Source organism: Triticum aestivum, chromosome 6A (genome assembly GCF_018294505.1).
Source record: "Triticum aestivum cultivar Chinese Spring chromosome 6A, IWGSC CS RefSeq v2.1, whole genome shotgun sequence".
Taxonomy (NCBI): Eukaryota; Viridiplantae; Streptophyta; class Magnoliopsida; order Poales; family Poaceae; genus Triticum; species Triticum aestivum.
The window spans coordinates 397,922,848-397,994,936 of record NC_057809.1 but is presented as its reverse complement, the minus strand read 5'-3'; positions in this window follow the sequence as shown (position 1 = coordinate 397,994,936).

Sequence of the window (72,089 nt, the reverse complement as noted above, 5' to 3'; positions counted from 1 at the left end):
CGGCCTGGTCGTTCCACTCGAAGTGAGTGCTCTTCTTCATGAGGCGGTAGAGGGGGAGAGCTTTCTCTCCGAGCCGGCTGATGAAGCGGTTCAAGGAAGCCAAGCACCCGGTGAACTTCTGAATGTCTCGAAGCTTGGTGGGGATCGCCATTCTCTCGATGGCCTTGATCTTCACTGGGTTGCATTCGATGCCGCGTTCGGAGACCAGGAAGCCTAGGAGCTGGCTGGCTGGCACTCCGAACACGCATTTCTCGGGGTTGAGCTTGATTTGAAATCGGCGCAAGTTCTCACACATTTCCTTGAGGTCTCCCAACAAGGTGCCGCGCTTCTCCGTCTTCACCATGATGTCGTCCACATAAACGTGAGCGTTTCTGCCGAGTTGCTTGAGGAGGCACTTCTGCATGCAACGCTGAAAAGTAGCACCGGCATTTCTCAAGCCGAATGTCATAGTCAGGTAGCAGAAGGCTCCAAATGGCATGATGAAGGCGGTCTTCAGGCGGTCGTCCGGATCCAGCTTTATCTGGTGATATCCGGAGTAAGCATCCAAGAAACTCAACAGCTCGCATCCGGCTGTGGAGTCTATCACTTGGTCAATCCTTGGCAGGGCAAAGGGATCTTTGGGGCAGGCCTTGTTGAGACTTGTGTAGTCTATGCACATGCGCCACTTGTTGTTCTTCTTCAGCACGAGGACCGGGTTGGCGAGCCACTCTGGAAAGAAAACTTCCATAATGAAGCCGGCTGCCAAAAGCCGGGCTATCTCCTCCCCTACAATCCTGCGTTTCTCCTCCGACAGTCGGCGAAGGGGTTGTCTGACTGGCTTTGCATCTTCTCGAACGTGTAGTTTGTGCTCGGCGAATTTCCTCGGAACACCCGGCATGTCCTTAGGGGACCATGCGAAGATGTCCCGATTCTCACGGAGGAAATCGGCGAGCTCGCCTTCGTATTTGCTGTTCAGGTTTGCCCCGATGACGGCAATCCTCTCTGGGTGCTCGGGGTCAAGGGGTATCTTCTTCGTCTCCTTGGCCGGCTGGAAGGATCCTTGAGCATCGTGCTCCTTGGGGTCGGGGGACACGGCCGACTGCTTGCCGGCTATGGCCACGACTCGGTCCAACATCTTCTTTTCCTCGGCAATCACAAGGGACTCGGCCAGCCTGCTGCCAGCTGCCGCGCACTTAGAGGACTTCTTGTAATCGCCGGCTACGGTGATGACGCCTTTGGTGCTTGGTATCTTCATCTTGAGGTATGCATAGTGGGGAACTGCCACGAATTTGGCCAAGGCAGGTCGGCCAAGCAATGCATGGTAAGGGCTCTCCAGGTCCACCACTTCAAACCAGATCGCTTCCCGGCGGAAATGCTCCTTGTCCCCAAAAAGTACATCGATCTTGATCTTGCCAATGGGGGCGCAGGATAAGCCGGGTACGATGCCATGAAACACTGTCCGAGTAGGCACGAGCTGCTTCGTCTTGTCGTTTAGCTTCTCCAGGCTATCACGGTACAGGATGTTGATGCTGCTCCCGCCGTCTATCAACACACGGGAGAAGCGGGCGGCGTGTCTATCCGTTGCAAGGGTGGCTTCCAGGACCAAAGCATAAGAGCCGGGAGACGGCATCACCTCTGGATGGTCGGCCCGGCTCCAGCTGATGGGCTTTTCTGACCAATGCATGTGTCCGGCGGGGTTGGCAGCGACCATGCTGACTTCCTGGTGCTCTCGGCGCCTACGGTGCCGGTCTTCGTGCTGGCTGGTGAAGACGATGTAGGTTGCTTGCTCGTCGGGGAACTCGTCGTGCACGGCTCCGACTGCGGGCCGAGCGGCCGGAGGCGGCGGGCCGGCAGGCGGAGGTGGCATGAGCCCCTCGCCCTTAGAGATTCGGGTGAGCCAATGGCACTTCCGGGTTGTGTGGTTGGACGGCTTCGCGCCGCTGTGGAATTTGCACGGGGCGTCGAGAGTTTGTTCGTAGGAGAAAGCCGGCTGCCAAGCCGGCCTGCCGCCCTTGGGTTTCTTGGGCGCCGGACGCTCTTCAGGCGGCGCGTCTTCAACTGTGGCCACCTGCCGACTGGCGGGAGTCGGCGCGGGGCCCTTGCGCTTGTGGTCGTTCGAGTGGGGGTGTCGGCCGGAATCCCCAGCCGGCGTCTTGGGCGTCGGGTTAAGTACTTTCCCGGACGCGTCTACCCGAAGCTCGGTCTTCATCGAGGAGTCGGCGGTGGCGTACTTGTCCGCTATGTCCAGAAGCTCGTCGAGGGTAGACGGCTCGTCGCAGAGGAGCTTGTGCTTGAGGAGGGTGCCCTCTCGGCATCCGGCTGTGAAGTACTCGATGGCTTGCACCTCGTGCACCCTCTTGCAAGAATTGCGGGGCTCGGCCCAACGCATGAGGTAATCGCGAGTGGACTCGGCGGGGCCTTGTATGCACAAGGAGAGCTGTCTGGGCTTGGGAGCCCGCTTGTAGGTGCTGGTGAAGTTGCGGATGAAAGCTTCGGTGAAATCTAGCCAGCTGGTGATGCTGAGAGGCTTGAGGCTGTTGAGCCAGGTTCGCGATGTGCCTTGCAGCATGAGGGGCACGTACTTCACGGCAACGCGCCGGTTGCCGTTGGCTATGCTGACCGCCATGGAGTAGTCGATCAGTAAATCTTCCGGCTTCACGGAGCCATTGTACTTGGGCGTGTCTCTTGGGAGCGAGAACCCTTTGGGGAAGGGCTCGTCGCGGATGCGGGGGCCGAAACAAGGCGGGCCGACATCGTCTTCTTCTTCCAACACCAGGGATCGCGCCAGGCAGACGATCCGATGGCGGGCGTCGTTCTCGCCGACTCCTTCGCGGCGACCTAGCCGGCCGCTGAGAGTCGGGTGCGCCACTGGCGGCGGGGCGGGATATCTCTCTCCACGGGGTCGAGGCGGCGGCGGGTTGCCCCGCCATTCCATGGCTCGGGGATGGCCGTCCGCATCTCGCTCGATGGAGATTCAGGTCCGGCAACGGCTGGCAGCCGGCTCTTTCTCGCGCCGCGCGCGGGTGTCGCTCGTAGCCGGCGTCTGGGACGTCGCGCCGTGATCTCGGCGCGGGGGAGGGCTTCCTGCGCGGGCGTCTGCTTCGCGCCGCTGCGCGGCTGCGTCGATCAGCTGCTGGATGCGCCGGGTCATGTGGGGGAGGTCTTCGGCCTCCAAGCCGTCCAACTCGTCTACGGCCGCCTGGGCGGCACGCAAGTTCTCGAGCGGAGTGGCATAGACCGGGCGGTCAACTCCCAGCGTGTCGGCGATGACGGTGCCGCGTTGCTTGACAAGGCCGGCCCGGCTTGGCCCGCCTGGGGCCGGCATGCCGAAGGCGGCGCGGTCAGCTTCGCGCTGGTAGGCCTCAGTGAGGCGTCTTACGGAAGCCAGGCTCTGGCCCTCTGCGAGGAGGGCGAGGCGGCATGCCTCCAGTGCTTCGTCGTCGGCATCAGCCGGGAGGGGGGGTGGACAAGTCATGGGCCGCCGCATGCGGGGCGTCGTGGGCGCTCTCGCCGGTCGGGCCTCCGTGGCCAACAACCATCACTTCGGTGGTGACAACGTCACAGCCACCGGCTCGGGGAAGCGGGTCATCGTAGATCGCGACATTGATGGGGAAGGCGTCGAACGAGGCCGTGTCGGAGTCGACATGCATCGGGTCGGTGGAGCCAACCGACTCCAGGTCCACAGCGGGCTCGCTGGAGACATGGAACTGGCCGAGAAGGTTGGCGAGGTGGTCGGTGCCCGCATCGGAGGCGAGCTCGTCGGAAATGAGGGTTTCGTTGAGGAGATCGGCGAGGCTGCTCGCCGCGCAGATGCTGGTGACGCCTTGCAGCGCGTCGTGGCAAGCGCCATCGGGCGTGCCGGGCTGGCTACGCTCGCTGAGGAGGAAGAGGGTTCCCGTCCAGAACAGGTCTCCGGACGACGGTGCACCTGGCCCCATGGTGGGCGCCAAATGTCGGGTGGTAGGTGCGACATATGCCAACGGGTGGCTTATCATTGTGGGAGCCAGTAAGACATCGCCGGTGCCTGGAAACGAGATAAGGCGAAGACATGCACGCCGGTGGATCTTACCCAGCTTCGGGGCTCTCCGTGGAGATAACGTCCCTACTGCTGCTCTGCGGGGTCTCCGCATGATCACTAGATGAACAAGTGCTACACAATGCTCCTTGAGCTGTTTGGTGGGAGGAGGAAGAAGGGCACGGCTAGCCTGTTTCCTCTCCTCGTGTGGTGTCTAAGACTAGCAGGGGGTCGAACCCTTTGCATGGGTGCCTCGGGGGGTTTATATAGGCCTACCCCCCGGGGGTACAATGGTAATCCGACTGGGCGCGGGGCCTAGCCATCTGTGACTGCGCTCGCCGGCTTCTGCGCCGGCTGCTGGGGCCCGCCGACTGGTGGGTCCCGCTGGCTGCCGGCCCCTTGGTCGACAGGCAGGCCCCACTGTCCAGGGCCTTGTCGGCAGTTGGTTACTGTGGCTCCATCTTGTTGACGTGGGCTTCGTCGTGGTAAGCGCGGCTACAGTACCGCCGCCTGTCAGGCGATCGCTGTAGCCTCACCGCGTCTTGTCTCCTTAATGGGGCGTCTTCTTCGAGGGAGGCGGCAAGCCGGCTGCGGGGATCCGGCTCTGTCTTGGGCCGACTGATTGGAGGCATGGCCGCCTTCGGGCATCTCTCTGCTCAAAGGGGCCCACCATCTGTGGGCCACGTTGGCGGCCCATCATGGGTGACACCAAAGTCATCGTGGCAACAGTGCTGTGCCGGACGGGTCATGCCTACTCCGTACAGCGCACTGTGCCAGGCGTGCTCCGGGATTCGGGGGTGGCAGGCTTCACTGTAGCCACGCCCCATCGCACCGCCGTTAGGTGGGTGCAAACTTTGAGGGTACGATCTCGACCGCTTTATGGGAGTCGGCCTTCTCATGGCCGGCTTCTTGGAGTCGGCCTTCTCATGGTCGGCTTCTTGGAGTCGGCCTTCTCATGAGGGCTAAAGTCGGACTGCCTTCCGAAAGCCGGCCTGGGTGGCAGCCAGCAAGGGGAAGGCGGCCCCATGTCTTGGATTCTTGAGAGCCGGGCGGGCTCGTAATTTTTTCAGAAGGGCCAGGGGAAGCCGGCTAGGCTACCCATGGCTATTTACTCCGACACCTGGTCAGCCGCCTTTGACTTCCTGACGCAATGATGCAGTCATGCTGACGCAGTAATGGTTTTCTGGATTTAAAACAAATCAGGAAAATCCAGAAAATGTTATAAACTTCGAAAATTCATAGAAATTCAAACGTAGCTCAGATTGAAATAATTTATATATGAAAAATGATCAGAAGAATTCAATCTATCCATCTGTAACATTTTCATGCATGACAGACAAACCTGTACATGCTGTATATATGAAAACATATAAATGGCATATTTAAGAGCTTAATTTGGAGTTGCATTTGAACCCTTGGTTCAAATCGACTTCAACCAAATAAATGCTAGATGCATTAACTCAAACAACATCACATACTCATGCCATGTTCATGCATCATATTGTTGCATATGCTTGTGTTTCACTTTCGACACCGTTCCTTCTCGATAGGTCCTGCTCCGGAGACCGATCCAGAGTACCTGTCAGTGGAGCAGTGCCCCCCTATTGATCTACCAGGCAAGCAAACCCCCTTGTTCATTCCGATACAATCCTACTCTCTCGCTCCTGCTCTCATTTATACGATTCAACTGCTACTTTATGCTGCGGTAGTTGAACCCATTCCTCTGCATGACCTGTCATTGCCACAGTAAATAGTTAAAACCCACTAGCATGTGTAGGAGTTGATTGAGCCATGTTGTGCTCCTACCATGCATTGCCTGCTATTGCTTAGAGTATGTCAGGTCTGATTCATTGGGAATGAATTAGAGTGTTACGATATGTTCTGGTACTGAGAGTTAAGCGAGTGGACATGATTTCGTAAAAGTAGCGGTGAGAGGCCATGTAGGAGTACATGGTGGGTTGTCTCATTGGGACCATCCTTAAGAACTGAGTTCTATGTAAGTTGTCAATGACTAGCTACTACCACACATTGGGCTCCGGGCGCTCCAAGCTCTCTCGACTTATTAACCGCCTTGATCTCTGTCCAGGAGTTGCAAATAGTTTCTGGTGTTTGTAGGTAGTGCTATTTTTCTACCGAGTGGCACCCGGCAGGGTGGACTCTGGACAGACTAGGCACACGTGGCCCGGTGTACCGAGTGGCACCCGGATGGTGTGCTCGGGAACCCTGTACACGTCGTTTGGGGCCGTGAGCGAAACCCCGGCCGGATCTCCTTGCGGATGGAACCCAAATTGGCGATAAACCTGGACTAGAGTCTTGTGTCGTTAGTCAGGTCGTGGCCGACACCCTCGCCAGGATTTCGCTTGAAGGTTGCCGAGATACATGACGTGTATATGGTGATAAGTGGTGAGAGCGTGTGTGAAGAAGTACACCCCTGCAGGGTTATCATGATCTATTCGAATAGCCATGTCCTTGGTTATGGACTTCTTGGATGCTTACGTGGTACATAGACAACTTAAAGTGGATACTCTAAAATGCTCAAGACAAGTGTGAGTGCTATGGATGGCCTTCGCGTAGAGAGACGGGGATGAATCCATAGTAGTGTATTGATGTGGTGATTAGTGGACTCGTGTGCGCTGCCTCACCTCAAAGAAGTTTCTCGTTGTCGTAGAATAGGATAGCCACTGAGTCAAAGCTGGCTTGCTGCAACTAAACCCCACATTACCTTCTTGATACAAATGCAGGTATGATAGGATCTGATGTAAGTCTTGCTGAGTACCTTGTACTCACGTTTGCTTTATTTATGCTTTGCAGGTGAGACATCTGTCTCACTAGTAGTACCACTTGTACTTTGACGAGTATCTTGTTACCTCAGCTACAATCTTGTACCCTTGGGAGGGACTTGTAGATAGTCAGGCTTCTCAGCCTTTTTCTTTTGTAGTTGTCTATACATAGACATGTAATGCTTCCGTTGCTTGTATGCTCTGAATGATGGGTCATGAGACCTCTGCTTGTATTAATTCTATGTGGCTCTTCTGGGCCTTTATCTATATGAGTTTCCGTTATGTTGTGATGCCATGTTGTACAACACATACTTGCATGTTATGCGTACGTGTGACATGTATTGCTATGTATGGGTTCCGAGAATCTAGCTGTTTATCCTTGGCAGCCTCTCTTATGGGGAAATGTAGTCTAGTGCTTCCTTGAGCCATAGTAGTCCGCTACAGCTCGGTTCACCGGAGTCCTGATAGCCCAGCACTACTGCTTAGGACACTTGACTGGCTGGCATGTGTTTCGCTTCGTTCCTGTGTCTGTCCCCTCGGGGAAATGTCATGCGGTGACATCCGGAGTCCTGCCTAGCCTGCTACAGCCCGGGTTCCGCGGAGTCCTGTTAGCCCAGTGCTACAGCCCGGATTCACACGCTGCTGACCGACATGCTCGATGTGAATCATGTATGCCTGTCCCCATAGGTTAGTGCCTCTTTGGGTTCACGACTAGCCATGTCGGCCCGGGTTCTCTGTCATATGGATGCGAGCGACACAATCATATATGTGAGCCAAAAGGCACAAACGGTCCCCGGCCAGGGTAAGGCGTCACCCGTGGGAATACCGTGCGTGAGGCCGCAAAGTGATATGAGGTGTTACCGGCTAGATCGATGTGACTTGGAACCGGGGTCCCGACAACTTTGGTATCAGAGCCTGACTGCCTGTAGGATTACCAAGCCAACCTGGTCGAAGTTGGGTCTAGAAATTCTTTAGCTGTATACGGGAATTGATTGTGGAAGGGAACGTAAGGCTCTTTTTACTCCTTATACCTCATGTTTTCTGATCTGAGTCATCCTATCTTTCCTACGGGGTTAAGGAACTAGGCTTTCTCTTCCGTCTATCAGGATCACGTGTTACTACTCCGTAGTCTCTTAGGATTGGTTGATTAGAGTCATATTCTAGTTTTCAAGTACTTCCGGTGTAGTCTGTTTAGTAATATCTCAAAACCTTGAGTGATGATGTTAAGTATGGTACTACCCCATCGTTTGCAAGATGTCTCATTTTGAGCATTTTACTGCCGTTATGCTGCCGGAATTGTCCTAGGAGTTCAAGAGATAGTATTTTCCCTGTACTATATTCTACATCCTTCTGATGATGCTGAATCCATCCTTGTTTCCTTGGTTGGTTCTTCAGGATGTCATCAGTTAACCGAAGTTCTATTGCTCGTAGTCGGAACCACGGAGATGGTAGGGATGAGGATCCTCCCAACCAGCCTTTGTTGGCAAAGTTCATGTTAGAGATGGAGAAGAACAAGCGAGAGTCTAACCGCTTGTTAGCACGTATTGAGGAGAACACCTCCCATCAGCACAAAGAGTCAGCGACCATCTATGATTTCATTGGCCTGAAATCACCTACCTTCCATCATTCCATTGAACCACTCGATGCAGATGACTAGCTTCGTAGTATCACTCACAAGCTGCATTCTGCGAACGTAGCTGAAAGTGACAAGGTCACCTATGCTGCTTATCACCTGGAAGGTCCTGCTAGTATTTGGTGGCAGAACTATGAGGCTATGCTTCCAGCTAGCCAGATAATCACCTGGAGAGATTTCACTGAGGCTTTTCGCGAGCATCACATTCCTCAGGCTCTCATTGACCGCAAGAGAGAAGAGTTCTGTAGTTTCACCCAAGATAAGATGGATGTTGATGCTTACAGTAGAGAGTTTGAGAACCTTGCCCGCTATGCTACAGAAGAGGTGTCCACGGACGCCAATTGCAGGCTAGGTTCCGGAAGGGTCTCAACCCCAAGTTGCGTCGTGATCTCCACTTGCATCATTGCAATACATTCCAGGCTCTTGTGAACAAGGCCATTCATGCAGAGACAACTCAACTCACTTACGAGCAGTCTCGTAAGCACACCCGTGGTTTGGGTTCTTCCTCCGGTTCTACTTCACAGAAGCGCCGGATTTGGATTCCGAACTCCTCTCTTCCACCCGGTTATTCACCGAGGCCCTCTTATGTGGCGCCTCACCCAGTTCAGTTACATGCTCCACCCAGGCCTACTGGTAGACCGCTTGTCAAAGCGGGTCCACGTCCTACTTTAGGGACTTGTTTCGCATGCGGAGAGCCAGGACACTATGCACGTGACTGCTCTCAAACCAACTATGCTCCACCCCCGTCTGAGAAGTCTGTTGGCCGTGGAAAGCCATCACGCAAGATGATTAGTGTCGAGTCAGCTCCCGCTGAACGTGGATGTGTGCATCACGTCTCAGCTAAAGACGCTCATGATCATTCGGATGTCGTTCTTGGTACACTCCTTGTCAACTGTCATCCAGCTTCGGTTCTGTTCGATACCGGAGCATCTCACACCTTCATCTCTGAAGGCTATGCTCGTTTGCACGACATGTCATTTTGTGATATGCCAAATCCACTTGAAATCCAAACTCCAGGGTCTAGATGGCAAACTACCATAATAAGCCATGGTAATGAAATCCTTGTTGACAGACTTGTATTCCTTGCATCACTTGTAGCTCTCAAGTCTTCAGATATTAACATCATCTTGGGTATGGATTGGATGATAGCTCATCATGCCAAGATTGATTGTTTCACCAGGTCTGTTCAGCTTACACACCCATATGGCAAGATAGTCACTGTCTCCACTAGAGTTGCAAAGCGTCAGCTCTATTCTCTTAATGCCAACCCTCTTCCGGACCTTGAAGATATCCCGGTAGTCCGTGACTTTTCGGATGTCTTTCCAGAGGAACTGCCAGGTATTCCACCTGATAGAGATGTAGAGTTTGTCATAGATCTTATCCCAGGAACCGCTCCAATCTCTAGGAGACCGTACAAGATGGCACCCTTACAACTAGCTGAGCTTAAGAAATAACTCGATGAATCCTTGCAAAAGGGTTTCATCCGTCCTAGTTCTTCTCCCTGGGCTTGCCCCGTCCTCTTCGTCAAGAAGAAGGATGGTACGGACCGAATGGTTGTAGATTATCATCCCGTTAATTTGGTCACGATAAAGAACAAGTATCCGCTCCCCAGGATCAACGACCTGTATGATCAGCTCACTGGATCCTCAGTCTTTTCAAAGATGCATTTGAGGTTAGGCTACCATCAAATCAAGATCAGAAATGGGGACATTCCTAAGACGGCTTTTGTCACTAGTTATGGCTAGTACGAGTACACTGTCATGTCCTTTGGTCTAACCAATGCTCCAGCTACATTCTCTCGCTTGATGAACTCGATTTTCATGGAGTACTTAGATAAGTTCGTTGTGGTTTACCTTGATGATATTCTTATTTACTCGAAGAACAAGGAAGAGCATGCCAAACATCTTAGACTTGTGTTAGAGAAACTCAAAGAGCACCGCCTTTATGCCAAGTTCTCGAAGTGCAAATTTTGGTTGCCAGAAGTGACCTATCTCGGCCACGTGATCTCTGGTAAGGGCATTGCTGTCAATCCCAAGAGAGTTCAGTCTATTCTTGATTGGACTCCACCTGAAACGGTTAAGCAAGTTAGGAGTTTCCTTGGCCTAGGCAGTTATTGTCGCCGCTTCGTTGAGAACTTCTCCAAAGTGGCCAAACCTCTCACGGAACTTCTCAAGAAAGATAAAAAGTTTGAGTGGTCCCCATAGTGCGAGTATAGTTTTCAGGAACTGAAAAGACGCCTGACTTCTGCTCCCATACTTGTGCCACCCGATTTCACTAAAGACTTTGTTATCTACTGCGACGCCTCACGACAGGGACTAGGTTGCATTCTTATGCAAGATCGCCATGTGATTGCCTATGCATCTCGACAGTTGCATCCACATGAGGAGAATTATCCTATACATGATCTAGAGCTTGCAGCTGTAGTCTATGCACTTAAGACCTGGCGACATTACCTTCTTGGTAAGCGTTGCGAGATTTACATCGATCACCAGAGTCTCAAGTATATCTTCACCCAACCAGATTTGAACCTTAGGCAAAGGCGTTGGTTGGAGTTGATCTCAGATTATGACTTAGGGATTACCTACACCCCGGGCAAGGGGAATGTCATGGCTGATGCGCTAAGTCGTAAGTCCTATTGCAACAATCTTATGTTGCAATAGGGCCAACCACTTCTCCATGAGGAGTTATGTAAGCTCAACCTTCACCTTGCTCCTCACGGATTCCTTTCTACCTTGGTGGCGAAACCTACTCTTGTGGATCAGATCATCTCTGCTTAGAAGCAGGATACGGGAATTTCCCGGATCAAGAGAAACATTAGCAAGGGAGTTGGTGGTAGTTTCTCTATAGATGATCGTGGTGTTCTTTTCTTTGAGAGTCGCTTGGTGGTTCCCAAGAATTAACATCTTCGATAATTAATCCTTAAGGAGGCGCATGAATCTCCTCTCACGATTCATCCCAGTAGTACTAAAATGTATCAGGACCTACGCCAGAGGTTCTGTTGGACTAGGATGACAAGAGAAATTGCTCAGTTCATTGCTAACTGCGATGTTTGTCGTCGCGTTAAGGCAGAGCATCAAAGGCCAGCTGGCACTCTTTAGCCTTTAGCTATTCCTGAGTGGAAATGGGATAAAGTTGGTATGAACTTCATCACCGGCTTTCCCAGGACCAAGAAAGGGAATAATGCTATCTTCATAGTCATTGATCGTCTTTCCGAAGTGGATCACTTCCTACCTGTTCGAGAGACTATCACTGCTAGTCAGCTCGCTGACTTATATATTTCTCGAATAGTGTCACTTCATGGTGTTCCACTAGAGATCAATTCAGACCGTGGTAGTCCTTTCACTTCTCATTTCTGGGAGAGTTTCCAAACTGCCATGGGAACCCATCTTTCCTTCAGTACCGCTTTCCACCCTCAATCAAGTGGTCAGGTGGAAAGGGTCAACCAAGTTATCAAAGACATGCTCAGAGCTTGCATTATCTCATTCGGTATGGATTGGGAGAAGTGTCTTCCTTACGCCGAGTTTGCTTATAACAATAGCTACCAATCCAGCCTCAAGAAAGCTCCTTTTGAGGTTCTGTATGGACGAAGATGTCGAACACCTTTGAACTGGTCAGAAACCGGTGAAAGACAATTCTTTGGACCGGATATGATCCAGGAGGAAGAAGAGCAAGTTCGCATCATTCGTGAGAATTTGAAAACAGCCCAATCTCGTCAAAAGAGCCAGTATGACCGTCGTCATAAGGAAGTGGCTTATGAAGTTGGCGACAAGGCTTATCTTCAAGTTACTCCCTTGAAGGGTACCCATCATTTCGGTATCAAGGGCAAGTTGGCTCCTCGTTACATTGGTCCTTTTCGCATTCTCGCTAAATGAGGAGAGGTTTCCTACCAGTTGGAACTACCCCCACATCTTTCTCGAGTTCATGATGTCTTCCACGTCTCTCAACTCAGGCGTTGCTTCGTGGATCCTATCCGCGGAGTGGACCATGAAACGCTTGATCTCCAAGATAACCTCACATATCGAGAGTACCCTGTTCGCATTCTTGATCAAGCAGAGCGTGTCACTCGACGTCATAACATCAAGTTTCTCAAGGTTCAGTGGTCTCATCATTCCGAGAGAGAAGCTACTTGGGAGCGTGAAGATCGTCTTCGACTTGAGTACCCCTCTTTCTTTCCGCCAACTCCTGAATCTTGGGACGAGATTCTTTTGAGTGGGGGCGAGTTGTCAGATCCCTAGTTCTGGTATGACCTAGGCTAGCCTTCATGTTTGCATCATGTTTAAATTTCATTGAAATTTGAAACGGGGATTTGTGAAACCCTCAGAATCATTCTGGAAATGACCCAAATAAAAAAATTGCTCCAAAAAGGTCCAAGAAAATGCTCATGTTGCTCTCTTAAAATATTGGACAGAGATAAAAATCAAACCAACATTTTTAGGAGCTCATAAGTATTTATCTTGGGCATTTGGAATTAATGCAGTAATTATTTGCTTTGGATATATATTGTTATATATATATAATATTGTCCAAAAATTATGCCAGTACTTGAGGAGCTCAGGAATAATACCACTAGCCCCTGCAAAATTGGCATAAGAAAATAAAATGGTTTGCTATTTTTATTAAACCAAACAAATGCTAGAAAAATAGAAAATAGAAACAAAATAGAATGAAGGGAGAAACTTACCTGGCGCCTCTGGCCGGCCCGTTTCTGTTCTGGCCCAGCCCACCAGCAGAGCCGTCTTCCTCCTCTTGCCAGTAGGCAGAGGGGAAGCGGTGCCCGACGCCGTGCACGCCGGCACGCAGCTGCCTGCCTGGCTCCTCCTCGTCGCGCTCAGACGTCGCCATGCACCCCCTGGATCTTTTCCCCTCTCTCTCGCTCACTCTCCTCCTCCCCAGCTCTCACCCACGCGACCACCGCACGCAACTGGAGCCGCCGCTCGCCGTAGCCATGGCCACCGGCCACTCCACTCCCTGTCGATGAGTCCCCGAGCTCCGCATCGTCATCCTCTTCATCCATGTCGAGCCAAGCAACCAGAGATGAACCACAACACCGTCCCCAACGTTTTCTTCGACCTCGGTACCCGGAGGTCCTTGCCGTCGATTCACCTCGTCCAGGCCTCCCCCGAGCTCGCGCTTGACGCCATCGAGACCGCTGTGAGATGTCCTCCGTCTTCCCTCCTTCCTCGTGCTTGATTCCGTGACGTAGCCCTGCTACCCGTCGCAACCGCGAGCGCCTCGCCGCCGGCCATGTCGCCGTCGTGTCCAGGGCCGCCGTAGCTAACGCCCGAGCACACCACCATGCTCAATGCAACGCCGGGAGGCCGTAGAGGCCCTCCGCAGCCCCTGCCGTGCCCTGCAGCCACATCCCTCCCGGAGCCATGCTCCGGCCGCCGCTACGAGCTCCGCTCCGGCGAGCTCCGGCCACCCCGCGTCCTCCCGTTGCCTCCCCTAGATGCCCGAGAGCCCGGGCTATGCCCCGGTGCCCTTAGCCGCCGCCCCCGTGGCCTGAATCATGGACACCGCCGCGTCCAGAGGTCGCCGGCGACGACCTCGCCTGCCTGACGTGAGGGCCTGACCTGCTAGGTGATTAGCTTAAGGCTAATCACCATTTTGCTAACCCCTTGACACTGACAGTGGGCCCTGGCGCCCTAATCTTTTAGTTAAATTAGAAATAATCCCCCCTATTTAACCTGTGACACTGACATGTGGACCCCACACGTCAGGTTTGACCTGGTCAGCCGCCTTTGACTTGCTGACGCAATGTTGCTGTCATGCTGACGCAGTAATGATTTTCTGGATTTAAAATAAATCAGGAAAATCCAGAAAATGTTATAAACTTCAAAAATTCATAGAAATTCAACCGTAGCTCAGATTGAAATAATTTATATATGAAAAATGATTAGAAAAATTCAATCTATCCATCTGTACCATTTTCATGCATGACAAACCAACCTATACATGTTGTATATATGAAAACATATAAATGGCATATTTAAGAGCTTAATTTGGAGTTGCATTTGAACCCTTGGTTCAAATGGACTTCAACCAAATAAATGCTAGATGCATTAACTCAAACAACATCACATACTCATGCCATGTCCATGCATCATGTTGTTGCGTATGCTTGTGTTTGACTTTCGACACCGTTCCTTCTCGATAGGTCCTGCTCCGGAGACCGATCCAGAGTACCTGTCAGTGGAACAGTGCCCCCACTGTTGATCTACTAGGCAAGCAAACCCCCTTGTTCATTCCGATACAATCCTACTCTCTCGCTCCCGCTCTCATTTATGGCATTAGGACAACAACAATTCAACTGCTACTTTATGTTGCGGTAGTTGAACCCATTCCTCTGTATGACCTGTCATTGCCATAGTAAATAGTTAGAACCCACTAGCATGTGTAGGAGTTGATTGAGACATGTTGTGTTCCTACCATGCATTGCCTGCTATTGCTTAGAGTATGTCAGGTCTGATTCATCGGGAATGAATTGGAGTGTTACGATATGTTCTGGTGCTGAGAGTTAAGCGTGTGAACACGATTTGCTAAAGGTAGCGGTGTTAGGCCATGTAGGAGTACATGGTGAGTTGTCTTATTGGCACCGTCCTTAAGAACTAAGTTCTGTGTAAGTTGTCCAATTACTAGCTACTACCACTCATTGGGCTCCGGGCTCTCCAAGCTCTCTCGACTTATTAACCGCCTTGATCTCTGTCCAAGAGTTGCAAATAGTTTCTGGTGTTCGTAGGTAGTGCTATTTTTCTATAGAGTGGCACCCGGCAGGGTGGACTTGGGACAGATTAGGCACACGTGGCCCAGTGTACCGAGTGGCACCCGGATGGTGGACTCGGGAACCCTATACACATCGTTTGGGGCAGTGAGCGAAACCCCGGCCGGATCTCCTTACGGATGGAACCCGAATAGGTGATAAACCTGGACTAGAGTCTTGTGTGGTTAGTCAGGTCGTGGCCGACACCCTCGTCAGGCTTCCGCTTGAAGGTTGCCGAGATACATGACGTGTATATGGTGATAAGTGGTGAGAGCGTGTGTGAAGAAGTACACCCCTGCAGGGTTATCATGATCTATTCGAATAGCCGTGTCCTCGGTTATGGACTTCTTGGATGCTTATGTGGTACATAGACAACTTAATGTGGATACTCTAAAATGCTCAAGACAAGTATGAGTGCTATGGATGGCCTTCTCATAGAGAGACGAGGATGAATCCATAGTAGTGTATTGATGTGGTGATTAGTAGACTCGTGTGCGCTGCCTCACCTCAAAGAAGTTTCTCGTTGTCGTAGAACAGGATAGCCACTGAGTCAAAGCTGGCTTGCTGCAACTAAACCCCACATTACCTTCTTGATACAAATGCATGTATGATAGGATCTAATGTAAGTCTTGCTGAGTACCTTGTACTCACGTTTGCTTTATTTATGTTTTGCAGGTGAGACATCTGTCTCACTAGTAGTACCGCTTGGACTCCGACGAGTAGCTTGTTACCTCAGCTACGATCTTGTACCCTTGGGAGGGACTTGTAGATAGTCAGGCTTCTCAGCCTTTTTCTTTTGTAGTTGTCTGTACATAGACATGTAATGCTTCCGCTGCTTGTATGCTCTGAATGATGGGTCATGAGACCTCTGCTTGTATTAATGCTATGTGGCTCTTTTGGGCCTTTATCTATATGAGTTTGCGTTATGTTGTGATGCCATGTTGTACAGCACATACTTGCATGTTATGTGTACGTGTGACATGTATTGCTATGTGTGGGGTCCGACAATCTTGCTGTTTATCCTTGGCAGCCTCTCTTATGGGGAAATGTAGTCTAGTGCTTCCTTGAGCCATAGTAGTCTGCTACAACCCAGTTCACTGGAGTCCTAATAGCCCAGCACTACTTCTCAGGACACTTGACTGGTCGGCATGTTTTTCGCTTCGTTCCTTTGTCTGTCCCCTCGGGGAAATGTCACGCGGTGACATCCGGAGTCCTGCCTAGCCTGCTATAGCCCGGGTTCCCCGGAGTCCTGTTAGGCCAGTGCTACCGCCCGGATTCACACGCTGCTGACCGGCATGCTCGATGTGAATCATGTATGCCTGTCCCCATAGGTTAGTGCCGCTTTGGGTCACGACTAGCCATGTCGGCCTGGGTTCTCTGTAGAATGGATGCTAGCGACACAATCATATACATGAGCCAAAAGGCGCAAACGGTCCCGGGCCAGGGTAAGGCGACACCCGTGGGAATACCGTGCATGAGGCCACAAAGTGATATGAGGTGTTACCGGCTAGATCGATGTGACTTGGAATTGGGGTCCCGACATTCCCATAGCCATTCCTAGATATATTGCCATGCAACTTTCCACTGTTCCGTTTATTATGACACGCTCTATCATTGTCATATTGCTTTGCATGATCATGTAGTTGAAATCGTATTTGTGGCAAAGCCACCATTCATATTTCTTTCATACATGTCACTCATGAGTCATTGCACATCCCGGTACACCACCGGAGGCATTCATATAGAGTCATATCTTGTTCTAAGTATCGACTTGTAATTCTTGAGTTGTAAGTAAATAAAAGTGTGATGATCATCCTTATTAGAGCATTGTCCCAGTGAGGAAAGGATGATGGAGACTATGATTCCCCCACAAGTCGGGATGAGACTCCGGACAAAAAATAAAAAAAGAGAAAAAAAGGAGAAAGACCATAAAAAAAGAGAAGGCCCAAAAAAACAAAAAATGAGAGAAAAAGAGAGAAGGGGCAATGCTACTATCCTTTTACCACACTTGTGCTTCAAAGTAGCACCATGATCTTCATGATAAAGAGTCTCCTATGTTGTCACTTTCATATACTAGTGGGAATCTTTCATTATAGAACTTGGCTTGTATATTCCAATGATGGGCTTCCTCAAAATGCCCTAGTGAAAGTGCAACTATCCCTGGGTGGTTTTGGTAATTCCTAACAACATATAGCTCATTGAGCTAACATTATTCCAAGATTAATATTTCAGGAAAAGCTCAATGAATGGCATGGCATGGATGAGGAAAGTGGACCCCTCAAAATACTAAGGACAAAAAGATTTGTTCAAGCTCAAAGCTCAAGACTCTACATTTTATATTTTAGTGATCCAAGATCACACTGAGTCTATAGAAAAAGCCAATACTATCAAGGAGGGATGAGGTGTTGCTTGATGGGTTCTTGCTTCATAGTGCTTAGTGATATGCTCCAAAACCCTCAACTACCTTCCCACATCCACATATGACCTAAACCAAAAGTCAAACTTGGCCCCACCGATTCTTTCTATCCGGCGCCACCGAGTTCAGATGTCATAGCCACTGCCACAAACCCTAGGCAAATCGGTCTCACCGATAGGTATCTCGGTCACACCGAGATGGGGTTGTAATCTCTCTATTTCCCTTCATAACGTTTTGGTCCTACCGAGATGAGCGATCGGTCCCATCGAGATTGCAATGTAAACTCTCTGTTTCCCTTTTGTAACATTTCGGTCCCACCGAAATGAGCAAATCGGTCCCACCAAGTTTACCTGACCAACTCTCTGGTTAGCTGATTACCAAAATTAGTCCCACCGAGTTTGTGTAATCGGTCACACCGAGATTACGTTATGCCCTAACCCTAACCATATCGGTCGTACCGAGTTGCATCTCAGTCCCACCAAAAATCCTAACGGTCACTAGGTTTGCTAAATCGGTCCAACCGAGTTTCTCAATTCTGTCTCACCGAGATTGGTAAATTGTGTGTAATGGTTAGTTTTTGTGTGGAGGCTATATATACCCCTCCACCCACTCTTCATTCGTGGAGAGAGCCATCAGAACATACCTACACTTCCAATACACATTTTCTGAGAGAGAACCACCTACTCATGTGTTGAGGCCAAGATATTCCATTCTCACCATATGAATCTTGCTCTCTAGCCTTCCCCAAGTTGCTTTCCACTCAAATCTTCTTTCCACCAAATCCATATCCTGTGAGAGAGAGTTGAGTGTTGGGGAGACTATCATTTGAAGCACAAGAGCAAGGAGTTCATCATCAACACACCATTTGTTACTTCTTGGAGAGTTGTGTCTCCTAGATTGGCTAGGTGTCACTTGGGAGCCTCCGACAAGATTGTGGAGTTGAACCAAGGAGTTTGTAAGGGCAAGGAGATTGCCTACTTCCTGAAGATCTACCACTAGTGAGGCAAGTCCTTCATGGGCGATGGCCATGATGGGATAGAAAAGGTTGCTTCTTCGTGGACCCTTCGTGGGTGGAGCCCTCCATGGTCTCGCGTAACCGTTACCCTTCGTGGGTTGAAGTCTCCATCAACGTCGATGTACGATAGCACCACCTATCGGAACCACGACAAAAACATCCATGTCTCCAATTGAGTTCGAATTCTCCAAACCCCTCCCTTTACATTCTTGCAAGTTGCATGCTTTACTTTCCGCTGCTCATAGACTCTTTGCATGCTTGCTTGAATTGTGTTAAGATTGCTTGACTTGTGCTAAGATAGCTAATATCGGCCAAAGAATAAAATTGGGAGAAGGATAGATTTTTTAATTGGTCAAGTAGTCTAATCACCCCCTCTAGACATACTTTCGATCCTACAAGTGGTATCAAAGCTTCGGTCTCCATTTTCTTTGATTTCCACAGCTTTTGGTGGTCATAGCCTTGGTTTCACAATCTAGGAGAGTATGGCGTCTAGCGAGGGAAATTACCACCGTAGAGGTCCTTACTTTGATGGTACTAATTTTGCTAGTTGGAAGCATAAGATGAAAATGCATATTCTTGGACATAACCCCGCCGTTTGGGCTATTGTGTGTGTTGACTTGCAAGGTGAATTCTTTGATGGGAGAGAACCAAATCATGAAGCTACCGCAGAAGAGTTGAATATGCTACAATACAATGCTCAAGCTTGTGATATCCTCTTCAACGGATTGTGCCCAAAAGAATTCAATAAAATCAGCCGTCTTGAGAATGCAAAGGAAATTTGGGATACTTTGATTGATATGCACGAAGGTACCGACTCCGTCAAGGAATCCAAGTTTGATGTGCTTCAAAGTCAACTTGACAAGTTCCAAATGAAGGATGGTGAAGGTGTCGCTGAAATGTACTCTAGGCTTGCTCTTATCACAAATGAGATTGCCGTCTTAGGAAGTGAAGAGATGACCGACAAATTCATCATCAAGAAGATACTAAGAGCCTTGGATGGAAAATATGATACCGTATGCACATTGATCCAAATGATGCCAAATTACAAAGATCTCAAGCCAACGGAAGTCATTGGAAGAATTGTTGCTCATGAGATGTCACTCAAGGATAAGGAGGAGCTCCATAACAAGTTAAGTGGTGCTTACAAAGCCTCATGTGAAGCCCCCACATCATCAAGTGAGAAACAAACCTTCAATGAAGAATTGAGCTTAATGGTGAAGAACTTCAACAAGTTCTACAAGAATAGAAGCAAAGAGAGAAGTTCCAAGTCAAGGTCCTACAATGACAAAAGATCTTCTAGTCGAGAGCGAAACTGCTACAATTGTGGAAGGCCCGGACACTACTCCAATGAGTGTACGGCTCCGCACAAGAGAAGAGAAGATTCTCCCAAAAGAAGAAGTAGAAGAGAAGAATCACCATCAAGGGAGAGAAGGAGTAGGGATGATCGATATGAACGAAGACCCTCTCGGAGAAGCAAGGATTCGGAAAGGAAGCACAAGTCATCAAGGAGCTACACAAAACGAAGACATCAAGCTCATGTTGGTGAATGGGTATCTGGCTCCGACTCCGACAATTACTCCGAGAGAAGCTATCACTCCGACTCCGAATATACTCAAGATGAAGGTGTTGCCGGTCTAGCACTTGTGTCAACCAACTCCTAGGACATATTTGATTCACTAAATGAAGGAATTGGAAGATGCTTCATGGCCAAAGGTCCAAAGGTATCACACCCTGAGTATGTTGATTTCAATAGTGATGAAGATGACTTGTTAGGTGATGATGATTTACTTGTTGACAACTATAGTGATGAATACTATGATGAAACGAATGACAATGATAAGGAGAAGATTGAGTCTCTAACTAAAGAACTAAACACTCTTAAAGTTAACTCATGAAACTATCTTAGGAGATCATCGAGAACTTTTAAGGACTCATGAGAAATTACGTTTTGAGAAGCTCAACCTTGAGCAAGAGCATGAGTTCTTAAAGGCAATCAATGATGATCTTCGCAAGAAAAGTTCTTCTTACATTGCCAAGCGTTTACTCTTATCCACTTACATGCCTCAAGCCAAGTCTAGTAACAAGAACAAGAAAGATTCTTCCTCTAGTAGTAACAATAATCATGCTAAATCTAATATTGTTGCTTCTAGTAGTTCTCTTGATTCCACTAATGATTTTCTTAGCCAAGTTACACTTGAGCAAGAAAATATCTTATTGAAGGGAATCATAGAGAAAGGTGTTTACAAGAGCCTTGCCGGGAGTAAGCAATTCCAGGAAATTGTACGCAAGCAAGGAAGGCACCGGAAGAATCAAGGTACTGGTTTTGAACGAAAGTTCAATGCCAATGGAGTTGAGTGGGAAGAAGATCAATACCCCAAGACGAAGTTTGTTCCTCAACAAGAAAAGTATGATCCTTCTTCTTTCAAAGGGATACAAGCTCAAGATGATCTTCCACCACAAGACCACAAGCAAAAAGGCAAGGACAAGCTTCAAGAGGAAATTGATGCATTTGAAGAAGCTCCTAAGGCCTGGTCAAGTGGGTTCCCAAGACTACATCAAGTTCCACTTGATCAAGTACAACTACAACTCCGAGGATTCCCATCAAGATGGTGTGGATCCTGAAGAAGAAGAACTAGAGAGTTCTTGAGGGTGACTCCGCCAACATACTTCACTCTTATCATTTTGGCAAGAACAAGTGCAATCAACTTCCACATCTTGCACTAGTTCAAGGAGTCACAAACCCTCTTGTTGGTAAGACAAGGGACAAGGTAACATAATGCTCTCATAGACATCATCTTGTGTGTGCATCAATCTATGTCTATGTATATCCTTGTTTCTTCCTTGTGGTACTAACCCGTGTAGGTATTGAAAGTGCAACTCACTCCAAAGGATAGCCCCGAATGATCTACATCAACTTAGTGCATCCACATCTTCAACACCTACATGAAGTCGTCATCGACAAGACCCAAGGTTAGTTCATCCTTCTTAAGGGGGGATCTCACATCTAGGGGGAGATTTACTCTAACAATTGAGTTAAAGCAACTCTAATGGTGTGAAAACAACAACGCTTTATGTAAAAGTGGTAACCCCACTTGTGCTTAAATGATGAGTATGACCTATGATCAAATGTTCTCATTTGACTCCCAAGTCAATATACTCATATATAGATGACCTAGTCATCGCCAATTGCTTGATAGATGCTAAAATTGTTTGTCCATGCTTTGCCACATATTTCATTTGTCATTTTATTGCGTGAGCATGTTGGTTGCATAATTTACTCATTCGAGGACATCCACTTGTTGTTTTGATTGATTGGTTTCCTTTTCTTTTGGCCCAGTGGATGGACAAGAATGCCTAAGAACCTTCTCTAGCTATCTATGCTTTTCTCGTCTCAAACTCTATTCATGCAGCATCACAAAGTTTGATCAAGTCAGATTCGAACCACTCTGTGTGAGGAGCACTCGGAGTCCCCGATTCGTCATAGACTTAAACTTCCAAAACTTCGTTGTGTGTTTCGGTCTGACCGATTCATCCATTTCGGTCATACCGAGATCACTAAGTCGATCTAGGTTTTCAATGTCGGTGCAACATATTCGAACTTTTCGGTCACATCAAGTTTCAGTAACTGCTTGCAGTTATGAATCTCGATGCCACCGAGTTGTTCCACTCGGTCACACCGACAGGGTCAGGCTATATATATCCATGGGTCAAATTTTGGAAAACTTTCCGAACCTCCTCGCCTGCGCTTAGCCTGCTCTGCCTCCCTGGGTCTCCGGATCGTCCTCCTCGTCGCCAGTTGCCTCTTGTCGCTGGTCTCTACCGCCATCAACGGGAATCATCCCCGCCGTTGCCGCCGTAGAAAGTTCATCACCGAACTAGGGTATGGACTTGAACTTTGTGCTGTTCTAACTCCGATTCCCTAGAACATTGCTTTGCCATTAATCTTGCCACGATTGAAACCATTTTATCCATCGAAAACACTCTGTAGTTTAGTCGTGAATTGAAATTTTAGGGTTAGGTTTCCGCCGAAACCATCTCGGACCGACCGAGTTGATGAAATCGGTTCCACCGATTTGGCTCAGGCCATTGCACATGTGATTCTCGGTCTGACCAAGAATTGCAAATCGGTGTGACCGAGTTCAACACTTTGTGAAACCCTAGCAGTCTCGGTGCCACCGAACTGTGACTCGGTCTGACCGAGTTCACTAGTTTAGGTTCCAAAAGCTGCTTCGGTATCACCGAGTTTGCAAATTGGTAGATCTGAAATGCTTTTTGTGGAAAACTAAAACTAAGTTTTTAATTCATTCTTTTGCAAAAAAAACCTCTGTATTTTGTGATGCTCATCCACTCTACCTCATCTATAATCTATTCACAGGGTCTGATGTCAGTGTTTGCATCATGTCAGATCAGAGTGACAGTCAGAACAAGTCAGAGGAGCAGGTTCACTTGAGTGAGGGCACTAGTCCCTCTAGCAGCTCAGATGATGGCAGCAGGAGCACACCAAGCAATCAGCCAAAGGCTGCCACCAGGGCCAGCAAGAAAAGAACCTCATAGTCAGAGGATGAGGACTATGTGGCTGAGGAAGAAGAAACCACCTCAAAGAGGAAAGTCCCGAAGAAGGAATATGGCACAGCTGCTGCCACCAAGCTAGGAATGAAGCAAAAGGTTCCTGCCAAGAGAGCTCCAATGTCTAAGGCCAGAGCATCTACTCAAGAGACTTTGGGATCTGCACCCAAAGAGCAGGTTGGGGCAGAAAAGAAAAGGAAAGAGAGGGTCAAGAAGACCACTGCCAGAGTGCTTGGGAGATCTTCAATAATGAAAGACTCTGAAGAAGAGGAAGAGGAAGAGGATGCTGCACCAGCACCTAAGGAACAGAAACTTATGGGAGATGCCATAAGATCAGGGGCTGCTTCATCTAATCCCAAAGGAACTTCTAAGCCAGCTGCTCCAAAACCCAAAACTGCACCAAAGAGGAGTACCAGGAACATTCCAGCTGCTGAGAAAAACAAGGCCCTAGTGCCTGAAACTGATGCTGAAGAATAAGATGATGAAACACATGTTTTGAGGAAGTTAAAGCCAAAAATTCCAGGTCATAATGATGCTCATCCTGTAGCAGAAAACATGAAGATCAGGAAGGACTCAGGATTGAGGCTATGGAGAGAGTCTGATCCATATGCCACCGGAAGGAGAACTGCTTTGGACTACAGGTTCCATACCAAAGAACATCAGGATTTTTATGAGACAGTGTTGCTTGACAAGAATCCAATAGTATGTGACATGAGATGGGTCAACTAGGAGTACATCAAGGAGAATGAAGAACATTATCCTGGAGTATATGACAGTTTCAAGGCTTGTGGAGTTGATGAGTTTGTGGCTCAGAAGCTCACAAAGTGGAATGATGAGCTTATCATGTAGTTCTACTCCACAGCTCACTTCTACCCAGATGGCAAGATAGTCTGGATGTCTGAAGGCACTAGATACCAGTCAACAGTAGCAGAATGGGCTCAATTAATCAATGCTCCTGAGGAGAATGAAGATGACTTGGATGTCTATGCCAAGAAGAAGGATCACAACTCCATGGCTAGCATGTATAAGGAGATTCCTGATGCAGATCTTGAGACTCACCAATTTGGATCTGTGAAACAACTGCTGTCAGGACTGCCTACTATCAATTGGATCCTCAGGCACACTCTTCTGTCCAAGTCTGGTGATCACAGAATGATCATAGGCCACTCCATCAATCTGCTACATATATTTGATGTGCCACAAAAGTTCAAGGTCATGAGTCTTATAGTTGAAACTATCAAGAGGACAGCTGCTGACCAAAAGAGAAGTTGTGGGTATGCACCACAGATCTAGGAGTTGATTAACTCCAAGATGGGCATTGGCACATACTTGTTGGACAAGGAGCACATGCCTATCTATCTAGATTTTGAGGACAACCAAGTGGTCATGAATGAGGATGAACCATCTTCTGTGCACGTTCAAGCAAAGAGGGAGAAGGCAAAGGCTAAGAAATCTGCAAAGATGCCAACCATGGAAGAGGCATCTCAGTATCTTCTGAAGAGCAAGCAAGATCAGCTCGGCTACTTGATTGCATCCACTCTAAGGATTGAGAAAGGGCTGGCCACCCTGATTCAAAACCAGGAGAGCTTGGAAAGGATCATGGAGCAGAAGTTCTATGACATGGATGTGAAGATAACTGAGATCCAGTCTGTTGTGGAGCAACTTTAGGATGATATGCAGGAGAGGAAGGGCAAGACAACCATTGATGCTTTTGCTAGAGTGCCCAGAGGACAAAGATCTGCTACAGTGCATGTTCCAGACACCAGAGCAACTTCATCTGCACTAGCTACAACTTCAGTGCCACTAGCTCTAGCACCTACTCCACCAGCTCCATCTACATCGATTGAAGCCTTCGTTCTTGGAGTTATCCGGACACCACCACCTGAAGACCAAGCCTGAGAGATGATTTAGTGCTATGCATTTTCTAGGAACTTTTTGGTAACTTGTAGCCAAAGGGGGAGAAAAATGTATAGATCATAGACTTCGAGAGAGAGCGTTGCTGTTTTTTAATTCTCTCTTGCTTTGGTAGTTGAACTTTATTTGCTTTGCTTGTTTGAGATACTTTCTGTCTGTGTGATACTTGGATGATCATGTGTGTTTGATCATATGCTACATTAATGCTTGTTGGATGACATTATCATTTTATCCCTATATGATCATTCACTTTGCTTGGTGATGAGTGCATGTATTTAATTATTATCATTTTGAGCGCTCAACCAAGATGTATGTGACATGGAAGAGTAACCCATGAGCCTAATTCTCCGTGCATTTGCAGTCCAAAGCAAATCATAAACTATGCACAAATTTAGGGGGAGCTCTTGCTTTTCACATACTTCTCAAAGCGACAATTTTTTTCACTCTTATTATCATTCGTTGAAGCTTTGATCTATACGTTGTCATCAATTACCAAAAAGGGGGAGATTGAAAGTGCAACTATCCCTAGGTGGTTTTGGTAATTCCTAACAACATATAGCTCATTGAGCTAACATTATTCCAAGATTAATATTTCAGGAAAAGCTCAATGAATGGCATGGCATCGATGAGGAAAGTGGACCCCTCAAAATACTAAGGACAAAAAGATTGGCTCAAGCTCAAAGCTCAAGACTCTACATTTTATATTTTAGTGATCCAAGATCACATTGAGTCTATAGGAAAAGCCAATACTATCAAGGAGGGATGAGGTGTTGCATGATGAGGTTCTTGCTTCATAGTGCTTAGTGATATGCTCCAAAACCCTCAACTACCTTCCCACATCCACATATGACCTAAACCAAAAGTCAAACTCGGCCCCACCGATTCTTTCTATCCGGCGCCACTGAGTTCAGATGTCATAGCCACTGCCACAAACCCTAGGCAAATCGGTCTCACCAATAGGGATCTCGGTCACACCGAGATGGGATTGTAATCTCTATGTTTCCCTTCGTAATGTTTCGGTCCTACCGAGATGAGCGATCGGTCCCACCGAGATTCCAATGTAAACTCTCTGTTTCCCTTTTGTAACATTTCGGTCCCACCGAAATGAGCAAATTGGTCCCACCGAGTTTACCTGACCAACTCTCTGGTTAGCTGATTACCAAAATCGATCCCACCGAGTTTGTGTAATCGGTCACACCGAGATTACGTTATGCCCTAACCCTAACCATATCGGTCCTACCGAGTTGCATCTCAGTCCCACCGAAAATCCTAACGGTCACTAGGTTTGCTAAATCAGCCCGACTGAGATTCTCAATTCGGTCTCACCGAGATTGGTAAATTGCGTGTAACGGTTAGTTTTTGTGTGGAGGCTATATATACCCCTCCACCCACTCTTCATTCAGGGAGAGATCCATCAGAACATACCTACACTTCCAATACACATTTTCTGAGAGGGAACAACCTACTCATGTGTTGAGGCCAAGATATTCCAATCTCACCATATGAATCTTGATCTCTAGCCGTCCCCAAGTTGCTTTCCACTCAAATCTTCTTTCCACAAAATCCATATCCTGTGAGAGAGAGTTGAGTGTTGGGGAGACTATCATTTGAAGCAGAAGAGCAAGGAGTTCATCATCAACACACCATTTGTTACTTCTTGGAGAGTGGTGTCTCCTAGATTGGCTAGGTGTCACTTGGGAGCCTCCGACAAGATTGTGGAATTGAACCAAGGAGTTTGTAAGGGCAAGGAGATCGCCTACTTCATGAAGATCTACCGCTAGTGAGGAAAGTCCTTCGTGGGAGATGGCCATGATGGGATAGACAAGGTTGCTTCTTCATGGACCCTTCGTGGGTGGAGCCCTCCATGGAATCGCGCAACCGTTACCCTTTGTGGGTTGAATTCTCCATCAACGTGGATGTACGATAGCACCACCTATCGGAACCACGACAAAAACATTCGTGTCTCCAATTGCGTTTGAATTCTCCAAACCCTTCCCTTTACATTCTTACAAGTTGCATGCTTTACTTTCCGCTGCTCATAGACTCTTTGCATGCTTGCTTGAATTGTGTTAAGATTGCTTGAATTGTGCTAAGATAGTTAAAATCTGCCAAAGAATAAAATTGGGAAAAGGATAGATTTTTTAATTGGTCAAGTAGTCTAATCACCCCCTCTTGACATACTTTCGATCCTACACCTAGGTCTTCGTGAGCAAGCAAGTTGGATGCACACTGAGGGAGTCCTGGATTAGGGGGTCTTCGGACAGCCGAACTTTATCCTTTGGCAAGACTGTTGGACTATGAAGATACAAGATTGAAGACTTTGTCCCGTGTCCAGATGGGACTCTCCTTGGCGTGGAAGGCAAGCTTGGCAATACGGATATTAGATCTCCTCCCTTGTAACCGACTTTATGTAACCCTAGCCCCCTCCGGTGTCTATATAAACCGGAGGGTTTAGTCCGTAGGACAACAGGCAATCATACCATAGGCTAGATTCTAGGCTTTAGCCTCTACGATCTTGTGGTAGATCAACTCTTGTAATACTCATATCATCAAGATCAATCAAGCAAGACGTAGGGTATTACCTCCATCAAGAGGGCCCGAACCTGGGTAAACATCGTGTCCCCTGCCTCCTGTTACCATCCGCCCTAGACGCACAGTTCGGGACCCCCTACCCGAGATCTACCGGTTTTGACATCGACATTGGTGCTTTCATTGAGAGTTCCACTGTCCTTTCATCATAAGGCTCGATGGCCCCTTCGATCATCGGTAACGATGCGGTCCAGGGTGAGGTTTTCCTCCCCGGAAAGATCTTCGTGTTCGGCGGCTTCGCACTGCGGGCCAACTCGCTTGGCCATCTGGAGCAGATCGAGAGCTACGCCCCTGGCCATCAGGTCAGGTTCAAAAACCTAAACTACACTGCCGACATCCGCGGAGACTTGATCTTCGATGGATTCGAGCCCATGTCAGGTGCACCGCACGATCACGACGAGCATGACTTAGCTCTGGCGTCGGATAGTGTTCGGGAGATCACACCTACGACTACTCCAGCCTTCAATCCGGAGCAAATTGCACCATCCAAGGATGGAGGGATAGACGCCGCCATGGAGGCCGCACTCTCAGTGGCGATGGAGCCAGATACTGACTTCACACCTTACGAGAGCCATGTTGCCGAACCATTGGATTCATCTCAGGCCACGGGCTCCGAGCCGCCTGCGTCCGTGCCTATCAAATCAGATTGGGCGCCGATCATGGAGTTCACCTCCGCGGATATCTTTCGGCACTCACCCTTCGGCGACGTGCTAAATTCATTAAGGTCTCTCTCCTTGTCAGGGGATCCCTGGCTGAACTATGTCCGGCTAGAATGGGATGCGGACGACGAAGAAATTCGCTGCCCACCCACCACCCACTTAGTAGCCTCTGTCGACGATTTAACCGACATGCTCGATTTCGACTCCGCAAATATCGACGGTATGGACGACAATGCAGGAGAGGAACAGGAACTAGTGCCCACAGGGCACTGGACAACCACTTCATCACATGGCATATACATGGTGGATACACCCAAAGAAAACGATGACGAGGAACAGGAGGAGACGACGGAGGATGACCCCTCCAAGAAGCCAACAAAGCGTCGGTGTAGGCGCCGCTCCAAATCCCACCTTGGCAAAAACAGCGATAATAGCGCAAGAGAAAATAACACTCCAGTCGACTCCAGAGGAAACGACGACCACATTGCCCCGGCGAAAGAGCACGATGAAGCTCCAAACGGCGAACATAGTACGGATCCAATGTCCGAACACGGCGACGCCGAGGATAAACCTCATCAAACCCCTCTTGGGAGGAAAACAGTCTGGACGAAGATGCACACATCATCCCGGAAATGCACTTGGAGCAAGAGAACCTTCGCAGAAGGCTTATTGCCACAGTGAGGAGTCTGAAGAAGCAGAAGCAAAGGCTTAAGGCCGAACAAAATATGCTCAACAGCAGGTGGAACAAAGTGCTCGACAACGAAGAAAAGTATGGTGGAGGTTACCACACAAAGAGCTATCCAAAGCGCAAGCAATTACCCGAATTCGGCGATGAGGCCTTAGAGCCCATACAACCAAAAAATAAAATGGCCAACCGGCCGGATCAACCACCTTGTGACCGCGATAGAGCGGCTAACAAAGGCCGCACATAAGTCAACACATGATCTACGTGAAGACTTGCACCAAAAAACCAGTATGAACAATCCATCTATGGATCTAGGAAGCGCGCTCCGGCACAAAATCAAAACCGAATACTACAACTGTCCGAACGCCATGATACATCCAAATACAGGGGTGTCGCACACCCCCTATGTTTCCCCGATGAGGTGCTGGACCACGAATTCCCAGATGGATTCAAACCAGTGAACATAGAGGCATACGACGGGACCACAGACCCTGGGGTCTGGATTGAGGACTTTATCCTCCATATCCATATGGCTCACGGAGACGATCTCCATGCCATCAAGTACTTGCCCCTCAAGCTTAAGGGACCAGCTCGGCACTAGCTGAAAAGCCTCCCCGAGAACTCAATTGGAAGTTGGGGGGAGCTCGAGGATGCTTTTCAGGCTAATTTTCAAGGGACCTATGTCCGACCTCCGGATGCAAACGATTTAAGTCATATAATTCAACAGCCTGGAGAGTCAGCCAGAAAGCTTTGGAACAGGTTTCTCACTAAGAAGAACCAAATCGTCGACTGTCCGGACGCTGAAGCCTTAGCAGCTTTCAAACACAGCGTCCGAGACGAATGGCTCGCCCGATTCCTCAGCCAAGAAAAACTTAGAACAATGGCAGCCCTGACAAGCCTCATGACCTGCTTTTGCGTGGGCGAAGATAGCTGGTTAGCCCGTAGTAGCACCAGCGACCCAAGCACATCTAAAGTCAGGGATGGAAATGGAAAACGACGACACAGTAAAAGCAAGCGTCACAATAAAGAAGACAACCCAGATAATACGGCAGTAAACACCAGATTCAGGGGCTCTCGACCAGGTCAGTGGAAAAAGCCTTTCAAAGGCAGCAGATATGGACCGTCTAGCCTAAACAAGATTCTAGACAAACTATGTCAGATTCATGGCACCCCCGATAAACCTGCAAATCACACCCACAGAGAATGTTGGGTCTTCAAGCAAGCCGGTAAGCTAAACGCCAAACACAAGGGGGGGAGACACCAAGCGAAGACAAGGACGAACCTCGCCAGCAAAGCACTGGAGGACAGAAAAAATTCCCGCCAGAGGTTAAAACAGTAAACATGATCCATGTGACGAAGAGGAGAAGCAAACATGCACTCCGAGACATACACGCTGTAGAGCCCATCACCCCCAAGTTCACCCCCTGGTTGGCCTGCCCGATCACTTTCGATCGCAGGGATCACCCGACAAGCATCCGGCATGAAGGATTGGATGCCTTGGTGTTAGACCCAATAATAAACGGATAACATCTCACACGAGTCCTTATGGACGGTGGCAGTGGTCTAAATCTGATATATCAGGACACAGTCCGCAAAATGGGGATAGACCCAACAAAAATCAGTCACAGTAATACTACCTTCAAGGGAGTAATACCAGGCCCAGAGGCCTGCTGCACGGGCTCTCTATTACTAGGGGTTGTATTCTGTTCTTCCGACAACTTTCTACATCGCTCCATTCCGATGTGTAGTACCGCATTACGCTTCTCTCAAGCTTAAGATGCCGGGTCCATGTGGCACCATCACAGTTAGTGGAAATATTGAGCGTTCTCTATGCACGGAAGAACGTGCGGCGGCTTTAACATCCGAGCACTAGACGGCCTCACCAACCAGAATAAATGACAGGTCGTCAAGACCGCGGACACGGTTAGACGAGTCCGGCGCATCACTAGATATACCTGAGATTGGTTTGATGGTTAAACCCTCATAGACAGTACCATGGGCTTCACGCGTGTAATCAGGGCTAGTTCGGCTCAACTTGACTTATCTTGAATTTTAATGGTTTATCTAGAATAACCAACTTTTTTTGGCACGACAACTTTCACATAAGTTCTTCTCTTTTACAGATAACAATCGTGCTACACCCGTCCAGGACACGACACAATGGAGACACATGTGCAGACGTGCAGTAGGGACCCGCTCAAAGGTTTCTATTCAGATTAAGACCCCGCGTAAATCTTTTTTACTGTCTCTTGTTGATTCACATCCTCTGGATACTCAATACAACCGAGAAGGATGCTGGCGTTATTGGCATGTGGCCACGTCAGGATATTGCATGTACCTAGACACTCGGGGTTTATTATTAAGGGCATTGTTCAGCCCGGCATATGTTATAAAGACCGAATACCTTAGGGAGTGTTCGGCGTCGCGAGTTTGGCCTTATATGCATCAGCTCCGAATCATGTCTTTGGTCAAATGTTGGGTTTGCCCGGCTCCCGTGTTTTGCTACCTTACGTTCCGCTCTATCGGCTAAGGCGGCACCGGCACAACTACTGTGATTGTGCCCTGGTTCGTCCGGATGAGCACCTCAGTAGAGAAAGCCGAAAACTGACGGTCATGATAAAGCACGAGACTTGTCAACCTCTCGATGACTTAGCAGAATCTTCGGGATTACTCCACATTAACGAAGGGCCATTTCCCGATCATGTATGTACGCGCCCCATATTCGGACGAGTGCGGAAGTACTAGGGGCTATATAGTAGTCCCACCATCAAACTCCTATGGCTAAGTGAAAGTGTTAAAGCAATATAGTTTGATTGCCTCGTTCACTATGCTACCAGCTCCTTCATGGACCAAGACGTTGGATCAAGTGTGAATATGTGTTTTTTGCGAACACCCCCGCATTATATGTGTGGGGGCTGAAGCCGACGACTGAAAATTTCAGGTTATATGCATATATACATAAACGGCCGCACATGAGGCATCATAATACTTTCAGGCAAAAGTATAAACACAACCTTTATAATTCAATAAAACATTGTTTTTACAATGGGACTACATGTCACTAGAACATAATATTATTTGGGCACTGAGCCTCTATCGAACGAGAGCCTTCAAGGACTTCTTCAAAGTAGTGCTCGGCAGCTACTCGGCCCACGGCCGAACCCTGTGTTGTAGTAGTGGTGGCCTCCATCTCTGCCCAGTATGTCTTGACATGGGAAAGTGCCATCCGCGCACCCTCTATGCACGCCAACCTCTTCATAGCGTCGATGTGTGGCACGGCACCAAGGAATTGTTGCACTAAACTAAAGTAACTATTCGGCCTTGGCCCTTCCGGCCACAGATGATCCACAATAGACCTCATGGCAAGTCTGGACAACCTATGGAGCTCGGCCCACTCAGCCATTCCCTAATTCAACAGCAGCGGACGCACTGGAGCATGGAACTGTGACCAGAACAGCTTTTCCACTTCACGATCTTTTTGATCCTTGAAGTACTCGGCCTCATCAGCAAAACTTGCTGCCAAATCCATGTATGCGTCTGCAGAACTCCATAGTTGATCAAGAGGGGCATACTTCGGATCTCCGAACTTAGTCCGCAACAAAAAGGGCTTCCCAGCCGCGATATCTCCAGCTTGACATAGCTCCTCCTTCGTCGCTCTGATTTTGGAGTGGGCTTCCTTGGCTGCTACCATGGCCTTCTCCAGGTCCGTCGCCTTCGCTTGGCTTTCCTTTTCAAGAAGCTGGTAACGGTCGGCGGCATCTTTCAACTCAACAGCCATCTTGGCCATTCTTTCCTTGCTCTGGCAATGCGTGACCTGTTCGGCCCTCAGCTCTTCGACCGCCTTTAGAGCGACGGCATTGCTATTCCTGGCTTGTTCCTTGGCTCGGGCAAATTCCGCCTGAAGGGTTTCCATGGCGGCAGCTCCATCTGCAGTCACAACATATCAAAGATACTGGCATCATGCTCCTCTTACTATGTGTTGATTATCAGAGAAATCACATACCCTGTGCCTTGTTGAGCCGCTTGTTGACAAGCACGATGTCGGCATCTGCCGCATCAAATTGCTGCTTCCGCTCGGCAAACTCATTAGTCCGGCTAGCCACCGGACCTTCAGCCACCTGCACATAAAGGTAGCCTGATTATTACCTGGGACTATGATCCTCTGTTTGCCACCGGTCTCGACGGCAACCAGAGTCTTAGGGACTACTATCTGCATAGGGCACACCTAATGTGTGCGGTACTGCCAAAAACATACACTATTTCATGTACCTCAAAGCCTTTCAGCAGACTCATAAAAGCTTCATGCAACCCGCTTTCGGCGGATGAAATCCTTTCAATCACCGTACCCATTAGCGTACGATGCGCTTCTGAGATGGGCGCTTGCTCTAGAAGATCCTTCAGTATGTCCGACCGCATGATGTACGGTTCCGGACTCTTTCTGTTGCTCTCTTTAGGAGCCGAATACTAAGGACTTCGGGTGGCCAAAGGATTACCCTCTGGCCTTGGCGGATCAGGAGAAACCCTCCGCGATGACACTTCAGGGTCGCCCGCCTCATGAGGTGGGGTGGCTGGGGAGGTGTCTCGCTCACCATCATCTCCGAAAGAAGATCCCCCGAAGACGAACTCTGTCGAGAAGGGCTATGATCCGAACTGCAAGATATATGCTTCGGTTATTATCTTCAGAAGTAATGTAGGATATTTTTACTATTAAGTACTTTTTGTTTACTTACAGCTCGGTAGAGGGCTGATCCCCTTGCAGAAACTGTGCGGCAAGAGTACCCTCCGAGGAAGGACCCTCTGGCGAATATTTCTTCTCCCGGTTGGAAACCTTTGTTTCCGGGTCTTCAGAGGTGGTCCTCTTCCTTCCTTGGGGAGAGGGAATTTCAGATTCTTCTCCCTGGTTATCCTCCTTCATGGAGGCGCTAATTCCCCCGGTTTGGATGAATAATGAGCGAGGCCTACTTTCAGCCTCTTTATACTCCCCTTTATCTTCCCCTGAGGGCGCCTGATAAGGCGCCGGCTCGAGCATTCTGGCTAGTACTGGATTTGCTGAACCTTCGGGAAGGGGGGCCGAACACCTGATCATCTTCACTTTTGTTACCCGGTCCTGGTCAAAGAGCGACTTTTTAGAATGATGTTATGATTAATAAAAAGATAGCATGTTCGGCCACGGGCTTACTTACTTGGGTATCTAGGCAATTGCAGCTCAGACCCACATCCTCAGTGGTGTCCGGACACCTTATTTGTGGTCCGAAGAACAATTTGTACATCTCTTCGAGCGTCATGCCGAGGAAGTGCTGAATGATTTGTGGTCCTTCCGGGTTGAACTCCCACATACGGAGGGGTCGACGTTTGCAAGGCGGGACCCGACGAACTAGCATGACTTGCATTACCGAGACCAAGCTGACATCTCTCTTGAGGAGATCTCGGATGCGACTCTGCAATATCGGCACATCATTTACTGGCCCCCAGTCCAGCCCCTTGTTGATCCATGATGTTAGTTGTGGTGGGGGGCCCGAGCAAAAGGCAGGCGCGGCTACCCACTTGGCACTCTGGGGAGCTGTGATATAAAACCAGTCCCGCTACCATAAACTAGACACCTCTGGGAAGGAACCCTCTGGCCATGGAACATCAGCGCTTTTTCTTATTACGGCACCTCCGCACTCTGCGTGTCGCCCCTCGATCATATTCGGCTTCACATTGAAGGTCTTGAGCCACAGGCCGAAGTGTGGGGTAATGCGGAGGAAGGCCTCACACAAGACGATGAACGACGAGATGTGAAGGAGGGAATCCGGGGCTAGGTCATGGAAATCCAGCCCATAATAGAACATGAGCCCCCTAACAAAGGGATCCAGAGTGAGGCCTAGCCCTCGGAGGAAGTGAGAGATGAATACAACGCTCTCCCCAGCTTTGGGAGTGGGAATGACCTGCCCTCGAGTAGGTAGCCTGTGCCATATTTCGCTGGTCAAATATCTGGCCTCTCTTAGCTTCTTGATGTCCTCCTCTGTGACAGAGGAAGGCATCCACTGACCTTGAAGGTTGGATCCGGACATGGTTGAAGGTCCGAAGCGCCTGACCGGAGCCTTGAGTGTTGGAACTCGAGGCGGGGGAAGGATTCGATTGAGCACGAGAGGGAAAAAGGACAAGCCTTGGCCTCTTTATAAAGAGGGTGAATATCAAGCGTCCTCCTAGTGGCCGTTATGGGATTTGCCTCAAATCAAGGAGTCATACCAACGGGCACGATTGGGTTACCCATGTATGTATTGGTGATAATCCAATAATAAGGGGGACACGATCTCTGCTTCGACAAGACATGTCGAGAAAACCGCCTCACAATATGTGCAGTGCTGGTTGAGAAAAACGGTTTGAATAAAGACCGGGCCATGGCATAATGTCATGTTGCTAAACGTGTCAGCAGATTAGATTTGTGGAAATATTATTCTCTCTACGGTGGTATGTGGAACTTATTTTGAAGATCCAGACACTATTCTTGTGTTCAAAATCTTCTATGGAGTATTCGGAAGAAGAACCTGCCTTGCAATGCCGAAGACAAATCTGCGCGCCGGACTCATCGTCATTGAAGCCTGGTTCAGGGGCTACTGAGGGAGTCCTAGATTAGGGGGTCTCCGGACAGCCGGACTATATCCTTTGGCCGGATTGTTGGACTATGAAGATACAAGATTGAAGACTTTGTCCCGTGTCTGGATGGGACTCTCCTTGGCTTGGAAGGCAAGCTTGGCAATATGGATATTAGATCTCCTCCCTTGTAACCGACTTTGTGTAACATTAGCCCCCTCTGGTGTCTATATAAACCGGAGGGTTTAGTCCGTAGGAAAACATACAATCATACCATAGGCTAGCTTCTACGTTTTAGCCTCTACGATCTCGTGGTAGATCAACTCTTGTAATACTCATATCCTCAAGATCAGTCAAGCAGGACGTAGGGTATTACCTCAATCAAGAGGGCCCGAACCTGGGTAAAAATCGTGTCCCCTGCCTCCTGTTACCATCCGCCCTAGATGCACAGTTCGGGACCCCCTACCCGAGATCCGCTGGTTTAGACACCGACACACACCCACTAGTTTCTTTTGTTGAGCTTTCATACACTTATAGCTCTAGTGCATCCGTTGCATGGCAATCCCTACTCACATTGATATCTATTGATGGGCATCTCCATAGCCCGTTGATACGCCTAGTTGATGTGAGACTATCTTCTCCCTTTTTGTCTTCTCCACAACCACCCTTCTATTCCACATATAGTGATATATCCATGGCTCACGCTCATGTATTGCGTGAAGATTGAAAAAGTTTGAGAACATCAAAAGTATGAAACAAATGCTTGGCTTGTCATCGGGGTTGTGCATGATTTAAATATTTTGTGTGGTGAAGATGGAGCTTAGCCAGAGTATATGATTTTGTAGGGATAACTTTCTTTGGCCATGTTATTTTGAGAAGACATGATTGCTTTGTTAGTATGCTTGAAGTATTATTATTTTTATGTCAATATTAAACTTTTGTCTTGAATCTTATGGATGTGAATATTCTTGCCACAATAAAGAATTACATGGATAAATATGTTAGGTAGCATTCCACATCAAAAATTCTATTTTTATCATTTACCTACTCGAGGACGAGCAGAAATTAAGCTTGGGGATGCTAATACGTCTCCAATGTATCTATAATTTTTATTGTTCCATGTTATTATATTATCAACCTTGGATGTTTTATATGCATTTATATGCTATTTTATATGATTTTTGGGACTAACCTATTAACCTAGAGCCCAGTGCCAGTTCCAGTTTCTGTTTTTTCCTTGTTCTAGAGTATCGCAAAAAAGGAAAACCAAACAGAGTCCAATTGACCTGAAACTTCACGAAACTTTTTTGTGGACCAGAAGAAGCCCACGGAGTATAGGAGATGGACCAGAAGAGTCTCGGGCTGCCCATGAGGGTGGGGGCGCGCCCCCTGCCTCGTGGACAGCCCGAAGATCCACCGGCATACTTCTTCCTCCTATATATACCCATATACCCTAAAAACTTCGGGGAGCAGAATAGATCGGGAGTTCCGCCGCCAGAAGCCTCCATAGCCACCGAAAACCAATCTAGACCCATTCCGGCACACTGCCGGAGGGGGGGGAATCCCTCTCCGGTGGCCATCTTCATCATCCCGGCGCTCTCCATGATGAGGAGGGAGTAGTTCTCCCTCGGGGCTGAGGGTATGTACCAGTAGCTATGTGTTTGATCTCTCTCTCTTGTGTTCTTGAGGTGATACGATTTTGATGTATCGCGAGCTTTGCTATTATAGTTGGATCTTATGATGTTTCTCCACCTCTACTCTCTTGTGATGAATTGAGTTTTCCCTTTGAAGTTATATTATCGGACTGAGTCTTTAAGGATTTGAGAACACTTGATGTATGTCTTGCGTGGGATACTCGTGGTGACAATGGGGTATTCTATTGATCCACTTGATGTATGTTTTGGTGATTAAGTTGCGGGTTCCGTGACCTTGTGAACTTATGCATAGGGGTTGGCACATGTTTTTGTCTTGACTCTCCGATAGAAACTTTGGGGCACTCTTTGAAGTACTTTTGTGTTGGTCGAATAGATGAATCTGAGATTGTGTGATGCATATCGTATAATCATACCCACGGATACTTGAGGTGACATTGGAGTATCTAGGTGACATTAGGGTTTTGGTTGATTTATGTCTTAAGGTGTTATTCTAGTACGAACTCTATGATATATCGAACGGAAAGAATAGCTTCATGTTATTTTACTACGGACTCTCGAATAGATCGATCAGAAAGGATAACTTTGAGGTGGTTTCGTACCCTACCATAATCTCTTTGTTTGTTCTCTGCTATTAGTGACTTTGGAGTGGCTCTTTGTTGCATGTTGAGGGATATTTATATGATCCAATTATGTTATTATTGTTGAGAGAACTTGCACTACTGAAAGTATGAACCCTAGGCCTTGTTTCCTTGAATTGCAATACTGTTTATGCTCACTTTTATTACTTGTTACCTTGCTGTTTTTACATTTTCAGATTACAAATACCTATATCTACCATCCATATTGCACTTGTATCACCATCTCTTCGCCGAACTAGTGCACCTATACAATTTACCATTGTATTGGGTGTGTTGGGGACACAAGGGACTCTTTGTTATTTTGTTGCAGGGATGTTTGAGAGAGACCATCTTCATCCTACGCCTCCCACGGATTGATAAACCTTAGGTCATCCACTTGAGGGAAATTTGCTACTGTCCTACAAACCTCTGCACTTGGAGGCCCAACACCATCTACAAGAAGAAGGTTGTGTAGTAGATATCACGCAGCACAAATAAGGAAGCAGACAACATCGCCAAGAGGGCGTCTTGGCGCCTGCCTCAAGATCCTGGCGTTTTTGAGGAGCGGCTCTTCAAGCCGTCTGCAGCCCTGTCCGCAGCAGCACCAGCATTGCCTCGCGAGGACCTCCCTTAGGCCCCTCCATCGGGTGCCTCGGCTTGTGGCCCGACCTCAGGAGCCCGCCCCCTTCTTGCGCTGGAACCTCAGGAAGGCTGTTGGACCGAAGAGTTCAAGGCGTATTTGCTTCAGGGGACCCAGCCGGAGAAGGAGGAGGACGTGGAGCATGTGGCTCGACAGGCCACTGCCTACTGCATCCGGGACGTTGAGCTCTATAGGAAACAGCCAAATGATGTTTCTCTACGATGCATCTCTAGGGAGCAAGGACATGAGCAATTGGCCGACATACACGGTGGGTACTGCGGGCATCACTCGTTATCACGCACCCTCATGGGAAAGGCATTCCAAAGCGGGTTCTATAGGCCCACAATGCTTAATGATGCCACCGAGCTGGTGAGATCTTGCGAAGCAGATTCACGAGCCCGCTCAGGGCCTCCAGACCATTCCTCTCAAATGGTCGTTCATGGTTTGGGGGTTGGACATCTTGGGACCATTCCCTCGAGTGCCCGGGGGCTACCGCTACCTCTACATCACCATCGACAAGTTCACCAAGTGGGCAGAGGTGGAAGATGTCCGCACCATCCCGACCGGCTCATCGGTCAAGTTCATCAAGGGCCTCGTGAGCTGCTTCGGGGTCCCTAATCGTATCATCACTAACAACGGCTCACAGTTCACTAGCAACCTCTTCAAAACGTACTGTGCTAGCCTTAGAACGCAGATATGTTACGCCTCAACGGCACACCCCAGGAGCAATAGCCAAGCTAAGCGCGCCAACATGGAGGTCCTGAGAGGCCTCAAGACAAGAACCTTCAAGAACAAGCTCGAGGCCTATGGTAGGGGCTGGCATGACGAGCTCCAGTCCGTACTATGGTCCATCCGCACCACCGCAACCAAGCCGACGGGCGAGACTCCATTCTTCCTCGTCTATGGAGCCGAAGCGGTTCTTGCTCACGAGTTCAAACATCACTCCACGCGGGTCTTGGCGTTTGACGAGGCACGCCAGGACGCCACATGGGGGACGGACCTCATGCTTGGAGAGGAACGCCGCCATCAAGCCTCGCTCGGGGCGGCAAGGTACCAATAGGCGCTGCGGCGGTACCACTATCGCGACATCCGCTCCAGGACGCTCGAGGTGGGTGATCTCGTCCCGAGGCAGGTGCTCTCCAGGGAAGGGCTGCATAAGCTCTCACCCATGTGGGAGGGCCCGTTTAGGATTGCCCGCAGATCCAAGCCTGGCGTCGCGCGCATGGAGACGTAGGACGGGATCCCCATCCAGAATGCCTGGAACATCCAGCACCTCCGGAAGTTCGACCCATGAAGCAAGGCCCAATGCTTGTGAAGGTCCCCGCTCGTGACACTCTCACGTAATAATGAGTGGGGCTGTACATGCCCCGGAGTCTCCGGAGAGCCGCCCTCGCGCCTCGGGGGCTCCCTCCCACGTCCTAGCGGAAACACTTAGCTCTGCGCTGGTGGGAAGACTAATCTAGGTGCCGGACACGGCTGTTCATTACTTGCTTTCTGTAGTTGTTTGCCCACTTTTCTTTTAATGGAATTTGGAATTCTCGCATTTTCGATTGCCAAGTTGGATTTCCCCTTCGTCTTCTCTCTTGCCCTTCGGTCTTGGCCCAGGAGGAGCGGCAGTTGCCCGTCACTCTTCCTCGCACGTCTCACGCACAGGGACTGGGAAGTAATGACCCACAAGTGTAGGGGATCTATCGTAGCCTTTTCGATAATTAAGAGTGTCGAACCCAACGAGGAGCAGAAGGAAATGATAAGCGGTTTTCAGCAAGGTATTCTCTGCGAGCACTGCAATTGTCGGTAACAGATAGTTTTGTGATAAAGTAATTTGTAACGGGTAACAAGTAATAAAAGTAAATAAGGTGCTTTAAGATGGCTCAATCCTTTTAGTAGCAGAGGACAAGCCTGGACAAACTCTTATATAATGGAAAGCGCTCCCGAGGACACATGGGAATTATCGTCAAGCTAGTTTTCATCACGTTCATATGATTCGCGTTCGGTACTTTGATAATTTGATATGTGGGTGGACCGGTGCTTGGGTACTTCCCTTACTTGGACAAGCATCCCACTTACGATTAACCCCTATTGCAAGCATCCGCAACTACAACGGAAGTATTAAGGTAAACCTAATCATAGCATGAAACATATGGATCCAAATCAGCCCCTTACGAAGCACCACATAAACTAGGGTTTAAGCTTCTGTCACTCTAGCAACCCATCCTCTACTTATTACTTCACAAGGCCTTTCCCTAGGCCCAAACAATGATGAAGTGTCATTTAGTCTACGTTCACATGACACCACTAGAGGAGAGACAACATACATCTCATCAAAATATCGAATGAATACCAAATTCACATGACTACTTATAGCAAGACTTCTCCCATGTCCTCGGGAACAAACGTAACTACTCACAAATCATATTCATGTTCATAATCAGAGGGGTATTAATATGCATAATGGATCTGAACATATGATGTTCCACAAAATAAACCAACTAGCATCAACTACAAGGAGTAATCAACACTACTAGCAACCCACATGTACCAATCTGAGGCTTTGGAACAAAGATTGGATACAAGAGATGAACTAGGGTTTGAGATTAGATGGTGCTGGTGAAGATGTTGATGGAGATTGACCCCCTCCCGAGGAGAGGATCGTTGGTGATGACGATGGCGATGATTTCCCCCTCCCGGAGGGAAGTTTCCTCGGCAGAACAGCTCCGTCGGAGCCCTAGATTGGTTCCGCCAAGGTTCTGCCTCGTGGCGGCGGAGTTTTGTCCCGTGAGCTTGCTTATGATTTTTTCCTCAACGAAAGACTCCATATAGCCAAAGATGGGCATCAGAGGGCCACCAGGGGGCCTACGAGGCAGGGGGCATGCCCCCCACCCTCCTGGACGGTGGGTGGCCCCCTCTGGTACTTCTTTCGCCCAATATTTTATATATATTCTGAAACATTCTCCCGTGAAGTTTCAGGACTTTTGGAGATGTGCAGAATAGGTCTCTAATATTTTCTCCTTTTCTAGCCCAGAATTCCAGCTGCCGGCATTCCCCCTCTTCATGTAAACATTGTAAAATAAGAGAGAATAGGCATAAGTATTGTGACATAATGTGTAATAACAACCCATAAGGCAATAAATATCAATATAAAAGCATGATGTAAAATGGACGTATCAACTCTCCCAAGCTTAGACCTTTCTTGTCCTCAAGCGAAAGCCGAAATCAAAAAATATGTCCACATGTTTAGAGATAGAGACGTCGATAAAATAAAATACGGACATGAGGGCATCATGATCAATCTTATAATAGCAACATATATATATATATATATATATATATATATATATAGAGTGGCACTATTCTAATCCCAGGATTAGAATAACTATTTGGATCACAGTCAGCCTCCTATAGAGCCCGATGGGATGTTCCCGAACTCACGGACCGGGCAGCGACAAACAAAAAAAAACCCCACCTCCCCCAATCCCGATCCACCACCTCCCCTGATCCAGATCCCCCACCTCCCTCCCGCACCTCCTGCCCCAAACCGGCCGATGCCCACCACCCGCCCCAGATCGATGCCACCACCCGCCCATGATCGATTCGCCGCTCGCCCCCGCCCCAACTAGCGCCGCCGGCCCCACGCCGTCCGCACCCCGTCCCAGCTGACGCCGCCGCCACCATGCCGCCCGCATCCCTCCCTAACCTGCCCCGCCGCACCTGCGCTGCCCCAACCGGGGCCGCCACGACCTAGCAACCCTGCGCGCCGCCGGTCACCTCCCTCGCGGCCACTTCCCTCCTTCCCAACGGCCGGCGCGTGACCCTCCTCCCCCACGGCCAACAAGCCTCCTCCAGGCACCACCCTCTAATCCAGCTGCCGTAGGGCCCCGGGATCCCCATGTGCTGTCGCCGGGCCATGGATCCCTGGCGCCGCCACAGGGTCCTGGATCCCGAGTGCCGTTGCCGGTCCCTGGATCTCATCCGCCGCCGCTCATCCAGCACCATGCGGAGGCTCCCCGTCCTGAGCTCTACATGGTCCCGAGCTCCGACTACCATCCACCGCCATCATTGGATCTCGGAGGTGCCTCCTCCTCCTCCCCCTTCTGCTTCACAGCAGCCGGCGACCTACCTCTCACGTTGTGTCGTGACTCCTCCTCCCGCGAAGTGCCGAGCACAATCGTGAATAAAAATTCTCCTCTTCCTTTCTTCATTGTGTGTACAGTGCTAGGACTATTCTATTTTTTGATGAAAATCAATGTATTTTGATTGATTTCTGTTATAGCATGCATTCTGAAGTTCATGTTCTCAAGATTGTGAAATTCAAAATATTGTAACTTAGAAAAGTTTAGAAAATTCTTTCTGGTTCCTAGAAGTTCATACATTATGTTCGTGGAAAAAATCGTGTAGTGCTTCCAAATGAGGTTCCTGGAAGTTCAGACATACTGATCAAGAATAATCATGTGGTGTTTGAAAAAGAAATTGATCAACATGTTCATAGGGTGTGGTCCCTGGAAGTTCATACATTCTGTTCGTGCCACTGCATCCTCTCTAAGGGGATTCTAAGGGGAAGAAGAAAAAAGGGTGATGAGACAGATGCGTGCTTGGAGACCTACGGCGAGAGCTCCGGCAATCCATGTTCTGCTGCATCTCACGCTCAAGCCGGCGACCCTCCTCTCAGTGCGCATGCGATGTTGTTATGCACTGGCCGCAATGCTCAGTTGTGCTCTCCGTGAGACACATTCATCTTTTTTGTTTTGTTTTGATAGTACATGAGGTACAGTCATCTATGTTTTCATTTTTTGAAGTTTAGATATGACGAAAATAACTCGTGGTCGTAGACAACCAATGTCAGGCCGAGCAACTTACTCCTGGCAGGGTGAACAAAATGCTTGAGGCTAGTCAAAGAAAAAAAATTACTTGTGTCTAGAGAATAAAATTAATTAGCCATGTGCATGGAGGTGAGCGTGTGCTTAGTTTTCATTCTTTTTAGAAAATAGAAAAATTCTTTCTTTTATAAACGTATAAGCACTCTATTGTTGTTAAAACGCAGAACTTCAAACAAAAATAACAAAGCAGCGCAAAATTTAAGTAAAAATTGAGCCTGGTGTCGCCAAAATCGGTACAAGTACAACTATCGTACCGCCTGAGAGATTTTTCAGATATCAACTTGAAACATAAATCATGCAGGGACAGAAATGAACTTTTTCTCCACATGTTCATGTTTGAGAAGTTTCGAAGTTCACATGTGCCAAATACAGAAGAAATTCATCAAAATAAAACGGGACAACACATATAAAGAAATAGATTTTCCCTAATTCAAAAAAATAAAACCAAGAAGGTCAAAATAAAATAACACAGAATGCACATTAAAATTTTGAAATTTTCTTGTATCTAGAAAATAACCAAAGTTTTTAAAAGTTAGATTTTCCACATTTCTAAAAAAATAAGAGAGAAGGCCAACTCAAAATTACAGACCAACTCAAAAAAAGTTTATAAAAATGGATTTAAAGAAAACTAGAAAAAAAATGAAAGAACCAAGAAGGTCAAAAAACGTAGAAGTTCAAATTTGAAAATCCTAGAAGTTCAATTTTAAATAACCAAGAAGGTTAAAAAACCTAGAAGTTCAAAGGTAAAAACCTAGAAAATTATTTGCTTTTTTAAAGCCATATTTTTCTATAAGAAGTTCAAAGTAAAATAAGAGATAAGTTCAAAGGTTAAAAATACTTAGATGTTTTCTCGTTACTAAATAATAAAATGAAGAGGTTGAAATTAAAAAAATGAATTAAAGAATTGACCATGATGATCAAAACTAAAAAAGTCAAAATCATGTTTATTTAAAAATAAAAAACAAACACTTTACTAAAAAAACAAAAAATGTGAAGTTCAAGTTGAAATAACACAGAAGTTCAACGTATATTAAAACCTAGGATTTAGAAGTTCAAAAAAACAAAAACAAAAAACAATGTCATTTTGGGTATTTTCGCCACAACTAAAGATAAAAACCAAGAAGTTCAATTTTAAAAAATGAAGTAGTTCAATGCATATTAAAAACTCAGTTTTTTCTTGTTAGTAAATAATAAAACCAAGAAGTTCATTTTTTAAAAGCAGAGCAGTTTGATATTTATTTGAAATCTCATTTTTTCCGGTTACTAAAGAATAAGACCAATAAGTTCTATTCGAAATAATGAAGAAGTTCTATTAAAATAAACCTAGAAGTTCAAATTTAACGAAGGGGCTCGATGTCTATCAAAAAGTAGGATTTTTTCCGTTACTAAAAGAAATAAAACCAGGAAGTCCAAATTAGAAAGATGGAGAAGTTCGGTGATTATAGAAAACTCGGATTTCCCTCGTTATTAAAGAATGGAAAACAAGAAGTTCAAAAATTAAATAACAAGAAGTTCAACTTAAAATAAATAGAGCGCTTCAAAATTTCATAAAAAAGATTTGGAAAAAACCAGGAAGTCCATATTAAAAAGATGGAAAAGTTCGATAATTATATAAAACTCAGGTTTTCCACATTATTAAAGAATGAAAACAAGAAGTTCAAAAATAAAATAGCAAGAAGTTCAACTTCTGAAAATAGAGTGCTTCAAAATTCATAAAAAGGGATTAATAAAATCAGATTAAAATCATAAAAAACTAATATATTTTCACGTAACCGAGAGAAGTTCAGATTGATAACTGCTAGAAGTTCACGTACTACACGGTGTGCATTTTGTATTAAAAAGAATAAAAAAATTAAAGACTAAAAGTTTGTTGATATAAGTTCAAGTCCTCCGTTGGAGAAATTTTAAAAAATATTGTGAGAGAGGTTTATACAAAAGAAATACCATTTGTGTAACACTTGACGAATGGATGAGAAAATTACAAATGAAAAATACGTCATAGAAGTTCAACATAAAAATAGCAGGAAGTTCACCTCCTACACTGAATGAATATTAGATGAAAAACTTTTAAAATCGTCGCGAGTATGAAAAAATGATCAACACGGGAAAGTTGCGTGTTTACGGCAGCTTTCCACTGGTATATCACTTGCTCAATTCCGATGAGTGGATGGAGAGTTACGAGCAGTGGATGGAGACCTACGAGCAAAAAAACACGTGAAAAACAAAGTGAAGTTCAGGTACACACGCCGAGAAGTTCAGGTTCTGCACGCGGTGCATTTTCGAAGAATTTGTTTCGCGATAAAGGCAGAACGCATGATCTCGCCGTTTTCGAAATTACTTGAAAACGGCTAGGAATCAAAGAAAACCATCAACATGAAAAAGTTTCGCATTTTCCGTAGCTTTTCAGAGGTATCTTATTTGCCCCATTCCGATAAAGTTTGTAGAAATTACGGCGAAAATACATTTTTCGCCATTTTCGAAACTGACTTAAAACCATAAAGAATTGGGAGAAACAATACATACCAAAAAGTTTCGCATTTGTTCAAGCTTACCAAAGCCATATCATTTGCTGCATTCAGACGAACGGTTAAAAAATTAGCTCGAAAATACGAACTCGGTAGGACTTGCACCATTTTCTAAATTACTCTTAAACCATTCAAAATTAGAAAAAAACATTTCAGATGAAAAAGTAGAGCATTTTCATAAGCTTTACAACACCGTATCATATGCCTCCATTGGATTAGCCGTTTAGAAATGACATCGAAAAAATGAACTCAACTGTTCGGTTTACGAAATTTTACATTTTTTCAAATTACTCTTTAACCATAGGGAATTAGAGAAAACTTTCAACATGTGGAAGGAGCGGTTTTGCAGCAGCTTTCCAATGCCATATTATATGCCTAATTCCGATAAACGGTTTAGAAATGCGATCAAAAATACGATTCACATTTTTTATGCGAAGAAAAAATGGTTTTCAAAACTGCTCTTAAACCACTTATATTTTGCCAAAAATTTAAGTTGGGTCATGATATTGGTGTCCATAGCTTTCCAACGGTACATCGCAAGCCCCATTTGGGCAATGTTGGTGGAAGTTCAACCTAGTTCACAGGGAAGTTCAACGTACTACTAGTGGGGTAGGTCAGGTTGTGATCAGAATATTATTCTAATCTCATGATCAGAATAGTTCACAGGGAAGTTCAACGTACTACTAACGGGGCACCTAGGCCTGTTATATTAACTCATATTCAATAGTGCATGGCATACAATTGACAATTAATGGCTTTCCATATTTTGTTTGCATGCACTAGTAACCTAAATAGTCAATGATTTCTTTTAAAAACAAAAATAATCTGAACACTCACACTTGGATGCGTATATACGGACATGTAACAAAGAGAAAACCACGTGTACATGTTTTTTGACCATGATACGAGTTAGTGGGTTTTATACCTAATGAAAATATGTACATGTTGTTTTATACTCAATAAAAATATACACATAAATGTCATAGATTTTTTAATAAGTATGTGTTGGTGTTATATTCAATAGAAATATACACATACATATACATACCTTAGTGTGAATATACACATGAATATACATACCTCGATGTTAATATACACATGAATATGTACGCGTTGGTGTTATACCCAATGAAAATGTTCACATAAATATATATAACTCGATGTAAATTTTATTTGTATATAACCATAAATTTCACACCTTTTAATAAGTGGTAAATGTACCCGAGAAACCCATATATACATTTTATTAGACCGCGATACCAGTTAGCGAGTATATACCTAATAAAAATATATACATGTTGCTGTTATACTCAATAAAAACATGTACGTGTTGGTGTTATACCCAACGAGAATAAATATACATGTTGGTGTTATACCCAACGAGAATAAATATACGTGTTGGTGTTATACTCGATGAAAATGTGTACGTGGTAAAAATGTTGCGTAGTATTTTTCTAATTAATTTATCTTGCATCTACCATGCATGCCAAAAATCATGATAAATAAATAATTACAATTTCCTATCAAGAAGGGATAAATAATGACACATATTAATTAGACAATCATTATTACTTCCTGCAACAGTAATGCCATGCAAACAAATAGGAAAGTAGTAATGCACGTATGCATGCAAAATTTAAACACATCTTATCAACAAAAACTAGTGTGATCCAACAGCATCTAGGCAAGGAGCTTGGCACCTAGGTGTCCCAAACTGTCGTCCTATATATATATATATATATATATATATATATATATATATATATATTATATAAACATTATATAAACATTATTCTGATCACGGGATCAGAATAATATTTTGATCACAACCTGAACTGCCTAAGTAACGCGCCTGGTCTTCCCTCTGTACGAACCCGGCCTTCGAGCTATCTTCGCAACCATGGCTTTCCCTATGAATTATTCTATTTAGTCGTGTTCTATATTATGTTAGTGTAATCTAGAAACGTTTTTAGCAACTAAATACTGGTTTTAAATAGGAATCTCGCTCGTTGGCGGATTTTGCTCTCGGGTCGTGATGAAATTGTGTTTTTTGCAATTTTACTGCCTGAGTTGTTCGACCTGAACTTCTGCCAGTGCTAGGTTGAACTTCTGCCAACATTGCCCAAATGGGGCTTGTGATATACCGTTGGAAAGCTATGCATACCAGTATCATGACCCAAGTTAAAATTTTGGCAAAATGTAAGTAGTTCAAGAGCAGTTTTGAAAACCGTTTTTTCTTCATAGAAAAAATGTGAATCGTATTTTTGATCGCATTTCTAAACCGTTTATCGGAATGACGCAAATAATATGGTGTTGGAAAGCTGCTGCAAAACTGCTCCTTCCACATGTTGAAAGTTTTCTCTAATTCCTTATGGATAAAGAGTAATTTGGAAAAACATAGAATTTCACAAACTGAACACCCGAGTTTGTATTTTCGATGCCATTTCTAAATGGCTAATCCAATTGAGGAAAATAATATGGCGTTGGAAAGCTTATGAAAATGCGCTACTTTTTCATGTTAAAAGTCTTTTATAATTTTGAATGGTTTAAAACTAATTTAGAAAACGATACAAGTTCCACCGAGTTCCTATTTTCGAGCTAATTTTTTAACCGTACGTCCGAATGTAGCAAATGATATGGCGTTGGAAAGCTTGAACAAATGCAAAACTTTTTTGTATATATTGTTTCTCCCAATTCCTTTCGGTTTTAAGTCAATTTTGAAAATGGATAAAAACGTATTTTCATCGTAATTTCTACAAACTTTATCGAAATGGGACAAATAATATACTTCTGGAAAGTTACGGAAAATGTGAAACTTCTTCATGTTAATGGTTTTGTCTGATTCCTAGCCGTTGTCATGTAATTTCGAAATGGCGAGATCATTCGTTCTGCCTCTATCACGAAACAAATTCTTCAAAAATGCACCGCGTGAAGAACCTGAACTTCTCGGTGCGTCTACCTGAACTTCACTCTGTTTTTCACGTGATTTGTTTTGCCTGTAGCTCTCCATCCATTTACCGGAACACTCACTGGAATTGAGCAAAGTAATATACGAGTGGAAAGCTGATGTAAACACGCAACTTTCCCGTGTTGATCTTTTTTTCATACTCGCGACGATTTTAAAAGTTTTTCATCTGAAATTCATTCACTATAGTAGTCGAACTTCCTGCTGTTTTCAAGTTGAACTTCTGTGACATATTTTCGTTTGTAATTTTCCCATTCATTTCGTCTGTGTTACACAAATGATATTCCTTTTGTACAAACCTCTCTCACAATAATTTTCTCAACTTTATCCGATGGAGGACTTGAACTTATAACAATAAAACTTTTAGACTTTGCTTTTTTATTCTTTTTAATACAAAATGCACACCGTGTAGTACGTGAACTTCTGGCAGTCATCAATCTGAACTTCTCTCGGTTACGTGAATATATCTAACTTTTTTATTCTTTTTATTCTTTTTTTCTCATTTGAAAACACACACCAGGCAGTACGTGAACTTCTGGCAGTTATTAATTTGAACTTCTCTCTGTTTCGCTTTTAGTAACGAAAAAACGACTTTTTTTATAGACATTGAACCGCTCTAACTTTTTTATTTGAACTTCTTTGTGTTTTTTTAGAAATGTGAAAATTGGAGTTTTTTAGAAACAGTGAACCTCTTCATTATTTAAAATTGAACTTGTTGGTTTTATTCTTTAGTAATTGGAAAAATCGTTATAAATATCAAACTCCTCTTCTTTTTCTAATTGAACTTCTTGGTTTTATTCTATAGTAACAGGAAAACTTGATTTTTATTTGTTTTTACACCATGAATTATTCAAGTCTGCACCATTGATTTTTCTCCTCTGCACATCCCGTCTCTTCAGTCTTGACTTTTAAATCCCCGCTTGAATTATTAAAGTTTTTGTTACATAAAGTAAACAAGTTTGTTCTTTTTTGTGCCTAAATATTTTTTATTCTCTGAATTTCTCTCGTAGCTCCCTTTGAATTTCTACACATATGTCATGAATGTTCCCTAGTTTTTTTGAACCTTTTCTGTTTGTATTAGTGAGTTTTTTGTTGAACTTCGCTGGTTTTCATTTTTGGACTCGAAGGGGTTGTCATATCAACTAATATATTTTTTATCATTCCCCTTGAGCATCTTATTTTATGAACTTCTAGTCTTGACGAATGCACCAGACTTGGGAACACCTCATTCTTTTTTTGACCTTTTTTAGCAGAAGTTATACTTGAACTTCACTGACTTTTTTTGTGGAGCAAGCAAATGTGCAGACCACACAAGGAACAGGGCACATTTTCTTTCGTTGTGGACATTTTTTAAAATCACATGGAGAGCACACAATCACAAAGAGGAATATAAAGAAGGAAAAAATTATGCATTTTACTTTTTTTTGCTCATACATAGAAAATGTGTGTATCCACATTTTTAAATCTTCTATGTTCTTTCTTTGATCTACATGACTTGGAAAGAACAACATGTCACAAGCTGCCCCGAGGTACATCCCTGAGGTTGTTAACGACACCGAGCGAGAGCGCTCCTACGGTGGCACCCATTTTGCCACGACTATGTGAATGGCAAGAAATATGAAACCTTGTGCCACACCAACAAAAAGGGCGAGAAGCAAGGTTGGAAAAAGCGCTAGGCGGTAGGCGGGCGATGACTCTGAAAGGATCGATATGGTTGACTAGAGGGGGGGTGAATAGGCAGCTATCAATTTTTACTTTTCTTTACCAAATTAAACTTTGCATCAAAGTAGGTTGTCTAGATGTGTAACTAGGTGAGCAACCTATATGATGCAATAACAACAAGAATACAAGCAAGCAAGGGAAGAAACACTAAAGAGCTTGCACAAGTAAAGGTAAGAGATAACCAAGAGTGGATCCGGTGAAGACCAGGATGTGTTACCGAAGTTCCTTCCTTTTGAGGGGAAGTACGTCTCTGTTAGAGCGGTGTGGAGGCACAATGCTCCCCAAGAAGCCACTAGCTAGGGCCACCGTATTCTCCTCACGCCCTCACACAATGCGAGAAGCCGTGAGTCCACTATTGGTGCCCTTGAAGGCGGCGACCGAACCTTTACAAACAAGGTTGGGGCAATCTCCACAACTTAATCGAAGGCTCCCAACAAGACCACGAAGCTTTACCACAATGGACTATGGCTCCGTGGTGACCTCAACCGTCTAGGGTGCTCAAACACCCAAGAGTAACAAGATCCACTAGGGATGAGTGGGGGAATCGAAAATCCCTTGGTGGAAGTGTAGATCGGGGCCTTCTCAACCACTCCCGAGCAAATCAACAAGTTTGATTGGCTAGAGAGATAGATCGGGCAAAAATGGAGCTTGGAGCATTTAATGGAGCTTGAGCAATAAATGGAGCTTGGGGGAGGAAGAGGTAGGTCAAAGAGAAGAAGGGGACTCCCTTTTATAGTGGGGGCAACAATCCAACCGTTGCTCCCCACCAACCAGCCCCGCACAGGGCGGTACTACCGCTGAGAGGGGGCGGTACTACCGCCAGGACAGCGGTACGACCGCGCCAACCAGCGGCACTGCCGCACAGAGGAGACTAGTAGGGAAAGGACCCAAACGCGGTACTACCGCGGTGGTAGGGGCGGTACTACCGCTCCTGGAACGGTACTACCGCCTCTACAACCGCAACTAGTGCCGCAAAACCCGACATGAGAAAAAGACCTCTCGAATCGAGGCGGTAGGAGCCAGACTGCCCAGCGGTACTACAGCAGCGGTGTCACGGGTGGTAGTACCGCTGTGGAGCGGTACTGCCGCTTGTGACCCTTCGGGCGTACTACCGCTGGCAGTGCGGTACTACCGCTGGGGCGCATAAGAGAGAGAGAGAATGTCTCAAAGATGTTGAGGACGAGGCAGAGGTGCCAGGCACCCCAGCGATACTACTGCTATGGAGCCACGGGCGGTACTACCGCTATGGAGCGATACTGCCGCTTGTGGCTCCTCAGCGGTACTACCGCTGGGTGCATGATACTACCGCTTGGACCCAGACAGGATAAGGAAGAGAGGAGAGAACTCTACAATGGAATGGAAAAGCTCGGAGGGTGAGAAGCTGATGTGTACGTGATGATTCCACCCATGCAATACCCCAGCGGACCCCCTCTTCATAGTACGGTGCCCTCTATGCAACTCGTCCACCGAGAAAGAAACGAAAGAGCTACACCATCTTGAAATACACTCCGAGGGGAAGAAAGCGTCTCGTGCCAGGGGAGAATCTGTGAATTATTCAAAGCACAAGATTAGTCCACAAACATGTCGTCATCAATCACCAAAACTACCTTGAGATAGATATGCTGTAACAATCTCCCCCTTTTTGGTGGATTGATGACAACTAGGGATTTGTGCAAGGAAAAGAAATAAAACGAAGAAAACTAAGAACTACAAAATATAGACGGGCTCCCCCAGAATGTGTGCACCTAGATATGGCAAGACACACACATTCGGATAAACACTCCCCCTATATTTTATAGTCCAACAATACTAAGCACAAGATATATGAGAGAAGAGAATAAACAGGACAAGCATGCATCTCATAATAAACTACAGTACTCTGAATAGACATAAGTAATAAGGTAGCGATAGGGAGCATATGTCTCACACCATATGGCTAGAACTTAGGTCTCACAACCAAACCAAACCAAATAAAGACACCGAGAGAACACACAAGAACCCACAAGACGACTCAAAGCACGGCAACAAACACAAATCCCTACACTCTCTCCCCCTTTGGGAGCGAGACACCAAAAAGGGCAAAGAGTGACGCTACGACTCCAGGTGATGAGAAGATGAAGATCTCAAACATCACATCTCTGTATCTTCATCGTGGGTCGAAAACTGCTCGGCATCGAAGTCGGTCCAACGGCAATGCTGAAGAATCCATTCCTCCTCTTCAGTGATCTGACCCTTAGACCGACTGGCAACTATTGCTCCCATCTAACGCATGAGCTCCTTGTGGCGCGTCCTGGCATGCTTTTCCGCCACATGGGTCATGTACTGACCATGAGACTCCATGCAGAAAAGCTTCTTCATCTTGCGCTTAAGCTTCTCTGCCCACGACGGTTCTGTACTAGAGGGGCCAAAGTCCTCCTCATGATCATCAGTAGCAGCCCCACCCTCGGTCCCCATGGCAGCAGCAGCAGCAGCAGACGGATCTCCCATGGCAGCAGTAGCAGACGGACCCCCTGTGGCAGCACTAGCAGATGGACCCCCTGTGTGAGGTGCTGTCCAATTGTCCTTCTTCCTCAAACGCTTGATCTCATGAGAAACCAAGTCTCCAGTTTCTAGCAACACTCTGGGATAAGTCTGTGCACAGGCCCTCTCAATGAGCATCATGATGAATGGACCATATATAGGGCACTTGCGCTCAGACACGGCAGAGAGAAGTTCAGACCACATGACATGAGAAATATCCAGGCTCTCTCCAGTGCTTGCTTCCTTCTCATGCTGACAAAAAAGGAGCATGTCCACGAGGTAAGAGTGGACCATATCCAGATTCCCGATCCGAGGGAAGAGAGTCTCACGGAAGATGCGATGAAGAATGTCCAGATACGGAGACAGCTCATAGGTCTTCTTCTCAGTTACTAGGTGAACTTTCACAGTGCAGTAGGGCCAAAGGGCTTGCTTGTGGGTGGACGTAGCATTGCGGTGAGGGCGGAAACCGACAGGAGTCTCAAGCTCGTGATCCACCACATCAAGTAACTCCATGAAAGCCTTCCACTTGACAGAAAGCAGCTTGCCATTGGTCATCCATATCAGAGTCCTATCGACATCCGTCCCAAGATGGACGGTGGCATAGAATTGAGCCACCAAATCCGCATCGAAATCCTTGTTGAATTGCATGATCCTGAGAATGTTCAGCTGAGTGCACATCTGAAGGGCTTCGCCAAAGTACTCCAGGTCCTTCTCCATAGCATCAGTGTCAATGGAGCGAACATCAACAAAAAGATTCTTCTTGGCCTTGATCACATCAAAGTAGATGGCAAACTGAAAACGGTTCCAGAATGGGCGGTTGACCAAAGTGGGTTCTTGGTCCACCGCATAGGGGTTGCGGCGACGCTTCTCCCAAAACTCCTTGTTGGTCATCTCAGTCACAGTCTTCCCCTTTGGCTTGTTGGCGGGCTTCGATTGCTGAGGAGGTGGAGGAACACTTGTAGATGCACTTGCTGGAGGCGGATGGGTGCTCGAGGAACCATCGGCTGGCTCTGAGGTGTGGTAGCGTTTTGATGTAGCACGCCTGGGGTTGATATGGCGACCTTGCTGCTCGGAATGGTCGTCACCTGGAGCCAAACACAAGAACACACAAAACAACCAGAAAGAACGAGCATAAGCCAACAAACTCAACAAAAATGATCAAGGTAAGGTAGGAAAATGATGGAATTTGGCATGCAGCGGTAGTACCGTGACATGCCCGCAGTAGTACCGCCCCAAAGAGAGCGGTAGTACCACTCGAGGTCAAGCGGTAGTACCGCTCCAATGAGAGCGGTAGTACTGCTCGAGGCGGAGGAACAGCAGTTTCCTACAGGACGAGGTGGTGAAACAGCAGTTTCCTACTACCGTGGTCAGATCCGGCACTACCGGCCTACCAAATTCAAAAATATTCCTACCAAACTCTAATTGAGATAGTCTAGTTGCCTTCTCCAACCAACTCAAGCCTAGATTTGGCCAAAATTCTAGAGATGCAACCACCATTGCCCCTAAGAAACAAGATTTGAAAACGAGACAAAAGGAAAGAAGGAACGTGGGCAATACCGACATCCATGGCAAGAGAACAAGGTGGGGATCGACTCCACCAAAGGAAATGGAGAGGGACGTCCCAGAGACGGAGATCCGCCGGAGCCCTCCCGCGGCGAGTGGAGGCTGGAGAGAGGAAGAGAAAAGAGGGGGCAAAGTGAATGGGTATGGGGGAGAAGAAACCTCCCCCTGCCCCGACTTAACCCCCTGGTCCCGTCCCTCAGCGGTAGTACCGTGCTGGGGGGGCGGTAGTACCGCTTACGAGCGGTAGTACTGCGCACCACCAGTGGTAGTACCGCCCAGCACGCCATGGCAACTAAACAAACAAGGATTTTAGCTCGAAGGAAATACAAAACGGCAGGAAAAGAGAGCAAGAAAAGAGAGCACACGAGCACACAAGAAACGACACACCTCTTCAAAAGAGGGTGGTGGCCGAGGCCACCTATGTTTGAGTTAAGAGGTATGGCGCCGCGAAGATTTTAACCTTGGGCCCATGACCAAAACTCGTCTTTCAAACACAAATACCATCAACAATGGCTAAAGTGAAAGACTTGATCAATTTATGCATAATGGGGGGAGAGAGAGTTCATTTAGAGAATAACACTCCCCCTATGTCCATGCCTACACCTCAACTAGACAACAAATTGAGCGTGGTGGGGTGTGCAAGGGTTCAAGCCACATTGCTCGAATCAATGATATTTAGCTCATGCCTTAACTCGCGAAATCTTGCTTCATCCAAGGGCTTCGTGAAAATATCTGCAAGGTTGTCATGAGTGTTGACATAGTTGAGCTCGATCTCTCCACGCCTAATGTGATCCCGGATGAAGTGATACCGAATCTCAATATGCTTCGTCTTGAAGTGTTGCACCGGGTTGAGAGAGATCTTGATGGCACTTTCATTGTCACACCAAAGAGGCACTTTGTCACAAGTGACACCGTAATCCTTTAAAGTTTGCCTCATCCATAGGAGTTGTGCACAACAACTACCGGCGGCAACATACTCCGCCTCAGTGGACGAGAGAGACACACAACTTTGCTTTTTGGAAGACCAACTTACCAAAGAGCAACCAAGGAATTGGCACCCTCCGGAAGTGGACTTCCTATCCACTTTGTCTCCCGCCCAATCGGAATCCGAGTACCCTACAAGCTTGAAGTTTGATCCTCTTGGGTACCATAAGCCAAAGTTTGGGGTATGAGCCAAATATCGAAAGATTCGTTTGACCGCCACATAGTGACTTTCCTTAGGTGCGGCTTGAAACCGTGCACAAATTCCCACACTCAACATGATGTCCGGTCTAGATGCACAAAGGTAAAGCAAGGATCCAATCATGGAACGATATACCTTTTGATCCACCACTTTACCATTGGGATCTAAGTCAAGTTGGCACTTGGTGGGCATTGGAGTGGAGGCCGGCTTGACGTCACTTAGCTTGAATCTCTTGAGCATGTCTTGAGTGTATTTGGATTGATTGATGAAGGTTCCTTCTCTTCTTTGCTTCACTTCGAACCCTAGAAAGAACTTCAACTCTCCCATGGAGGACATCTCGAACTTTGAGGTCATGAGAGCGGCAAATTCCTCATTGAAAGCTTTGTTAGGAGAACCAAAGATAATATCATCAACATATAATTGGCACACAAACAACTCCCCTTTGACCTTCTTAGTAAAAAGAGTGGGGTCGATTAGCCCAACTTCAAAACCACGGTCTTGTAACAACTCGGTAAGGTGGTCATACCACGCACGTGGGGCTTGTTTAAGGCCATAGAGTGCCTTATCGAGTTGATACACATGATCGGGAAAGTAGGGATCCTCGAACCCGGGGGGTTGCTTGACGTAAACCAATTCATTAATAGGACCATTAAGAAAAGCACTCTTCACATCCATTTGTTGTAACTTAAAGTTATGATGAGAAGCATATGCAATCAACATGCGAATGGATTCAAGACGAGCAACGGGAGCAAAGGTTTCACCGTAGTCGATACCCTCGACTTGGGAGTAGCCTTGTGCTACCAAACGAGCCTTGTTGCGAATGATAATCCCATGGGCATCTTGCTTGTTCTTGAATATCCACTTGGTTCCTATGACATTGTGATTCCCAGTCGGTCTTGGCACCAATCTCCACACTTTGTTGCGCTCGAAGTTGTTGAGTTCTTCATGCATGGCATTGAGCCAATCCGGATCTTCTAGCGCTTCATAGACCTTGTGGGGTTCCACACAAGAGACAAACGCGTGATGCTCACAATAATTTGCTAATTGTCTACGAGTGCTTACCCCCTTTCTTAAGCTTCCAAGCACATTCGTCATGAGATGATCCTTGGTGGAGAGCTTGGAAGCAACCTTGGCGGCACGACGCTCTAATTCCTCCTCGGGGGTGAGACGAGGAGTGGTCACTTGATCATCTTGAGCGTCGTCTTGGGCTTGTTCTTGTTCTTGAACTTGCTCGGAGGAGAGAACTTGACCTTGGGCATCACTTGATGTGTCAACACCGTCTTGAGCGTGATCTTGCCCTTGGTCATGTTCTTGAGGATGAGGGCCTTCATGTTGTTCTTCGGAAGCGTGTGGGCCTTGGGTTGGTGATGGCTCCACTTGAGTGGAGCTTTGTCCTTCTCCTTCGGCCACAAGGGGTTCCTCAATGGGTAGGATAAAGCCAACACCCATTCTTCTTATGGCTTGGGGAGGAATTTCATCACCTACATCACAAGTGCCACTTTGCTCCACTTGGGAGCCGTTATTCTCATCAAACTCCACGTTACACGTCTCCTCAATAAGTCCCGTGGATTTATTGAGGACACGGTAAGCATGAGAGTTTGTAGCATAGCCAACAAATATGCCCTCATAAGCTCTAGCCTCAAATTTAGACAACCGAACACCTTTCTTGAGAATGAAACACTTACACCCGAATACCCGGAAGTACTTGAGATTGGGCTTGTTACCGGTGAGTATCTCATATGGAGTCTTGTTCAAGCCCTTGCGGAGGTAGAGCCGATTGGATGCATGACACGCGGTGTTGATGGCTTCGGCCCAAAAGTTGTACGGAGACTTGAACTCCGCCATCATGGTCCTTGCCGCATCCATCAACGTCCGGTTCTTCCTCTCCGCAACACCGTTTTGTTGAGGGGTGTAGGGTGCGGAATATTGATGCTTGATTCCCTCATCACTAAGAAATTCATCCAAGGTGTAGTTCTTGAACTCGGTGCCGTTGTCACTTCTTATTGTCAAGATCTTTGCATTGTGTTGACGTTGTGCTTCATTTGCAAAGTCAATGACGGTTTGTTGGGTCTCGCTCTTCCTCTTGAAGAAATACACCCAGGTGTACCTTGAGTAGTCATCCACAATCACCAAGCAATACTTCCTACCTCCAAGACTATCGAAAGATGGAGGCCCAAAGAGATCCATGTGAAGGAGCTCCAAAGGCCTCTTCGAATAAATGATCGTCGTGGGAGGGTGAGCCTTCTCATGTAGCTTTCCTTCGATACAGGCACTGCAAGCACGATCTTTAGCAAAACTAACATTCGTTAGTCCACGGACATGGTCCCCCTTGAGGAGACTTTGCAAAGATCTCATATTGACATGGGCTAAACGGCGATGCCAAAGCCATCCCACATCAACTTTAGCCATTAGGCACGTCGCGGTCTTAGTGGGTCGCTCCGAAAAGTTAATCACATATAGACCGTTCTCGACATGCCCAACAAAGGCTACTTTAAGAGTCTTGCTCCACAAGAGGGCCACGGTATCGATATCAAAGAAAGTGGCAAAGCCCATGATTGCAAGTTGACGAACGGAAAGTAAATTGTATGCAAGGGACTCAACAAGCATGACCTTCTCGATCGTGAGATCATGAGAGATGACCACCTTGCCAAGTCCCAATACCTTAGAAGATGAGGCGTCACCCCACTCGACATTGGTGGGCATAGATGGAACCTTGTGCACGTCCACCACCAAGTCCTTGCTTCCGGTCATATGATTTGTAGCTCCGCTATCGAGCAACCATGATCCACCACCGGAAGCAAACACCTACAAGAGATCAATGCTTGGTTTTAGGTACCCATTTTGTAATGGGTCCTTTGATGTTAGTAACAAGGGTCTTTGGAACCCAAATAGACCATTCAATGTACTCATGAAGAGAGCCAACAAATTTGGCGTAAACATGCCCATCACTAGCACGGCATAACACATAAGAAGGATTAAAATCGCCGGCTTTGTTGGGAGGGGTGACATTGCCCTTCTTGACATTGTTCTTCTTCTTCTCCTCGGAGGCACTCTCTCCCTCCTTCACAAAGGTTTGCATGAGAGGAGGAGGTCGTTTGGTCTTGTCATTCTTCTTCTTGTTCTTGGAGTCGGGCATGTACCCAACCCCTTCCTTGGCCACAACCCCCTTTTGGTTGACCAAGAGATCGTTGAGGTTCTTATTGCCTTGTATGCAAGTTGCAAGACCTCTCTCAAGTTGTCCCTTTAGCTTAGCGTTCTCCTCAATGAGATGCACATGCTCACAACACGGGTTAGTAGCATTTGCATTATCAATTAACATCATACGAGGGAAAGTGGCTTTTTCCTTGGTTAGCTTTACTTGAAGTTGATCATGAGACTCTTTGAGGCTAGCATGAGCACCCTTCAAGACCTTGTGAGCCTTGTCAAGTAGATCAAACTCCTCTTTGAGTCTAGCAAGATCAACCTCAAGTTCGGCCTTCTCGGAGTTTAGCACATGAGAAACTATGAGGACATGATCATAATCTTTCTTTAACTTAGCATGATCAACGTTGTGTGACTCCTCAAGAGCCAAACGATAGACCACGCTCTTCCTCAAGAGCATTGGAAAGATCCGAAATCTCATCGGCATAGTCACGACTATGCCCTTCCATCTTAGTGATGGTGTCTTCGTGAGCCTCGATCATGTCATTGGCTTCACCAAGTTGTTCCAAGAGAGCAACAAAGTGCTTCTTGGATTTTCCCTTGAGTTTGCCCATAAAGGCCTCAAACTCGTTAGCCTCCACATTAGCTCCCTCAAGTTCATTAATGCTATCCGTCGGAGAAGGATGATTAATTATGGTAGTTTTGATGTTGGGGGTTACCTTGTTGGTGGCTTTAGCCATGAGGCACTTGGCGGTGATGCTCTCATTGGGTGAGTCGAAGAGAGACACCCGTGACATCGTCGCAATGGCAATGGAGGCCATGGCAACCGACTCATCATCTTCATCATCGTCATCATCCTCATTGTACTCTTCTTGCACAACCAAAGACTTGGGAGGAGTCTTCTTGGTGAAGTTGTTCTTGTTGGGGAACGACTTGGCCTTGTCCTTTCGGATGAGCTTGCCACCATTGTCTTCCCTCTTCTCATACGGGCATTCCGCACTGAAATGACTCATGTTGCCGCAATTGTAGCAAGTCCTTACACGTTGCTTGCCCCTCGTGCCTCTCGAGTTGTTTTTGCTAAAGTTTGGCCTTGAGTTTTTCTTGCTCCAAAATTGCCTTGAAGCAAGTGCCATGTGTTCATGATATGCATACTTTGTATCTTCGGGGTTGCCCTCCTCTTCTTCCTCTTCTTCTTCTTCCACGGTGAGCTTGGCCTTCAATGCAAGGTTAGGCTTCTTTGCCCGTTGAGAACGGAGCACCGCATTGTCAGCGGTCTTGTCCAAAATGTTCATGGCCACAAACTCATCCAACACTTTGCTTGAGGTCAAAGTGTGGAAGTCCGGTCTTTGACGAATGACGGAGGACATGGCCTTGTGATAGGGCATCATTGCCTTGAGGAATTTGCGCTTGATCCAATTGTCATCCATTTCCTTGCTCCCGTGATCTCGCAGTGAGACCGCGAGTTTGGTTACTCTCCGATAAAGCTCACGAGGTTCTTCATCTTCTTTCATTGCAAACTCATCGGCCTCATCTTGTACCACTTCATAGTTGGAGCGTTGAATGCTTGCGCTTCCCCGGTAGAGAGAGACAACACAATGCCATGCATCTTTGGCCAAGGCAAAGGGACGAAGATGAGGTAGGTCTTCGGGTGGAATTGCATCTTGAATGATGAAGAGAGCATTCTCATTGAATTGATTGTCCGCGGCTTCTCGAGGAGTGAAGTTGCTTGGATCATGTGGATAGAAACCTTCTTCAATGATTCTCCAAAGGTTAGTGTTCACATGATGTAAATGACGTTTAAAGCGGTAAACCCAAGAATCAAAATCCTCATTTTTCACAATCTTAGGGGGAGGACCATCATGATTCAAATGAGTGGAAGGAACCAGTCCACCATAAACAAGTGGTGGTTCCACATGGGCAAAGATGTCGGTGCCATTCTTACCACTAGAAGAAGGAGCCTTTTCACTACTAGCTTCCCCCTTGTCGGGGATAGCATCCGTCACCTTGTTGGCGGGGTCACCCACTTTCAACGGTGCGGTGGATAGTTTAAGCCCCTCAAGAAATTTAGTAAACATGCTTTCAACTTCGGTCGTCATGGAGGTTTTCAATGTCTCCAAGGCCACATTGAACTCCTCACGAGAGACCGAGGTTCCCCCATCGCCCGTAGACAAGATCGGATTCACACCGGAGTGTTCCTCCACACCATCTACAGTATCAACCATACTCTTTGGACGGTAAAGTCCTTAATAAAGAGACGAGGCTCTGATACCAATTGAAAGGATCGATATGGTTGACTAGAGGGGGGGGTGAATAGGCAACTACCAATTTTTACTTTTCTTTACCAAATTAAACTTTGCATCAAAGTAGGTTGTCTAGATGTGCAACTAGGTGAGCAACCTATATGATGCAATAACAACAAGCATACAAGCAAGCAAGGGCAGAAACACTAAAGAGCTTGCACAAGTAAAGGTAAGAGATAACCAAGAGTGGATCCGGTGAAGACGAGGATGTGTTACCGAAGTTCCTTCCTTTTGAGGGTAAGTACGTCTCTGTTAGAGCGGTGTGGAGGCACAATGCTCCCCGAGAAGCCACTAGGGCCACCGTATTCTCCTCACGCCCTCACACAATGCGAGATGCCATGATTCCACTATTGGTGCCCTTGAAGGCGGCGACCGAACCTTTACAAACAAGGTTGGGGCAATCTCCACAACTTAATCGGAGGCTCCCAACAAGACCACGAAGCTTCACCACAATGGACTATGGCTCCGTGGTGACCTCAATCGTCTAGGGTGCTCAAACACCCAAGAGTAACAAGATCCGCTAGGGATTAGGGATGGCAGTTTTGCCCATGGGTATGGGTACCCACGGGTACCCTACCCGAAAACAATGGTATGGGGAAGACTTGAAGAGATTTTCTACCCACAGGTAATGGGTACCCATACCCGCAAAATATATGGGTAGGGCATGGGTAAGAAATTGTGCCCATGGGTAACCCAATGGATACCCAAAAAAAATGAAAATAACTCCTATAATATGTGGGGTTAACATCCAACTCATATGGTCCAACCCTAAATCTCGTATTTCTTAAACAAGTCATAGCTCATAGGCTCATAATCACCTGCTCACCACTCCTCATACGTCCTATGTGACTCCTCAAAAGATGAAATATCGACTCTTAGCTACCAGACTCTTGTCAAACACTCGATCCAGTGATCCCCAATTTCCACCACTGCCTTCCACTACGTCGGCCTTCCACCAACCGCTGCTCATACTCCCCTGATGCCTCCAAGAGACCACCCACTGGAGGAGGCCACATACTTGCTATACTACTCTACCATGATCACTTGAATTTTGAACTCATTTCTCTACCTCTCAAGAATTTGAATGCTATATATTATACCCAATGGATACCCATTGGGTATAGGATACCCGATGGGTATGGGCATGGGTGTTAGTTTATACCCATGGGTATTGAAGTGGGTGGGTATAAAAAGTTCCTATGGGTATGGGTTTGGGTAGAAGGAGGTTGTACCCGCCCATACCCTACCCATTGCCATCCCTACTAGGGATGAGTGGGGGAATCGAAAATCCCTTGGTGGAAGTGTAGATTGGGGCCTTCTCAACCACTCCCGAGCAAATCAACAAGTTTGATTGGCTAGAGAGATAGATCGGGCGAAAATGGAGCTTGGAGCATTTAATGGAGCTTGAGCAATAAATGGAGCTTGGGGGAGGAAGAGGTAGGTCAAAGAGAAGAAGGGGACTCCCTTTTATAATGGGGGCAACAATCCAACCGTTACCCCCCACCAACCAGCCCCACACAGGGTGGTACTACCGCTGAGAGGGGGCGGTACTACCGCCAGGATAGTGGTACTGCCGCGCCAGCCAGCAGCACTGCCGCGCAGAGGAGACTAGTAGGGAAAGGACCCAAACGCAGTACTACCGCGGTGGTAGGGGCGGTACTAACGCTCATGGAACGGTACTACCACCTCTACAACCGCAACTAGTGCCGCAAAACCCGACACAAGAAAAAGACCTCTCGAATCGAGGCGGTAGGAGCTAGACTGCCCAGCGGGACTACGGCAGCGGGGTCACGGGCGGTACTTCCACTGTGGAGCGGTACTTCCGCTTGTGACCCTTCGGTCGTACTACCGCTGGCAGTGCGGTACTACCGCTGGGGTGCATAAGAGAGAGAGAATCTCTCAAAGATGCTGATGACGAGGCGGAGGTGCCAGGCACCCCAGCGGTACTACTATTGTGGAGCCACGGGCGGTACTACCGCTGTGGAGCGGTACTGCCGCTTGTGGCTCCCCAGCGGTACAACCGCTGGGTGCGCGGTACTACCGCTTGGACCCAGACAAGACAAGGAAGAGAGGAGAGAACTCTACAATGGAATGGAAAAGCTCGGAGGGTGAGAAGCTGATGTGTACGTGATGATTCCACCCATGCAATACCCCAGCGGACCCCCTCTTGATAGTACGGTGCCCTCTACGCAACTAGTCCACCGAGAAAGAAACGAAAGAGCTACACCATCTTGAAATACACTCCGAGGGGAAGAAAGCGTCTCGTGCCACAGGAGAATCTGTGAATTATTCAAAGCACAAGATTAGTCCGCAAACATGTTGTCATCAATCACCAAAACTACCTTGAGAGAGATATGCCGTAACAGACTCTTTGCCTAGCGCCTAGCCTACCTAGGCGTAGCCTTAGCCGGCCAAGGCGTTTTGTATGGTAGCAGGCTAGCAGGGTAATTTTTTGGCTAGGCATAGCCTTAGGCATTTTCTACTACATTAGGTTAGGACAATTGAATGATAATAAGATACTCCGTTCATCCCATGATATAAGATTTGAATATTTCGCTCCATCCCATGATATAAGATCTTATATTCAAATCTTATATCATGGGATGGAGGGAGTACATCACAACAACATGAAGAACTAAAAATGTTCCACTCAAGGGAAGTAGCAGTAACATAGGAACATCAAATATTCAAATATAGTTGAGGCAAACATCACACAAGACCAAATATGGCATATAGCATTATAAATTATGATCTCAAGTTCACAAGTACTTTATTCCTAGAATCTTATTTGAAAGACTTCTCTCAAGTCACAATAGGGATAGTTCCACATAGACGCACAACTTGAGTTAATTTAGGATCAATAGGACGTGTCCACTGTCAATGGGACCTATCTTGTGTGGCTCAGCTCTTCCAATACAAGTAACTTAAGGATCTCCAGCATGAGAAATATTCATGCCTTCTCTGAGCTCTAGATCACGGGAAGTATTTTCCCTCCTCTTCTTAGATGCCTCCTCAAGAGATTTCTTGCACCTATCTTTAGCTTCCTGCGAGCTTTTCTTACATTTAGCCACAAAATTACCAACATGAGCCACATACTGCTTGTGACGATAAACACCTCCAATGATCACATGGTTACAAAACAAACACTTCACTTTGTCCTTGTTGTAAACATCGGCTAGACTCCCATACTCCCATCCCACATCATCTGACTTTCTCTTACGGACATTCTCTTCCAGCAACACTGATGTTGTATTTGTCTCCAACATCCTACAAATGCTCAAATACACAACAGCAATAGTTTAGTGATTCACATTGATAATGATAAAAAATATGGACCAGGTCTATCAAAGTGGAGACCACAAGTAGGCATAAATCTAGATAATAATCAAAGCAAAAAATGCAATAAAGTATGTCTGTACGGGTGTGCGCGTGTCCACATCCGAAAAACATATAGCATAAGATAAATCATTACCCACTTAATTACGTATATGATTTTTATAGAAGAAGGCAGAAGCAAAGCAATATAAGTTATAATATCATAAATTCATAGTATATGCAGATCAAATATGAAATAGGTAGGAAGCTGCCTATCAAGAGATTCCAAGCAAAACAAACTAAATATAAAATACAAAAACTACAATGAGGGAAACCAAAGAACATAATTTTTTGCATTACAAGCTTATAAATTTGTTGCATAATTGTAACACCCCGGATGTAACTTGCCATATTTGTACTCCGAATCTTGCCATTTCCGGCTTTAAGTTATGAGATTCCCTTCGTGGTTGGGTTTTGTCTTCGTTTTGCTTTTTGTTCATGTCATGCATTTCATATCATTGCATACGTGTTCGTCTCATGCATCTGAGCATTTTGCCTGTTGTCCGTTTTGCAATCCGACACTCCTACGTGCACCGGCGTTCCCCTTTTCCTCTTTTCATAAGCAGGTCTTAAACTTTCTCGAAATGGACCGAGATTTGCCATGCGGCCTTGGTACACCACCGGTAGACCGCCTGTCAAATTTCGTGCCATTTGGAGTCCGTTTGATACTCCAATGGTTAACCGGGGTACCGCGAAGGCCTCTTTTGTGTTGCAGCCCAACACCCCTCCAAAATGGGCCAATAACCCTTCCAAACCCTCTCCATGTCCTCCGCTGTCGGATCACGATCGCGTGGGTGAAAACTACACTCCATTTGGACACTCCCACCTCCTCCTACCTATAAATATGTGCACCCCTACTCAAATTCGGGTCCAAACCCTAGATCAAATCGCCCCCGCCGCCATCGGACACGTCCGCCGCCATCGGACAAAACCCGCCGCCGCCCGTGACCAACCACAGCGCGACATGTCACCACCCCCACGCCCACTTCGCCGCCTCCCGCGCCGGCCCGCCTCGGGCCCAGATTCGGCCCCTGCCGTGCCCGAACCGGGCCGCGCCCGTGCGCTGTCGTCCGCCCACGTCACCGCCGTCTTCTCCTCACCACCTGGCTCCGCCACGCCGTCGCCGCGCCGCCGCTTCCTCCGCCGCTCGCCGCCAGCGCGCTCTGCCCCGCCGCGTCACGCCTTGCGCCGCCACGACGCTACACCGACCGGCGCCACCCCCGCTCCGCCTCCTTAGATCCGGATCTGGCGCCCCCAACCGCTTCGGCCTCCTCCTTCTCCATCTCCGGCAAGACTCCGACGAACCTCATTTCCCGTGCGAAGAAACCCTAGATCTGTTCTTCTACGAGGTAGTTTTATGCTAACTCCCTAACATTGTATGCCTCTGTTCATGATGCCATAACTTCTTGTGTGATGCTCCGTTTTGTGTGCATGATATATCAAAGTGTTCACCATGATGTGCTGTTCATTTGGTTCCATTGTGGCATGCTTGTTTGAGTTCATCTGGGTGCCCAAATCATTGATGCAAGAGTGCTATAAAATGTTAGCTCCTGTTACTTAGCAGATTATGTTGATTTGTCATTTTTGCCACATTTGATGTGTGCTTCATATGGGCATGAGCTCTACATGTGTTTTGATCTATGCTATGCCATATTTACAGGGGTGCTTGCCATGTATTTTTGTGATTAATGTGGTGACTAGCACAAGCATGCAAAGTAGCATTCGTGTTATTGCTGATTTCAGGGACTTAGGATTTCACCAAGTCATTTTCCTGCTGTTATTTTTATGCCATGTAAACATGATGCTTCAGTGAGATCCATGCTTGTTTTGAGTTGATTCAGTAAGGATGATTGGACATATGGTTGTGCTCTATCCATCCATGCCCCTCTTTGCAATTATGGAGTGCCATAGAATGTCTTAGTCTTGCTCTACTTTTGCTATAAAATGTTCCCGGCAGATTGTTTACATGTTAATCAATTTTGCCATGGTTGTTGTAGTTGATCCATGCATGCTATGAACTTGATATTGACATGGTTAGTTTCATGAACATGTCTTCTTGCTGGTAGTATGCTTATCTTGTCATACAATGCCTTGTGGTGAGTGATTTGAGCTCGCAATGATGCCTTCATAACTCTGTTTATGCCATGCTCTGTTTTCTGCTAAGTCTGAATCTGTTAATAAAACTTGCTATGTTTACATGGGTGCCATCATATCTTATGTGCCTTTTTGGCTCATGGTTAGTAAGGGACTTTTGGTCTATGCATTTAGTAGATTCGTGCGATGCCTTTGTTTTCTATGTTATGTTCCTGTAGGATCTTGTTTGCTTGCTCTAAACGTTGCTTCGTGATGTTAATTTCCGGCATGTTAGTATTTTCACCAAGTCTGTGAAGCTGATATCTTTTGCACTTTTTCCATGCTTGTTTGAACCTGTTCTTTTGTGTTTTAGCCATATCTCAGTGTTCATGTTTTGTCAAGCATCTTGAGTACATCACTTCCATATGCTTTGTTGCTATGTTGGAGTGCATTAGCTTAGTTCCTTGTTGCATTCTAGATGGCATCGTGCTGTTAATCGCAGAATTGTGCCATTATTGATTTGCTTGCCATTTGCAAACTGTGCATCTGATTCCGGTGATCTTTATATCGATTTCGACCGTAATCATCTCATCTTTCCAGCGGCACACTTGGTTTGCCAAGTTGATTCCTTGTTCATCCTTTTCCTTTCAGATCACGCATATGCATTGCATATCACATCTCGCATATCATGCCATGTTTTGCATAACGTTGATTGTGCATTGCACCGTGATTGATTGTTGGTCCTTTTGCTTGTGTTCTTTCTTTGGGTAGAGCCAGGAGACGAGTACATGATCGAGGAACCTGTTGAGGACGCTAATGAGGATCAAGCTTTCGTCAACTTTGAGAACTTTGTAGGCAAGATGATCATACCCTCGAAATCACTTTTATCTTTGCTTGCTAGTTGTTCGCTCTATTGCTATGCTGCGATACCTACCACTTGTTATACCATGCCTCCCATATTGCCATGTCAAGCCCCTAACCCACCTTTCCTAGCAAACCATTGTTTGGCTATGTTACCGCTTTGCTCAGCCCCTCTTATAGCATTACTAGTTGTAGGTGAAGATGAAGTTTGTTCCATGTTGGAACATGGATATTGTTGGGATATCATTATTATATCTTGTTTACTTTAACGCACCTATATACCTGGTAAAGGGTGGAAGGCTTGGCCTTATGCCTGGTGTTTTGTTCCACTCTTGCCGCCCTAGTTTCCGTCATACCGGTGTTATGTTCCTTGATTTTGCGTTCCTTATGCGGTTGGGTGTTATGGGAACCCCTTGACAGTTTGCCTTGAATAAAACTCCTCCAGCAAGGCCCAACCTTGGTTTTACCATTTGCCACCTAAGACTTTTCCGTTGGGTTCCGCGGACTCAAGGGTCATCTTTATTTTAAACCCCTGGGCCAGTGCTCCTCTGAGTGTTGGTCCAACCTGTCAGCCGCCGGTGGCCACCAGGGGCAACTCTGGGTTGGTCTACTAGAATCTTGGACAATCTGGTGTGCCCTGAGAACGAGATATGTGCAGCTCCTATCAGGATTAGTCGGCACATTCGGGCGGCTTTGCTAGTCTTGTTTTATCATTGTCGAAATGTCTTGTAACTGGGATTCCGAGTCTGATCGGGTCTTCCTGGGAGAAGGAATATCCTTCGTTGACCATGAGAGCTTGTGATGGGCTAAGTTGGGACACCCCTGCAGGGTTTTGAACTTTGGAAAGCCATGCTCGCGGTTATGGGCAGATGGGAATTTGTTAATATCCGGTTGTAGAAAACTTGACATCTAACTTAATTAAAATGAATCAACCGCGTGTGTAGCCATGATGGTCTCTTTTCGGCGGAGTCCGGGAAGAGAACACGGTCTCGTGTTATGCTTGAACATAAGTAGCTTTAGGATCACTTCTTAATCACTATTAGCTTCTCGACCATGCTTTGCTTCTCTTCTCGCTCTCTTTTGCGTAAGTTAGTCACCATATATACTAGTGCTGGCTGCAGCTCCACCTCACTACCCTTTCCTACCTTTAAGCTTAAATAGACTTGATCACGAGGGTGTGAGATTGCTGAGTCCCCGTGACTCACAGATACTTACAAATAGATGCAGGTGCCGATGATGCCAGAGTAGGGGACTCTACTGAACTCAAGTGGGAGTTCGACGAGGATTCGGTCGTTACTATGTTTCCTTTCCGGATGATCGGTAGAGGAGCCCAGTTGGGACGATCGGGGATCTAGCATTTGGGGTTGTCTTTCTTTTATTTGGTTCCGTAGTCGGACCTTGATTGTATTCTGGATGATGTATGATATATTAATGTATTGTGTGAAGTGGCGATTGTAAGCCAACTTATTTAGTACATGGGATGTGTAAAGATTACCCCTCTTGCGACATGCGTACCATGCGGTTATGCCTCTAAGTCGTGCCCCGAAATGTGGGAGATATAGCCGCATCATGGGTGTTACAAGTTGGTATCAGAGCCTTCCCCGACTTAGGAGCCCCCTGCTTGATCGAATCGCTGACGTTGTTGAGTCTAGAAGAAAAAGTTTTCAGTCTTAGGATTATATATCGGAGAGTAGGATTCTTTTTACTCCTCAGTCTCTTCGTCGCTCTGCCTGCTGACGTAGAGTTTTGACTCTTCTCTCCTCAAATTTCTCTAGAAAAATTTAGGATCACGCGGGTATCTTGGAATCGTTCTGATTGTTTTTGATGAGAACATTGTTCTTGGTGCCTCCTGACATTTAGGGTTGTGGCAGTGTCCCGGGGAGTTGAGCGCCGAGGTGTTGTCGTCACAATTTTATCGTTGCAGTTCTGGAATACCTGAGTTCGCCGACATCGAAAACTCTTTTATGCAGTTGTTGGTGAGATAACATCGACGCCACCCAGTACTGGGGCGGGAGTTCGGGAGTATTGCCATAACTCGTATAATGGATGCTTTTCGAAGGTTGAGGTAAATGATTTTTGAAGGTTTCTTGGTTATGTGTTGAAGGATGGATACAACTGGATGTAGGATTTGCTAGTTTTGGGTGAGATATTATGCTTCCCCTGGATCCCCAACACCTGATTGCATAACCAGAAAGTTTCGGGAGTTGTATAGGTGGGAATTCAAGTAGCTCTAGTATTTCTTCCCACAGATATTTGGCTTGTGATTGGGTAATCCATACCAATTATTTGTTCATATCCGTACCTTTCTGTTTTATTCTTCTACTTTTATCTAAGTGGCTTCTCAACTTATGGAAGTGCGATGATTTACTTTGGAATTCATTCAGTCATTCTTGTTCGAATGTTAAGGCTATATGTTGCAATTTTGATCCATTGATTCAGCTTGAATATATGTCTGTCAAGATGCTAACGGATGTCAACCTCTTCAGGATGACTCCTCCAATGCGTCAGAATCCGGACCCTCCGCCAGCACGTCCACCTCCGGAGGCATGGCAAGCTTTCATGGCAGCCACCAACGCCAACACTCAGATGCTTTTGCAACTCTTGCAAGAGCGCAACCAAGGGCAAGGCAACCAAGGAAATCAAGGACAAGGAAACAATCAACCTCAGTTTGCTACCCTCAATGAGTTCCTCGCAAACCAGCCGAAGTCCTTCAGCAACCGTGTCGAGGCCACAGACACTGATGACTGGCTCGTGGATATCTGCAAACATTTTGAGTGTAGCAATGTCAGGCCTGAGGACTGTGTCAAGTTTGCTTCGTTCCGACTCAAAGACCAACTGCTGAGTGCTATCAACAATACAAAGATTCCATAGGAGGTCGTGTGATTACCTGGGATGATTTCCGCCGAGACTTCAAAGCTCACCACTTCCACAAAGTGTTGCTGAGAGTAAGCGTGAGGAGTTCCGCAATCTCAAGCAAGGTAGCATGTCTGTGTATCAATACAATATCCAGTTTCAGAAACTCGCTCGCTTCACTAAACAAGACGTCCCTGATGAGAAGAGCATGATTTATCAATTCAGAGGTGGCCTCAGAGAAGATCTGCAATTAGATCTCCTGCTTTTTGAGCCGACCAAGTATGATGAATTCTACAACATGGCACTAAAGCAAGAAGCTGCTCAAATCAAGTGTGATGCTTCTAAGAAGAGAGTCAGGGATGTAGCTCAATCTTCTTCTTCAACTCAAGTGGCAGCTAAGCAACCGAAGTTCTGGTTGCCTCCTCCTTCTCCATTTCGTCAGCCTTACTAGTAGAAGAGCAAAGGTGGCAATGGATCTTCCCACCCACACAACCCAGTCTATCAGAACAAAGCTCAGTCTCATGCTCCAGGGTCAAGTGCTCCTAACCATCGGCCGCTCTCAGAGGTTACTTGCAACAAGTGACAGTAGAAAGGGCACTATGCAAACAAATGCTTCAACCAAAGGCGCCTTCCGCCTCCTCCTCCTGTGAGATCTGCCAGTAATGTAGTGGTCAAGCATAATTCCAAGTTTGCAAAGGTCAACATCATGAACGCAGCTCAGGCAGAGGATTCTTCAGAAGTGATCATGGGTAACCTTCCAGTTAACTCTTTTCCTGTAGAAGTTCTTTTTGACACTGGTGCATCGCTTAGTCTCATCTCAAGACCATTTGCATCTAAGCATGAATTGCCGTTCCAAGATTTGCCTAGACCGTAATCAGTTGTCTCACTGGGTAAATGCTTGTACGCAAGCTACATGGTTCCGGATGTTTCTATCAAGATGGGTGACTATAAATTTCTGTCCTCTCCAATTGTTCTTGGCGACTCAGATATTGATCTAATTCTCGGCATGGACTGGATTTCTAAGCACAAGGCTCAGCTTGATTGTGCTGCCAGGCAGATTCAATTGACACACTCTTCTGAGGATGTGATCATCTATGCCGCTCGTGAAGATACCATTCGACTGTTTTCTCTCAATGAGAAGGGTGAGTTGAATGCCATCTCTCAGATTCCAGTCGTTTGTGAATATCAAGATGTCTTTCCAGAAGAGCTTCCAGGAATGCCTCCTCACCGGCCAGTTGAATTCGTTATCGATTTTGAGCCTGGCATGCAACCTTTTTGCAAACGTCCTTACAAGCTTGGACCAGAAGAGTTGAAGGAGCTGAAGAAACAACTCGATGAACAAGAGCGTATGGGTCTGATCAGACCGAGTTCTTCTCCATGGGGTTGTGGTGTTCTTTTTGTCAAGAAGAAGGATGGCACGGACTGAATTTGTGTCGACTACCGTCCGTTGAACAAGAAAACAATAAAGAAAAAGTACCCACTTCCAAAATAATCAATGAGCTTTTCGAGAAACTTAAAGGCGCCCAAGTTTTCTCCAAGCTTGACCTCCGTATGGGCTATCATCAGATTAGCATTCATGAACAAGATATCCCTAAGACAGCATTCAGAACAAGCTATGGTTCTTATGAATATACT